The 71,835-nt window shown below is 34.2% G+C and overlaps 2 long non-coding RNA genes across 2 annotated transcripts in view; one reads left to right on the top strand and one right to left on the bottom strand.

The window, feature by feature from the left end:
- The window catches only part of LOC139501709 (uncharacterized), a 12,906-nt gene extending 9,766 nt beyond the window's left edge, over positions 1-3,140 (top strand). Inside the window, exon 3 of the long non-coding RNA XR_011658636.1 lies at positions 2,530-3,140. This is a non-coding gene — a long non-coding RNA (uncharacterized lncRNA). The remainder of the gene's footprint in view (positions 1-2,529) is intronic.
- A 25,785-nt stretch (positions 3,141-28,925) lies between these two features.
- LOC139501708 (uncharacterized) lies at positions 28,926-40,432 on the bottom strand. The gene is made up of 5 exons (XR_011658635.1): positions 40,256-40,432; positions 33,137-33,353; positions 32,318-32,421; positions 31,153-31,290; positions 28,926-30,223 (listed from the first exon to the last, which is right to left on the bottom strand). It is a non-coding gene; the product is annotated as an uncharacterized lncRNA (long non-coding RNA).
- Between the last annotated feature and the right edge of the window lie 31,403 nt (positions 40,433-71,835).

Here is a 71,835-nt window from a genome sequence, read left to right as displayed (position 1 = left end):
CCGCATAACCAACCTAAAATCTCGAGACATGAATATCCCGCCTATCAATTTAAACAGCTCTATTATTGAGGACGATAAACAAAAGACCGAGGCATTTAATGACTATTTTGCGTCGCAGTCTAATATTGACGATAGCAACAAACTACTGCCTAGGGACGACACCCCTCCAGATAGACGATTAAGTACTATCGTTTTCGAAACGTACGAAGTTAAAGACATTCTTCAAACTTTAAATGTCAACAAGGCTTCGGGGCCTGATGCTATAAGCGGTCGTATTCTCAAGCCGGTTGCCGATATTATAGCAAAACCACTACGCGCTATTTTCAACTTAAGTCTTAGAACGAAGTTGTTCCCGTCCGCATGGAAGCTAGCTAATGTAATTCCTTGTTTAAAGAATGACGTTAAAAGCATACTTAGTAATTATCGACCAATATCTCTTCTATCGGTGATGAGTAAAGTTTTCGAGCGTTGTGTATATAAGCACGTTTTTAACTTTATACGAGTTTTGATTTCCGAGCACCAGTCTGGTTTCATGCCTAACGATTCGACCAGAAATCAGCTTTTATACATTTGTAACGTTCTTAGCAAAGCCTTAGACGAAGGCAAAGATATCAGGTTCATATTTTTCGATATAAGTAAAGCCTTCGACCGTGTGTGGCATAAGGGATTGCTCTATAAGTTGCAAATGATGGGGATTGTTGGTGACCTTCTCCTGTGGCTTAAAGATTACTTGTCGAACAGAAAACAAAGGGTGGTCATAAACGGAGTAGAATCTTCCTGGGCTGATGTAAATGCTGGAGTACCCCAGGGGTCAATTCTCGGGCCCTTGCTGTTCCTTATTTATATTAATGACATTATTAACGAAGTAAGCTGTAAGATTAAACTATTTGCGGATGATACATGTATTTATGCTGTTGTAGATAATCCACTGGTTTCGTCGATTTCTTAAAACAACAACTTGTGTAAAATAAATAGCTGGGCGGATAAATGGTTAGTAAATTTTAACCCGTCTAAGACAGAATCCATCGTATTCTCACGCAAAAGCGAACCAGATTATCACCCCCCTTTGAATATGAATGGCGTCATTATAAAAAGAGTTCAAACTCATAAGCACTTGGGATTAACTTTCTCGAGTGATGGGACATGGAATCATCACATTGAAAAAATAATTTCAAAGACGTTACCTCGACTAAACTTACTGCGTCGCCTAAAATTTAGGCTAGACAGAAGATCTCTTGAAAATATGTATTTTAGCTGTGTTCGCCCATTACTTGAATATGTTGATGTTGTCTGGGATAACTGTCCCGAATACTTAAAAGCAAAGCTTGAACATGTAAATTACGATGCTGCACGCATCGTTACTGGTGCAACAAAACTCACCAGTCTACGCTTACTTTTGGCTGAATGCGGATGGGAGACTCTTCAACAGCGAAGAGATAAGCATAAACTTTTACTTTTTCATAATATGGTGAATGGAAAGACCCCATGTTATCTAAATGATATCCTTCCCGATCAGTTTAGAAACATTCATCAGTATAGAACTCGTTCTGCAAATAATTTTCCATCAGTACCCTGTCGAACTACTTATCATATGAAAAGTTTCCTTCCATCAACAGTTCGACTATGGAATAGCCTCCCCCCAGATATAAAAAATGCTGGTTCTATCGCGCCACTTAAAGCATTTCTAAAGATAAATCATTCTATACCAAATTATTATTATGCAGGCAGTAGACTAGGCCAGATATATCATGCCCGAATCCGTACCGAGAGCAGTAGTCTTAGGGATCACTTGTATCAGAAAAATTTGGAATCAGACCCATTTTGTAAATGTAAACAGATAGAAACCTCAGAACACTTCCTTCTAAACTGTCCCAATTATCATCGAACTCGTGAAGCCCTCTTTGTTAACCTAGTTGGTACACTTAACATAGATACGTTACTATATGGGGATCCGAACATTACCGATATAGACAATAAAAAGAACTTTCTTATTGTCCAAGACTATATATTGAAAACTAAGAGATTCACATAATTATTCTTGTTGGCCCAACAACATGTCACCCAATATTAAAAATACTATCTGCATTATATTTTAATTTCCATTACATTTGATTTCTTTTTCCATGATATTATATTATATAGTTGTACATTTTCTGTCCATTGTAATTGATTTTGCCATTTAAAAGGAGAGGAATTTGTATAAGTGACTTGTCACTTGTTTTCCAATCCATTGTATTGTATTTATGTTCGCATTTATTTATCTGTTTCTGAATAAAATATTGTTTACACTAAACAAAATATGTGCACATACTTCACAATGTTCATGGAAGAAAATGAGACATAACAACACAAATATATATAAGAATTCATACATGTATTTAAACACATATTTTCATTTAATTGTCCCCATACATTAGATTTAAGTATTGCTTTTTTGCCATAATTTGAGACTATAAATATATAATAAAAAAGAATCAGATATATTTTTTTTGTATCATGTATAATAATTTCATTGTTATTTATTTGTAGGTTTGTTATTTTAACAGTATAATGAGATTGTAGGACTATGTACATGATGTAGGCGTTTACCATGTTTACAGTATTTACGGAAACAATTGGAGTAGTTATTGTTTGCAGAACATACAGAATTAGTACTTGCATTTTTTTACAGAGGAACATGTTAGGTGGTGATACATGTATTTGACTTGCGATGGATTGACAAAAGATTTTTATATTGTGGATTAAATTGGGCATTTGAAATATTTCTAATGTGTGGATTACAAGTGATATCCAAATGTTGTTTACATGATGTAAAATAGGACTATGAATATGTTCTACTATTATAAGGATTAAAATGGACGGATAATTTGTTATAAAGCAAGGATGTATCATTGAGAAGTTGTTGCGGATAGTTAGCGAGATAAACAGAAAAATTGAATTCAGATATATGTGGATTAATGAAATGATATCTATCAGGGATAGCTTCTTTATAAACTTTAAATTTGTTGGATCTATTTTATTTTTATTTCTGACAGCTATTCTATTTTCTATAAACAGTTCAAAAATATATTTATTTAATATGTTTATTGTATTTTGATTCTGTATTATTAGCGTCTTAATAAATTTGATTATCGATACAATTTTTCGTATGTATTTTTCATAAACAGGGAAGGCTGTTTTAGTGATTGTTTTATCACAGCTTGACTTGTTCTCATCTCTTGTTTGTTGGATCGCATATTGAGAGCAGAAACATTTATTCATTGGTTTGAGGAATGGGGTTATTTGAAAATCGTTCTTTTCCATAATAAACATGATAAACAATATTATACACAGTTCATTACATATATATACATTTTCATTCACATGATTAATATTTATATTATTACTAATTTCAAGGTATATATAATCTAGAATTATATCACACTTTGACTTATTTTTTTTTGTATTTTTTTTTTGCATAAAAAGAAAAATAGACAAACAAGTAAAAAATATAATACAATATTTACAATTATTCATGGTTGTGTTTTAATTTGTAATTGTTAGGAGTTTTCAGATGTCCTTGGTTTTGTTGAGCCAATATCTCGGTCATGCAAAGTGTCGGTTGGTGTTGTTGCAGATCGTTTTGCTGTTTTTTGCTGTGGGGTTGTTCCAAGATATTTGTCCAGCGGACCGTGAGTTGTTTCCTGGGATTTGGATACTTTTTTCTTTTTCTTTTTTTTTTTTTTGATTTTGTTCAGGAGACTGTTCTATTGGTGCCTCCGACTCTGATTTAGATATGTTTTGTGTTGGTACATCTACTTTACTGGTATCTTTGGTAAGTTCGGTAATATTACTGGTTTCTTTATTCTGTGGAGTATCATCAGTATGTGAGAGATTTTCAGTCGATTGAGATGTAACAATCTCCTCATCTTTCTCCAATTCATTTTCACTTCCTTCATCTGACTCTTCTGTTGAATCCTCTGAGGCAATTTGACTGTTTTTATCAAATTCAGAAATGCAGTTCTTTGAGATATGTCCATTTTCACCACATGTCTTGCATTTCCAATCATTGCTACAGTTTGTTTTTTTTGTGACCTTTTTGCAAGCATTTGGAGCATTCAATGTCTGTGTTGTTCTCATTTATTTGTCCTTTATAAAATATGAGGCCACGGTACTTGCCAATTTTTACGTTTCTTGGAATTGTGTGTGGAAAGGGTTCGCAATGAAAAATTCTGTCACCTGTTTGACAGTTTGTCATAAACCCATCGATCCTTAATCTTTCTCTGTGATAATTGAGTATGTTGAGGTGCCAATTTTGCAGGTATCTTAACAATTGGCCATCATCGGCGGACAGTGGTATATTTTTCATCCTTATTCTCACAGTAGTTGGACTCTCTTTTTCTACATATCTTGGGTTTCTAGGGTATACTTCAATGCGTTTTTTCCTTACTGTAATTGAATTAACCACAAGTGTATTCCTGTCTTCCTCATTGTCTGGGTAGATGCGCCAGATGCCTCCAATTACCCTCTGAAGCCCGTTTAGATGGCTAGCTGGTATTGTGAGGTCAATACATCTAAACAGTTCTGTGTGTGTTAGGTAGTTGTTTTTGTCGGGTTTTGAGATACCGAAAATGTCTGATTCAAGAATGAATACAGGCTTGATGTTGAAATATTCAGCGTCAGGTTCTGCATTATCTTTGGAAAAGTTGTTGTTTTGTTTCAGTGCCGAGACATAGGAACCGGCCATCTTGTCATTGTCCGGATTTTCACTGTTTTGATTACTCATATTGCAAAGTATAAAACTTCTGTATTTTGTTCTCTAAAGATTATCTGACAGTTTCTAGATGTTAATTAACGTTTTGATTATTATTTAAATGGTTGGAGTGACTTTCACACTTGTACATAACTATAAATTGTTGTGTTATTCCGGGAGCTCTGGAAAACCTTGGTCAGCCATTCAAACCGGAAGCAAGAAAAACTCCAAATATCGGTGTGAATTAAAATACTTTATTTCATCTAAATCATGATTAGATTTGCTTTTTTTATTTGACACTATATTGATTTTTATCCACAAAAATATTTTAGAATCAAAAGTTATAATATACACTTTGATTTACCCATTAAACCAATGTCGCCGATAAACGTTTAACCTACCGTAACGTATCTTTAGGTACAGTCAAATCATATTTATATGATTTGAAATCATGCCCAAAGTGACTTTAAGCAAAGTTGATACATCATATTTTAAAATCCTGCCTTTAACTTTTATTGCAATGAAACGAAAAATTAAAAAAAATCTTCTCTTTCTCTTTTTTTCGATTGTCGCATATAAGAATCCAACCTACGTAACGCGTATTTTGGAACGCACTAACCAAGAACAAATCAAAATGATGATTATTTCATTGAAAGCACCCATAAAGCTTCTCAATAATCAGTTTTGAGAAAGCAACTCAACAATATTGTTACATATTTCCATGTATAATGTAAATAAAACTAACCTCCGTTTAAATAACCTCCGTGACGCAGTTATTTACAGTTAAGTTGTCAGACTTTTCTATCAGTATCAGCGGCTGCCGACACTGCCGAAAGTCATTTTTTTAGCAGACATCATTTATTATAAAGAAAACAGACAAACAAAATACAGATTTTAAGAAAAAAATGTTGTTTTGAGAAAGGTAGGTTAACTTGTTTTTTCCCTATTATGTGAGCAACATTATAACGTTTAATAAACGTTATATCAGCCATTTTCTTAGATTTAAAATAGTCTACAACACAACTTGTGTAATTACGACGACAATCATAACTTTAACTGCGGTTTATGGCAAACATTTTCAAGATTATTTAGGACTCATCAATGTAACGGAGGTTATGCAAATAAAAAAAATCTAAAGATGCATGTAAACACGATCATACCAATTGAAATTCTTGTACATTGTTATAGATACCAAATCAGTTCATCAATTATCACTAATAAAAATCAAAAGGTGATGTCAATCATAGACGACATGATTGATTTAAGTAACGGAGGATAGAAATTTAAGGAAAAAAAGTTTTTTTTCTCTAACAGGACTTTACTCTTTTTTATAACGATTTACTAAGAAAAATGTTTAATTCTGTTGTCTTGTTAGTCATTTAATTCTAATATTTACATTCATTTATATGTTTGCTGTTGGTAAGAACTGGAATTGTCCGTTATCGAGGTTTTAAATGTCGTTACGGAGGATAGAAATTTTCGAAATTAAACTATTTTGACTCCAAAACTTCATAGTTGAGTATAATACATACATTATGGTGTGAATGAAGATGACATTATCTGTATAGAGCTAATCAAATTAAGTTGAACAGTATTCGGTTTAGATAAAACATATTTTTGAGTGAAAGTTTATGAATCGTTACGTAGATTTTGACAAGAACAAGTCCATTTGACTAAAAGAAATATATAACTTGATAGAAAACAGTTTTTTAGTTTGTAATGTCATTAAATTGTTTAGAAAAGCTAGCATTAAAGAGTTAAGTGTTATTATGTATCAGCATTCAGATACTGGTTTGATATCAACCTCCGTAACAAAGATGGGGGTGTGGATTAATACAAGCATAAAAAATACATACAAGTGATTCAAAACATAAATAATAGGGTTTTTCCTGGAAAACTGTATTATAAAACTAAAATATTATACAGCATAACATTTCATTAGTTTAAATTTATTACTAAATAAGTTGTGAAAACTACTTATTTGAATTATTTTTTAAACACTATATTAATTCAGACCTTAAAATTGGTATTTGCTTTCAATATATACAGAATAATACGTATAAATCAGTTTGCTATGGTGGTAAATGTAACCCATTTCACATGAGCCTGGATTTAAATCTTGTGTTTTTCTCTAATGCAATTTTTAAGATGACTTATTACAACACTAACCTCCGATACGTTCATACTTACCTTGTCTTACAAAAAATGCTAAAACTAGAAAACAACTAAAATGGTGAAAGTAAAAATTAAAAAAATGACAGACTAGATATAGACAAAGAAGAAAACAACACTCTCTCTCTGCTCAGTTGAAATTTATTTTTTAACAGTGTCTACATTCGAATTGTACCCATTTTTTGGGAATGACTGAGAGACGGCATATTCTCTCTTCTCTGTGTAAATCCTGACACCTTCTAGACTCAATCGGCAACTACCACATCTATATCTGCGTAATCATGGTAATATATGAATTAAGAAAGGTAAAAAGGAAAAGTAGTTTTCAAATTGATGATTCTTTTTGAAAATACGACAACATTATGTTTTATGCGATTCTGCAATAAAAGCAAAGAATTCTTCTTGAAACTGGATTTTAGGTTTTTGTTTAATACATTTTGACACCCATTTATCACAAACAGTGCAGACGGACGGATAACTAATATACGTCCTTGCTGTGCATTATAATTTAAAATAGTTGTAATTTGCAATTGTTTTAAATTTGTATTTTTTCCTCATTAGACAGGTGAAAGTATGTTTAAAATTTAATATTAAATTCCGAAAATACATTACGAGCATTAATCTATACTTTTAAGTTAGAATTTAGAGTCTCAACTTTTTTCAAAATCTCTGTAATATTACCCATGCATTATTTATGTTTATGTCATAGGCGTTTGATTGGATAATAGTTAAAGGTAGGCGTGGTTTTTGGTAACTTTCCTCCAATCAACTGGCCCATTCGACAAACCTGTGTGCGCTGATGCGTGTAAACTGGGTATTGTAACGGTACGTGTCTTACATCAGAATCTATCGTGCGTGACCAATGTTTATTGTATAATTTCTTGTCATGTGGTCAAATTATCTGAAAAAGTTACAAAGGTTACAACTTTTTGAAAGATTTTTTTCGGCAGAAACCAACAGCACTATTTGACGTAGACGAAATAAAGGATTAAATTTTAACGTCCAGTGACATATATTATAATGATGTCGAAACAGAACTTGAAATTGACAATAGGTTTTCATAGAACCGTCGCTTTTCCAAAGAATTCACGCTTAGTTGCTATTTCACAACTTCGGGTTCGCATTATAGTTATACATGTACAAATAACTAACAATAAACAAATTCTGATGATTTCTGCAACTGTTCTAGGACCTTTTAGTTGTAATATAAATCTGTGATTTTTCTATATTCGTACTTTCGACGAAGCAAAGCAAGTTCGATCTAGATATGGACATTTATCCATTAAACATTTACAATATTCAATAGTTGTACAAATTTTTTGTAGAACATGTAGAAAAATCCGTCTTTTCGGATAAAATCTGAATTTACGTACCATTGTAATATAGAGAATGGACATGGGGAATGTGTCAAAGAGATAACAACCCGACCAAAGAAAAAAACCAACATTGAGCAGAAGGTCACCAACAGGTCTTCAATGTAGCGAGAAATTCCCGCACCCGGAGGCGTCCTTCAGCTGGCCCCTAAACAAATATATACTATATATATATAGTCCAGTGATAATAAACGCCATACTAATTTCCAAATTGTACACAAGAAACCAAAATTAAAATAATACAAGACTAACAAAGGCCAGAGGCTCCTGACTTGTGACTGGCGCAAAAATGCGGCGGGGTTAAACATGTTTATGAGATCTCAAATATTTTTGACACTGCTGGTTTTAATTTTCTGACTCAAGTATAAATTTAAGAAAAGTGTATAGTTTCTGAATATTTTTAGATTCAATATTTTATCATTATTATTATTTCAAAGTCTCACCACATACAAACATAAAATGAGAATCACAGAACTGAACAAAACATTTAAACATGTGTGTTGTATGCATCAATCTTTAAAAGATAAATGAGAGACGTATAAGACACAATATATAAATATAAACAAATTTTTACTCATTTAAATTGAAAATTTACAGTGTCCGTATACTAAATGAAATTAAACATCTTTTTCTTTAAGAACAAGTGAAATAAAATGCCGTTTCTTTTCAATAAAATAATGTTGATGTTTTTGGCACCTATTGCAGCAACATTGTCGTTATTGAATAAATATATAAATTGTTAAATTAAAATGTTAAGCTTAATGTAGCATGATACATTTGTATGTCTATAATGGGCATTTTAAAAGCACAGGAATATGAAAAAGAAGATGTGGTGTGGTATGATTTCCAATTAGACAACAGTCCACAAGAGACCAAAATGACAGAGACATTAACAAATATAGGTCACCGTACGGCCTTCAACAATGAGCAATGCCAAATCCGCATGGTCAACTATAAAAGGCCCCGATATGACAATGTAAAACAATTCAAACAAGAAAACTAACCGCCTTATTTATATAACAAAAAAAAATGAACGAAAAATAAATATGTAACACATAAACAAACGACAACTACTGAATTGCAGGCTCATGACTTGGGACAGGCACATACATAAATGATGTGGCGGGGTTAAACATGTTAGCGGGCTCCCTATCCTCTCCCTAGTCTCGGTCAGTAGTATTAAAGTACATGTACAACATTAAAACGAACTATAAGAATCAGTTTAAATAGGCTTAACTCATCAGATGGACAAAAACATGGAGGGGTAGAATGTAATATTTGTAACTGGTCGTTAAGCAACCATGAATCATTTAATCTATTCTTTATATTTTCATCTCTTTATTCTGTAATTAAAAGTGCTTATCCCATTATCATCTTTATTTCTATAAACTCCATTTATTTACTTTCATAGCCTCATATATGTACATGTACATGGTATTTGTTACAGGAACAATTTTGACATAAAAAAATTACAAAGTTAGTGTCCATATTTTCAGGACACGATAAATGACTTGAATTTAGCTAGAAGGTTTTTTTTTCTAATAAAATCCAGTTTTTAACACACTTATGCTTAATACTCACACTATCAGCCCACTTGTGAACTTTTGCATTTAACCGATTTGAGCTCATGTTAGTCAATCTACACCACAAACGAATAATACTTTTCCACTGTTTATGTCAAAAATAGGTGGTATTCCTAAGTCTCTCGTAACTGCAGCATTTGGTGCATATTTTCGTACTCCGAGAAAAAAAATCTACAAGCCCTATTATGTATAGAGTTAATACAGGAATATGTTTTTTGACCCCATATACCTGCTCCGTATTCTATTATAGGACAAACCAATCTTTCATACAATTTTACAAATACAACGAAACAAACACCACCTAAAACAATCGTTTTACAAAAATCATCAACTTCGAATTACAATGAAGTTTGACTAAAAACCCCAAAAAAAGTATCATAAAGTCGAAATAATTAACCTATAAAAAAATACACACAAAAAAGAAAGAAATACAAATTTTTGTTTTAAATCCTACAAAAACAAACAATTATATAACACGGCAAACAAAAAGGTGGAAGCCGTGTATTTGTTATGTTTCTTTATTTCTGCATGGATCAGTGTTTTTATTACCTGGGGCCGGTTTCACGAAGCTATCCGAAGACATGTCATAAGACATATCTTAGGACATGTCTTATGATCCTCTTATGACTATCCTAGGACAAATCTCAGACCTCGTCTCGAAGCTGTCTTAGGATCATCTTAGCTAAGACATCCTAAACCTGTCGCAAGTTCTTTAAATTTTCAAATATAAATATGATCTACGGAAAAAACGTCATGTAAATGTAGTATGTCTTACCATAAATTATTCTAAACGTATTGATTAATATAATGACATAATTTGCAAAATAAATATAAAAAAAATAAAAGTAATTACTATACTATATATAAAAATATTAATTTTCGCGAACCATTTAGGTCACGGAAATTCCAAAATATGGCATCAGTAAGGAGAGTTGTGCAAATAATGTGAATACACAGAACCCCCATCCAAATTATCTTTAGCTAAAAGTATTCATCATTTTCTATTTTATATGTACCAGCAACATTCCATTTTTCTATAATTTCGATTGAAATATTCCAAAATCTGAGTTAAAATCGATCGAATGCCCCAAATAAACATTGTCTGATTGGTTGAAGTACTGTGGCGTCAATGATTAGCATAATAAGCCTCGATGTAAAGAATAAGCCTCGATGTAAAGCACACGCTTCACATGAATAAGGAGAGTTTTACAAATAATGTGAATACACAGATCCTCCATCCTATTTATATTTTTCTGGAAATGTTGCAGTGTTCATCATTTCTGTTTTGATTCTGCTCACAACATTCCATTTTTTCTATAATTCCGATTTAAATATGTGGAACCCGCAATAAAAATAGATGGCCTCAATGATCTAATAGCAACGCAAAAAATTCCGTTACCCCGAGTTCTACGATGTTACATTAGACTGGGATCCGGCCCAATCTAGCTGCGCGTCGTAAGGTCAAGATTAGCCAGGATCCCAGTCTAAATTATGTTACATAAACCCAAAACCATATCACACACTTTGCGCTCAAATGTAATTCTTGGGGAAGTATACGGGTAACTTCGTTTACGAAAATTTATACACACTTTATCATTAACATATTACCTGGCTTTTGCATATTCACTATTTTTTATTCTGAACTGTAGTCGAATTCAATTCTATACATTTTTTTTTACATGAAGCAATAGGAGTAAGAATATTTATTTAGCGCCAATTTAACCAGCATCACAACAAAATTATTTACCGGTATTTTTGTGAAATTTCAGTTCTATAGGTTATCAATTAGAGAAATGTTGGCAAGTATTACTTATTTATGTTAAGGTTCTACTGATGTGATTCTCTAGACCTTTTTGACGGTCCGTTTTATCCCTTTTATCTCAATACTATCTCCGATGACAGGAATGTCAACTCGACCTATTCGTGTCGAAAGTGAAAATCCACTCTATTTGATGAAATAATTTCTTCTTCAACGGTTCATGCATTATTTTTGTATTATTTGATAACCAATCACATTCACGTTGCATGTTTGCATGAAAATGGTTATGTACATGTATTAGTGAATTGTAAGGGCGATGCAGCATGCGAGGTCAGTGCGCGATCACGTGACATTATTATATGTAAACAAACATGCTCCCCGTGTAACACGTGTCTGAATTATCCTTTTAAAGTGTTATGAATCTTTCAATCACTATTTTATGATATTTTTCTTTTTGTTTTTAGGTTTGCATATCAGTAGTCCAAGTGAATTAGAAATAGTTCCGAGTTGTGTGTGTGTTTTTTTTTTAATAGTCTATAGAATTAGAAGGTAAGTCTACATAAGTTATATTTACATGTAACTAAAGTCTAAAAAGATGACTCCACTTTCCCTCTATATTTAAAACCCGCTTACCAATTTAAACAGCATTTGCTCCCCTTGAAAGCTAATTTGCCCCTTCCCCGTCATTTCCCTTTAAATTTGCTCAAAAGTCATACTTATAGTCCATTTACATTAACGGCTGATTTGTGATTTTACCAAATTTTCATTTTGAACACATTTGACCATTCAGTATGAGTTCCCATGTTTTTTTGTCTTATATGAAGGAGGTTTTAGGTCATCTTTTTCTAAACACCTTATTGCTATTTGTCTGTCTGGATTGTTAAAACCACAAAATCAGATAGTGATGAATATGCAAGTTTTCAACAATCCCGGAAATTACACTTTATTTAGTTATCGCTATTTAGTCCAATCTGGGAAAAACAGTAATACACTGTATGTACAACTTTCTGTTTGGGTCATGCGACTGAAAATAAAGGTTTTTTACTAGAGAGCTGAGGGAGGAAAAACTTTAGAAAGCGATCATCAAGAAACTTTAATAGTTAATAATCCACTATTTTTCGAAATTGAAAATTGAAGTAAAAAATTATTTTGTTTTAAGTATTTACAATAAGTTAAAACGGGTCTCATTAAAAAGTATTGTGCATGGTGAATTGTTTCAACGGCCCCCAGATAGCTTCAACTGGATGAAAAAGTTGTGTAATTTTAGAATTCATCCAGTATGGAATAAATAGCGATTAGGTGTATTGACATCCACGAAAAAATATAGGAAGTAAGATACATGTAACTCCCCTTTAGGTTTTGATAAATATTGGATATGACATTAAGAAGTTATAAAACTGTATTCTTTGAATATGTTTCTAGCGTAACATGCACGCTTAGTACTGCTTTTTATACGTCCGTCAAAGACGGGACCTATTATGGTATACAAATGTCAGGTGTCCGTCTGTCTGTCCAGCGTAAACATGTTGCACCGTAACTTGAGAACGACTTATCCAAATTTCATGAAACTTAATATAGTTGTTTCTTATGATGGTCACATGATCTGTATACTTTTTGGTGAAAATAAGATTAAAACTTTTTGAGTTACGGCACATTGTAACTTAAACAGGGGGGTGTTTTTTTCACATGTCACACCGTATCTCAAAAACAATTCTTGATTATGGCTTAAAACTTTAAACACTTCTTAGTTACATTAATCTAAATATCTGTATACTTTTTGGTGATGATTCAAAATTTCATATTTGAGTTATTAAGTATTTATCATGTTTTTTCCAAGTCCGGATCCATAATTAGTTTCAAAAACCGGAAGTGTGCCATTTGGCCACAGACCACAATTAATTTCTCTATCATTTCTTTAGAACATTTTGTATCATTAAAAAAATTGCACCATGCACTTTTGTCAAATTTTTTGAGTGTCTTATGTATAGCACTAGTCCAAAAATATATCCAAAATTCAGAAAGATTGAAGCAATCACTTTTACAAATTTAGCCAATATACATCCATACCCCTATGGACAAGTCAAGAGATGTTCCGAAAACTGTAAATATGACCTTTTTGCACTTGGCCTAATCACTCATTCCATATCAAAATGAGTTTAAATACAACATCCAAAAAATTATTTTACCTCTCATCTTTCATTTCCACCCAATAAAATCTAAGAAATGAGTGGGGAAGGGAAAGAAAAAAAATTAAGGAAAAATACACTCTAATTAAAAGGAACTACATTCGTGAACAACGAAAAGCGGGGTCATTAATTGTGGTCTTGGGCCATTTGCAATGTTTTTGAATCACCTGCTGTGCAAATTTCCACCCCATCCAAAAACTATTTGCTTTATCAATAAGAAAGTTATTAGTGTTATTTGTCTTTTAGAGATTGTAACAACGTATACTGTATGTACGGTAGAGTATGGTACAGTATGCTATTAGCTTATTACAACAGACTAAGTAAACAGGTGATTTGTTCCGGAACTAGGCCAGCATCCCTTTCCTGAGCTGCTTCGAATATTTCTACAAAATAAATAATTTCTACGGCCAGCATGTCGGATGACTCGGATCAGCAAGAGTCAAGAGTAGATGAACAACAAAATCGGACAGACTGGTAATGACGATGAAGATGGAAGAAGGCCAAAGAGTAATGGGTGTAAATGATATACATTTTTTGTTTTAGCTGCACTCGTAGACAGTCCTATAGGCCCCTAATAAAATTAGAAAATGTGTCTATGGGAGGCGTTCCAGAAAAAAAAATACTAGCCTTACCAGACTAAGATGTTAGTCTGTTTCCCGGCCGTTATTGAAATTTTTGACAATATTTGTATATTCCGAATAGTCCAGTCAATTTAAGAAATATCCTCAAACTAATTGCAACAGAAAATGCTTTAGTTATAGGCACTGGCTACGGTTACATGGAAATGTAACAATAATAAAAATATTATTGTTACATTGGAGACTAATACACCTTATCGCTATTTGTCCGCCATTACTGGACATCACACAGGTTCCCGTAAAATTTTGACGTCATAATTCAAAATATCTGACGCCACAATGGAAAAGTGATTGTTGTATGACGCCAATAGTTCAAGCGGAACAGATTCTCGGGTCAAGCGGGAATAGCGATAAGGTGTATTGCCGGAATGCAAAGTTGGGTAAGGAACCGATTAATTACGAATGTAACAATAATTATTGAGGTTACGGTTACATTGTGTTATTGTTACATGAAAAACAGCTATATACGCTGGATTTATCAAATTTATATCTTCTATAGTTTTGTTGCTTTAATTCTTTCATATGTACCAAATAATACTTGTAATAATGACAAATAATAAATATTATTATTCAACAAATTGTGTTTGAATAGTTTTACGTGTTAGTGGTTTTGATGTTCTTAAAGATAGTGACCCAAATCAGGAACCTCTGGCCTTTGTTAGTCGTGCATGATTTTTAATTTTAGTTTCTTGTGTATTATTCGGAGTTTAGCTTAGCGTCCATTATCACTGAACTAGTATACATATTTGTTAAGGGGCTTGCTGAAGGACGTCTCCGGGTGCGGGAGTTTCTCGCTATATTGAAGATCCCATTGCGACCTTCGGCTGTTGTATGCTCTATAGTCAGGTTGTTGTCGCTTTTAAGTTGACACATTCCCCATTTCCATTCTCAATTTTACTTCAGATAAGTAGTGTTAAAGGCGAAAATTATTGTTCAATGGTTTGTTGTTGGGAACCGAGTCGGGCTGAGAAAAGTGTCCTTTTCTCAGTATTTATAACTGCACACCTACTCTCATAACTCATTATACTTTGAACAATAGATGAAGAGATTCCTATTACCAATTTAGTTTTGGGTGAAAAATTTAAAACTTTGGATTGGTTTGAAACGAAACTGATTTAATAACAAGACACAAATTTCATACAACTATACAAACGCAGTTCTAAAAAAGTGTCGGACTTTAAAATGCACCAAAAACCACTTACTGGATATGTAGAAACTGTCATTGTAAATGAAAAGAAATAAAGAAATTGTATGTTATAATTGTATGTATTGTAAATATAAAATAAATGTTTTCAACTTTTATTATTTAGTACATATTACTAGTCCCATCGTACATTGCCGTTTTTTCATATAATAATAACGTAATGTAACCGTAGCCTCAATAATTATTGTTACACTCGTAATTAATCAGTTCCTTACCCAACTTTGCATTACGGCAATTAGTCTCTTATGTAACAATAATATTTTTATTATTGTTACATTTCCATGTAACCTTAGCCAGTGCCTTAGTTATAATCTATAGCATTATGCCCTATAAATACACAGAAAAAAGTCCCATAAAATCTAACTTGAGGCAGGAACATGTTATATAATATGTGATATATATTAGATATACTGTTCCCAGCTTGAGAAAAACTCAAAATCAGCATTTTTAATTTCCTCTGGAAATTAACATTAGAAGGGGAGATAACTCTTGCAAAAATAAGTCTTTTTTTTTGGTCAGATTTTGGTTGTTTTTCTTGAAATTTATGTTAAGTATGAAACTTAAATCGGGTAATAGGTTTGTATTTGACTAAATTATATAATCTTCTGCTCATGAAATGTACAAAACCTAAGTTTTATGGGTAGTTTTATTTTGTCGTGCATTTTTCTTTAAAAAAATTGCAAATTTGAAGCTTTGTGACAATTTAGAAAAAGTAATGTGAAAATTTGGTATTGTTTACATCTGTATATTATATTTTTTCAGCAACTTACTAATCTAAAGAAACTTTAAACCACAAAAAAAGAAGAAAACACGCTTAATTATTTTGATTAAATTTGAGATTCTTTACCTTGACACGTTGAAAAATTCAAAAAAGGGTCAACCAATGAATTATGAAATTAAGTTTATAGCTTGATAAAAGATATGAAAACACCTTTAGAATTGTTTGTTATACTCTAAAGTCTGCTAAAAAATCAAGAATTAATACATTCTGATGAATAGAAGCAGTAAAGTAATAACGCTCTATTAATTTTTATTCAAATTTCTGCCTTTTTTGCAAGAGTTATCTCCTTTTTCAATGCAAATCTCCATAGGAGTTTTAAATAGTGATTTTTTTAGTCTTCCTCAAGTTAGATTTTATGGGACTTATTTCTGTGTATATTTGGGGTATAATGCAAAAGATAAAAACTTAAAAATCTTCTGTTGCAATTTCTTAAGGGTTAGGGTCAAATTTATGCTAGATTGACTGGACCAGAAGGCATACTGGATGTTTTACGGAAGGGACCAACCTATACTGGTCCAAATACAAAAGTCGTTGGACAAAAGTGAGTTCCCATGAAAAAGTTGTCCTATCATTTCAACTAAAATCAATACTTTTCAATAAATTATTACCGAGCAACTGTATGAGCGATTTTTATACAGTTTTCCATTTAAATTTATAAAGGGGCATAACTCAAGAACAGTTTGAGTGAAACCAACCAATGTCAAACTTAATCTGTGTTTCTGGTTATATATTCAGCATAGTGTATGGAGTTTCATGAAATTTGGAGGAGACAAACTATAGTTAGAAAGCAGAAACTAAAAGATCAGAAATTTATGTTAAAAACAGGGGCACAACTCCTGAAAGGTTAAAGTGAAGCCATCCAATTTTTAACTTGATCTGTGCTTTGTTGTAATAAGTATTGTGTATAATTTCCATACCCTACTTTTAATTAAACTAAAGGAGTATGTTCGACAAGATCCTAAAATGGCCCCCTTTTATAGCGTAAATTTCAAATTCGGATTTATCAACCAATATCACGATAAATTATAGCTAACATATTGACTAGCTAGGATATAAACCATTTTGTTGAAAATTTTACGTTTCTGCGTTTCATTATGACGTCACAAGTTGTACTCGTATTGATTTTCACGAAAAAATCAATGAAAATTGGTAAATTTCCATAGATTGTTGGACAGGAAACATAGAGCGCATACGTCGACAACAAAGATCTTTTAAAATAATGTTTGTGAAGACATTTCACATGTCTTATTTGAATCATAAGCTTGTTGACGCCTGCGCTCTATGTTTCTTGGTCCTTTATTTGGTTGGATAATCTAGCTGATTTTGTCAAATTTCACCAAAATCCCTTATCTTGACCTTTTTTGGATGTAAAATTCAACGTGTTAGAATTAAACTTTGACAAAAATAGTTCTGTTTAACTTTACAACTTGTCTTTAAGGCAACTTAATAGTTATCAAAGGTACCAGGATTATAATTTAGTACGCCAGACGCGCGTTTCGTCTACATAAGACTCATCAGTGACGCTCATATCAAAATATTTAAACAGCCAAACTAGTACAAAGTTGAAGAGCATTGAGGATCCAAAATTCCAAAAAGTTGAGCCAAATACTACTAAGGTAATCTATGCCTGGAATAAGAAAATCCTTATTTTTTTCGAAAAATTCAAAGTTTTGTAAACAGGAAATTTATAAAAATGACCACATAATTGATATTCATGTCAACACCGAAGTGTTGACTACTGGGCTGGTGATACCCTCGGGGACGAAACGTCCACCAGCAGTGGCATCGACCCAGTGGTGTTAATAGTTATCAAAGGTACCAGGATTATAATTTAGTACGCCAGACGCGCGTTTCGTCTACATAAGACTCATCAGTGACGCTCATATCAAAATATTTAAACAGCCAAACTAGTACAAAGTTGAAGAGCATTGAGGATCCAAAATTCCAAAAAGTTGAGCCAAATACTACTAAGGTAATCTATGCCTGGAATAAGAAAATCCTTATTTTTTTCGAAAAATTCAAAGTTTTGTAAAACATTTATTGTCTTGTAACTATGAACTTTATAATTGGGGCCAAATATGACCCTTACTGAACTTACTCCTTTAAAGCTGAAAACAAAAACAGAAAAAAAAAATATTGCCAAGTTTTAATCCATCAACAAACCTGGCTGCCGCTGTTATAAATTATAGAACGCGGGGTTAAATGAAGTTTATGGATCATATGATCTACTGGGATTTTAGCAAAAAATAATTTAAAATCCAAATCGCACAGCATCATGATAGAATATACTGTGGACCCATTGAATGATATCAAGAATGTGTCCAAAGTACATGGATGCCCCACTCCCACTATCATTTTCCATGTTCAATGGAATGTTAAATTGGGTAAAAAATCTAATTTGGCATTAAACATGTTAAAGTTAGAAACAATTATGTTTTCTTTTTAGTTTTTATAGTCAAATATATTAAATAAGGATAAAAATTCAGAACACTGAGTATAGTTGCTCTGCATCAGGGTATAATATCAGGATATATAGAAATAGGAAGATGTGGTGTGAGTGCCAAAGAGACATTTCTCCATCCAAATAACCATTTATAAAAGTAAACAATTATAGTTCAATGTACGGACTTCAACACGGAGCCTTGCCTCACACCGAACAACAAGCTATAAAGAGCCCCCATTTTACTAGTGTAAAACCATTGAAACGGGGAAAACTAACAGTCTTATATCCCTATTTCACAAATGTTTCAAGGCAAAATGTGTTTTTGAGATTCAATTCAGTCAGAATATGTCATTTTTGCAATATTTCAGGGGAAAAAAATATAGGAAGATGTGGTGTGAGTGCCAATGAGACAACTCTCCATCCAAATAACAATTTTTTTAAAAGTAAACCATTATAAGTCAATGAACGGCCTTCAACATGGAGCCTTGGCTCACACCAAACAACAAGCCATAAAGGGCCCCAAAATTACTAGTGTAAAACCAACGAAACGGGAATACCAACGGTCTAATCTATATGAAAAAGGAGAAACATTAGAAACACATGTAAATTACATAAACAAACGACAACTACTGTACATCAGATTTCTGACTTAGGACAGGTGCAAACATTTGCAGCGGGATTAATAGTTTTAATGGTATGAAAAGTATGAAATTGCAAAAAGTAAGAGCACATATATAAATTCCACTATTGTTTGTCCCCTAGTTTTACATTACATGTATTATTCTTCGTTACCGGTAAACTTTTCCTTCAAAATCTCCTCTTATTACAATGTAGTCCCTAAATAAAAAAATCCATGTGGATTTTTGATGGATTCCAGGTGGGTTTTTTTTTTTACAGGGAATCCGTTTGAGGTCCCCCTTTATGCCTAAAAACTTTCTTACATGGGTTCCAGACATATTCAAGTAGGAATAGAGCCAAAATATGCAAATTTATCCACCTACAATGACCTATCTTGGAAGGAAAAAATCTGTTCTGTAACAGGGAAATATAGCACTTGAAAATATTCAACCTAAAGAGGCGGAAAATATTTCCACTTAAAAAGGAACAAATATTTGTGCCTATAAAGATGGAAATTATTTCTGTATGATAAAGGTTAACATTTTTGTATTGATTAACATAAGAGTCACAATTAATGTTTCAATGTCTTTTTAAAGTTTTTAAGATGATGTTCCGTCAACTTTTGTGCCAGTATCAATAACGCTTTATGAAGGCACAAGAAATCTGTTTTACCAAACCTGCACTTTATGGCTAATATCTCAAAAACCATTATAACTACCCTGAAAATTTAAGAAAAATATTTTGAGTTGCCCCAGAGAAATAGTTCAACAGGAAAATATCAATTCTAGTCAATTAAAATTGGAATTTAATACAGTTGGCCATGCTGCCACATACTATTGCAAACTCACAATCTGAATGTTGACAGGCTTTTAATTGAAATGTTGAAATAGTAAATAATTTACTAACTTATTCAGCAACTTGGCTCCCCCCTCCCATTGTTTTGAAAACCATAGCTGTTTATCCACCAATGTATTCTAAATATATCATATAAACTCCACCAATATTTCTTTTTCAGTGAAGGCTGATCCAGTTTTAAATGGTGTTACATCAACCTCACCTTTATTACTTGTTTTCTGAAGGCTGATCAAGTATAGATAACAGTTTATCAAACCTAAATTTACCAGACTCCTAAGTAATTGGTCTGTAAAGCAGGCGAGACCTTTCAGTTTGTGTGTGTTTTTAGAAGTCAAATATGGTTTGTTTGCCTATGAAGTGTACTTATACTGTAACTATACAGGCAGGTAAATAAAGACCTTAGCCTTAATTTAGTTAAATATAGTTTATGAACGATGTGAGGCATGTACACAAAACAACTCTTAAATAAATAGTTGATGAAATATGTACGAAAATGTACACAATACAAATGCACATTGAAATTAATATAATTTACCCATAACAAACCATAGTATGCATAATTGTCTGAGGTTATGATATTAAATTTGTAAGTAGTATATTGTCTGTGGTTCTTAGATACAGTATGTAAGTATTGTCTGTGGTTCTTAGATACAGTCTAAGTATTGCCTATGGTTCTAAGCTACAGTCTGTAAGTATTGTCTGTGGTTCTTAGATACAGTCTGTAAGTATTGTCTGTGGTTCTTAGATACAGTCTAAGTATTGCCTATGGTTCTTAGCTACAGTCTGTAAGTATTGCCTATGGTTCTTAGCTACAGTCTTTAAGTATTGTCTATGTTTCTTAGATACAGTATGTAAGTATTGTCTGTGGTTCTTAGATACAGTCTGTAAGTATTGTCTGTGGTTCTTAGATACAGTCTAAGTATTGCCTATGGTTCTTAGCTACAGTCTGTAAGTATTGTCTGTGGTTCTTAGATACAGTCTGTAAGTATTGCCTATGGTTCTTAGCTACAGTCTTTAAGTATTGTCTGTGGTTCTTAGATACAGTCTGTAAGTATTGTCTGTGGTTCTTAGTAACAGTCTGTAATTATTGTATTTGGTTCTTAGTAACAGTCTGTAATTATTGTATTTGGTTCTTAGATACAGTCTAAGTATTGTCTGGTTCTCAGATACAGTTTGTAAGTATTGAATGTGGTTCTAAGTAACAGTCTGTAAGTATTGTATATGGTTATTATATACAGTCTGTATACATTGAGTCTGGTTCTTTTATGCAGTCTGCATGTAAACTTGTTTTACATGTATAGTATGAAAGAGGGACGAAAGATACCAAGGGAAGAGTCAAACTCATTGATTGAAAAGAAACCGACATCGCCAAGCCTAAAATATTGTGCTAAGTATTGTCTGTGGTTCTTAGATGCATACCGAAAGTATTGTCTGTGGTTCTTAGATACATGCTGTAAGAATTGCCTGTGGTTCTTAGATACAGTCTGCAAGTATTGTTTTTGGTTCTTAGATAAAGTCTGTAAGTATTGTCTGTGTTTCTTACATAGTCTGTAAGTATTGCCTGTGGTTCTTAGATAAAGTATGTAAGTAGTGTCTGTGGTTCTTAGATACAGTATGTAAGTATTGCCTGAGGTTCTTAGATAAAGTCTGTATTTAAAGTATTGTCTGTGGTTCTTAGATACAGTATGTAAGTATTGCCTGAGGTTCTTAGATAAAGTCTGTATTTAAAGTATTGTCTGTGGTTCTTACATAGTCTGTAAGTATTGCCTGTGGTTCTTAGATTAAGTCTGTAAGTAGTGTCTGTGGTTCTTAGATACAGTATGTAAGTATTGTATATGGTTCTTAGATACAGTCTGTAAGTATTGTCTGTGATTTTTAGATACATGCCGTAAGTATTGCCTGTGGTTCTTAGATACATTCCATAATTATTGCCTGTGGTTCTTAGATACAGTCTGTAAGTATTGTCTGTGGTTCTTAGATACATGCCGTAAGTATTGCCTGTGGTTCATAGTTAAAGTCTGTAAGTAGTGTCTGTGGTTCTTATATACAGTATGTAAGTATTGTCTGGTTCTTAGATACAGTCTGTAAGTATTGTCTGAGGTTCTTAGATACAGTCCGTAAGTGTTGTCTGTGGTTCTTAGATACAGGATGTAAGTATTGTCTATGGTTCTTAGATACAGTCTGTACGTATTGTCTGGTTCTTAGATACACTATGTAAGTATTGTCTGTGGTTCTTAGATACATGCCTTAAGTATTGCCTGTGGTTCTTAGATACATGCCATAAGTATTGATTGTGGGTCTTAGATACAGTCTGTACGTATTGTCTGTGGTTCTTAGATACATGCCGTGAGTATTGCCTGTGGTTTTTAGATACAGTCTGTAAGTATTGTCTGTGGTTCTTAGATACATGCCGTAAGTATTGCCTGTGGTTCATAGTTAAAGTCTGTAAGTAGTGTCTGTGGTTCTTAGATACAGTATGTAAGTATTGGCTGGTTCTTAGATACAGTCTGTAAGTATTGTCTGTGATTTTTAGATACATGCCGTAAGTATTGCCTGTGGTTCTTAGATACATTCCATAATTATTGCCTGTGGTTCTTAGATACAGTCTGTAAGTATTGTCTGTGGTTCTTAGATACATGCCGTAAGTATTGCCTGTGGTTCATAGTTAAAGTCTGTAAGTAGTGTCTGTGGTTCTTATATACAGTATGTAAGTATTGTCTGGTTCTTAGATACAGTCTGTAAGTATTGTCTGAGGTTCTTAGATACAGTCCGTAAGTGTTGTCTGTGGTTCTTAGATACAGGATGTAAGTATTGTCTATGGTTCTTAGATACAGTCTGTACGTATTGTCTGGTTCTTAGATACACTATGTAAGTATTGTCTGTGGTTCTTAGATACATGCCTTAAGTATTGCCTGTGGTTCTTAGATACATGCCATAAGTATTGATTGTGGGTCTTAGATACAGTCTGTACGTATTGTCTGTGGTTCTTTGATACATGCCGTGAGTATTGCCTGTGGTTTTTAGATACAGTCTGTAAGTATTGTCTGTGGTTCTTAGATACATGCCGTAAGTATTGCCTGTGGTTCATAGTTAAAGTCTGTAAGTAGTGTCTGTGGTTCTTAGATACAGTATGTAAGTATTGGCTGGTTCTTAGATACAGTCTGTAAGTATTGTCTGTGGTTCTTAGATACAGTCTGTAAGTGTTGTCTGTGGTTCTTAGATACAGGATGTAAGTATTGTCTATGGTTCTTAGATACAGTCCGTAAGTATTGTCTGTGGTTCTTAGATACATGCCGTAAGTATTTACTGTGGTTCTTAGATACAGTCCGTAAGTGTTGTCTGTGGTTCTTAAATACATGCCGTAAGTATTGTCTGTGGTTCTTAGATACAGTCTGTAAGTATTGTCTGTGGTTCTTAGATACGTGCTGTAAGTATTGTCTGTGCGTCTTAGATACAGTCTGTAAGTATTGTTTATGGTTCTTAGATACAGTTTGTAAGTATTGCCTATGGTTCTTAGATATAGTCTGTAAGTATTGTCTGTGGTTCTTAGATACGTGCTGTAAGTATTGTCTGTGGTTCTTAGATATAGTCTGTAAGTATTTTCTGGGGTTCTTAGTATTAGTCTGTAAGTATTGTATTTGGTTCTTAGTAACAGTCTGTAAGTATTGTATTTGGTTCTTAGTAAGTCTGTAAGCATTGTATTTGGTTCTTAGTAAGTCTGTAAGTATTGTATTTGGTTCTTAGTAAGTCTGTAAGCATTGTATTTGGTTCTTAGTAAGTCTGTAAGTATTGTATTTGGTTCTTAGTAAGTCTGTAAGTATTGTATTTGGTTCTTAGTAAGTCTGTAAGTATTGTATTTGGTTCTTAGTTATAGTCTGTAAGTATTGTCTGTGTTTTTTAGTAACAGTCTGTAAGTATTATATATGGTTATTATATACAGTCGATAAGTATTTTATTGTGTATGGTTCCGATATATACACAGTCTGTAAGTATTGTATATGGTTATTATATACAGTCTGTATGCATTGAGTCTGGTTCTTTTATGATATCAGTATGCATACTTGTTTTACATGTATAGTATGAAAGAGGTACGAAAGAGGGAGAGTCAAAGAACCTCGTCAAACTCATAGATTAAAAATAAACTGACATCGCCACGGCTAAAATTAAAAGACAAACAGACAAAAATTAAAAATAAACTGACATCGCCATGCATGCTAAAATCAAAAGAAAAACAGACAAACAGACAAAAATAATAGTACAGACGAAAGTACTATTAAAGGACCGATAAGTAAATATAGATTACCTACGAGTCATACAAGTAACTGCAAATTACATGTTTAAAATGATTGAAACAAACGTGATGCAGGTGTCGCATAGCTATATACATGCATATATATTTTTCCAAATCATTGAAACATGATTCTTTTGTATTGAAAAAGTACCGTTCAAACGGAAATACAGACAGACACGGTGCTTTAAATAAAGCTTTTTTTTCTCCTAGAATGTATTATTCATTTTTTTTTAATCGAAATCATTGTATTGGAGGGATACAGGAGACTATTTCCTATTATAAAATATGTAATATAAGTACGTCTGAGTCAGTGACAACTCTACAACAGATGTATTCATTGGATCACCAGCAATGATGGTGATACATGGCTGTGTACAATGCGTATATACAACTCGTCAAAACAATCACCCAACAATGGTAAATGTGTAAATTTGCTTTCGCAAATTTTTTGTTCTTCCCTCACCGGGGATTCGAACCCATGCTACTGAGATATCGTGACACCAAATCGCCTGCACTGCACTCGTGTGGTCTATATATATATATATATAAACGATTGGGTGACAGGCTAACACAGTGCTTTTTCTTATGAAATATATATATTATCTAGACAGTTAATATATCAGCATAGTTAATAAACAAAATATCTTTGAAACATTGTGATACGAATACAGTGCTAACAAATATTCACGGCGGGTGTACTTATTTACTGGTTACAACATTACCAAGCTGCAGACCAAGTTCATAAGGATTTCGTCTAGTAGAAGCGTAGAAGCCGTGAAAATATTTTTTTTCATCTAGTTATTTGGACAGGTTGACATAGTCCTGTGAACAACCTATCGTATCCCGCACTGCTAATTTGTCCTCGTCCTCGTCCTGTACATGGATGAAATATTTGCCACTGGACCTAAATATGCTGTTGGACACACAGGACAGAGTCTAGCGGTTACATATCCTACCTAATGTTTTCATTGTTAATGTGTTCTCGTCCTGAACATGAATGAAATATTTGCCACTGGTCCTTAATAGGTTGTTGTACACCAGGACGGAGTATGCTTGCGATTACATATCCTACCTATTAATTGTAGTCATCGTGAATGGTTTCACGTCCTGGACATGAATGACATATTTGCCACTGGACGTAATAAATCAAGCTATTTATGATTGCAAACGATTGCAAACGAACTAAAACGATTGCAACGCAGGTAAAACGAAAAACTGTTTGGAGAGGTTAGTCGTGATCATGACCGATGCAGCTTTTTACTTATTTCTTTAAATTTTAGATGACGTAATGCTATCGAGTCAATTTTGTTTTTATTTTTCTCTCTTAAAGACTGTAACAGTGAATATGCTGTTTGGAGCTTTAGCTATTTGAGGTTGCCAACAAACAAAACCGTTTGATATAATAAATAATGATTGCTTTATTAAAAAGATGGACAAAACCATTATAAATTCTACAAAGCATATGTACCAGTAAAATTACTCAGTAAGTACCACTCCATCTTGAATAGAAAATACATGTATAATCCCAGTGGCGGACCGAATCAAGAAATTTTCACAAGTGGGGGCCCACTGACTGCCTAAGAGGGGCCCCACTCCAGTTACGCTTCATTGATTCCCTATTTTAGCAACCAAATGTTTTCCCAAAAAGGGGGGACCGGGCCCCCTGTCCCCCTAAATCCGCCTCTGAATTCTTATACATATTACACCCTCAGTCAATAATAATACCACATATATATACAAGTTACAACTACAACCAATAGTTATGTGAAAAAAAAACTTTAAGATGTTCAAAGTCTAACTACTTACTTGTTATGAACAGGTTATGCTTTCAAACTGGAAAATTTCAACATTTTTCATTCACGTGAAAGTAGTGCAATACTCACTGTTATAAAATACTTAAGTTTAAAAATGAACAGAAAAACGAACTTTCGAATTAAAAGTACCCAATTGTGCATTGTTAGTTTTCACAGATATAGGTATCACATGTACTTCCCATTGTAAGTCTATCTTAAGCCAATGATGTACAACTAACATATATACGTTCTTGCTTAAGCCAACAACGAACTAGTACACTTAATTGTGTTACTGTCTAAACAGAAAGTCAATGGAATTTTAACGGTTGAGTCTGTCACAAATAATCATAGTAAATAGTTCTAGACTAGTTTTATTGTTTTGATTTTTTTAACATTGTCATTTCGTGGACTTTTATAGCCGATTGTGCGGTATGGGATTGGCTCATTGTTGAAGGCCATACAGTGACCTACAGTTGTAATTTTAGTGTCATTTGGTCTCTTGTGGAGAGTGGTCTCATTAGTAATCATACATCCTGTTTTTATACTAGACTAAGTTCTCAGCTATAACAATAATATATTTTGCCACCTTTATAACTAAATATGTCATTGGCCACTTGTCCATATAGCAGACGTGGCAAAACCAGTCAATGCTTCCCTTTCAGCATCTGATATCACTTTTTTTCTGTCAAATTTGCCTGTACACCAGTTCTGTTTCTTGACATACAAGGAAATGAAATATAAAATTTATACTAGATATTCTGAAACCCTGAAACTCATTTAGCCTAAGTTTGGCTGAAATTGATACAGCAGTTTCAAAGGAGAAGATTTTTTAAAGTAAGTCAACATGATGAACAAATTGTGAAAAAAGTCTTTAAAGGGCAATAACTCCTTAAGAGGTTAACTGACAATTTTGGTCAAATTGACTTACTTGTAGATCTTACTTTGCTTAACATTTTTGCTATTAACAGCTTAATTGTATCTATAATAATATTCAAGATAATGACCAAAAACTGCAAAATTTCCTTTAAATTACCAATTAAGTGGCAGCAACCCAACAATGGGTTGTTTGATTCATCTGAAAATTTAAGAGGTGATAGATATTGACCTAATGAACATTTTTACCCCTGTCAGATTTGCTCTATATGCTTTCGTTTTTGAGATATAAGCCAAAAACTGCATTTGACCCCTATGTTCTATTTTAAGTAACGGCGGCCATGTTTTTTGACGGATCAAAAATCGAAGCGCACACTTTGTGCAGGATATACTAAGGAACAATCATGCTAAGTTTCATTCAAATCCATTCAGTAGTTTCAGAGGAGAAGATGTTTGAAAATCTGTTAACGACGACAGACGACGACGACGACGGACGCCAAGTGATGAGAAAAGCTCACATGGCCTTTTAGGCCAGGTGAGCTAAAAATGGGGTTACCATTCATTTAAGCTCACAATCTGCCTTGAACGAAGCTTGCATTTTTGTTCAGATACTTTTTTCTGTTGAACTTTTATAATAGGAGAAAAAAAAGAGTAATATCGAAATAAAATATTACAGAAATTGCTTAAATTTAACAGTTGTTTAGTTAATTGATTTGTTAAAGTACAGCTTATTTGAAAAAAATAAATAACAAGGGAGATAATTTGGAAATTTTCAATGATATAACCATATAGTCATCTGGGCCAAAACTAATCGGTTTTATTGGTTGATTTTTGTACAATAACATAAGGAAACAACTTATAGTGTAATAATTAAAATTTGTAATGAAAAAAAGAAATGTTTAAAATTTTGCTATCATTTTGGTACCCTCTAGCCTCCTTATTAAGGATCTATTTGACCTGTTTTCATTCAGGGAACATTGTTTGCATGTAAACTCATGGTCTATTGCTCGAGATTAACCTACTGAGTTTTTGAACTAATACATTTTCACTTTGACTCCAATGATTACTTTGATTTTTCTATGTGATTATGGAAAAACTGTTTTTCATATGGGAGATAACTCTATATTTGACTTGATTAATAACCATACAAATACTTTGCAGTGACACACAAACACATAGATAATGATTGTTTCTTGATAAATAGTTAATACATCTTTTTTCACAGTGAATATGTTTTATCAAAGAGTGTTTCCTATGATTTTACCAATGAGAAAACAAACAATTTAAAGTCATATAGTAAAAAAAAAAAAAAAAAAATTCAATTACAAATCAAGTGCTGTAAAATACAGGAACCTGAATATTACAATAATTTTAGAGCAACAAAATAGTACTGAGTATGAAAAGTATATTTCCAGTACTACAGATTTTTGGTACAGACATTAGTACCTATGCAAAATTGGCTGTGCATACCACAATACCTTCCATAAATGGGCATATAAAACAAATATATAAATTCTCATTTCAAAATTCTTCACCTATGCATAAAAACTGATACTAAGAAAATGCTCTGCAGGGTGCAGATTTATGCAACCCCAGAGACCGAACCCTGAAAAGTTGGGGCAAGTATGGACACAACAATCAAGCCTATTAAATACAACTCTGAATTTGGAATGTGATTAAATAGTTGACACAGAATGAATGTGGTTTAATAAGAACTTAAAAATTTTGAATTGGACATTTACTTTTTATGGTCCAATATCCAAAATCTAAATACATGGTTAGATTCAGCTTATCAAAGAACCACAAGAATTCAATTCTTGATGAAACCAAATAAAGTTCAAATTGGGACCCTATATACTTCTATGTGAACCAACTTGATAACAGGGCCCAAATATCAAAACTATAAATTCAAGGAACCAAATATATTCAATTTTTGTTGAATTTTCTACCCTGATTTGTACCAAATTGAAAACTGGGCCCATAATAAAAAATCTAAGTACATGTTCAGATTTAGCATATCAAAGAACCTCAAGAAATAATTTTTTGTTAAAATCAAACTAAGTTTAATTTTAGACCCTTTAGACCTTAATGTAGACCAATTTGAAAACGGGATAAAAAAAATAAAAATCTAAATACAAAATTAAATTCGGCATATCAAAGAACCTAAAGAATTCAATTTTTGTTAAAATCAAACTAAGTTATGTTAATGACTCTTTTGGCCCCTAATTCCTAAACTATTGGGACCAAAATTTCCAAAATCAATCTTAACCTTCCTTTTGTGGTCCTAAACCTTTGTTTAAGTTTCATAGATTTCTATTTACTTATACTAAAGTTATTGTGCGAAAACCAAGAAAAATGCTTAATTGGGCCCTTTTTGGCCCCTTATTCCTAAAATTGTTAGGTCCAAAACTCCTAAAATCAATCCCAACCATCCTTTTTTTGTCTCATAAACCTTGTGTTTAAATTTCTTAAATATTTACTTTATATACTAAAGTAATTGTGGGAAAACCAAATGTCTTCACTCTTGGGACAACGACAACGTGATACCAATATACAATACATTAACTTTTAATGCAATGAACTAGTTTAAAACAAACTTAATTAATGTGAGAAAATATAATTCACAATAAACTAGTTAAAAAAAGTTGACAAAAATATCTGTCGAGCTGATCGACCCAATAAAAAAGATTTGGACAGGAAGGGACTAACTATTCAAAGACAATTTCTATTTCCATCACCAACTATAACACACCAAGTTTTTTGGAAGAGCGTTCTTATTTGCCATGAACTAATTATATATTAGAATTAAACATCTAATTTATCAATTAATTAACAGACTAACAATTAAATGAATCCCATCTGTGGTTACAACGCTGTTCTGTACTTTGTTCTTTTGGCCTATACTAGCTGGTTTGTTCCTATCTGAAAGCACAGAAATCAGAATCTAAACACTTTCTCTACTCATGTACATCTGATTATAAACAAAACTAACTGCTGAATTAACATGATTAATAGTTCAATGAATAGTTGCCATAATTTATATTAAAGCTAACTGATAACATACTGAAAGAAAATGTGATTTTTTTTTAGATAATTAAGTAATCAATTGCCATGAATTGACTGAATTCAATTATGCGCCTAAAAACGCTTAAAACATCCCAACATCAATATATACAACCAAGGCTTCCATCTAAGTAGCCATTATCATATTTTGCAATAAAATTGGTGAATATTTTTGTGATCTTGTTTTTTCTTTTAAAGTTTCTCATATATTAAAACTAAAACAGTAAAATAACATTTAGCTTAATTAATAAAACATAAACAAGTGCCATTCTATTAAGAATTATGAGATAATATCAAACAATTAATTAAACAATATTTTACATAATTTTAAAACTATATATATCTAAGATTTAGCTATATACAAATAAGAAATTTGTTCTCATACATAAAATATTAAAGCAGGTTTTAGCAACTTCCTCATGTAGTTCTTCAGTTCTGAATAAAAATATAAACTTTTCATCAACAGGCAAGTTATAAAATAGATCATTATGTTTTGCTGCACCACTATACAAGACAACAACAAAATAAGATAAGATCTTTGGGTTTTATTCTGGGCCCTTCAATTAAGTAGGAAGTATGCAATAATCAGATTTAAGACCAAAACCTAACAGATGTTTTTGATACAAAGTTCCACAAAAAAAATGTTGATTATAAAAATATAGAGATGTGAGATTTATACATGTACACTCTTCAAAATAAATGTAAGTTAATGAAAAAGGAAAATCATTCCTTAAGATGCTAGAAGAAAAGCAAAGCAATTGCAACGACAATAATGATTAAGAACAAACCATTAAACAAAAAATCTTATGAATTTCCTAGCAAACCTATTAGAGGTATACCCCTTTTTTTGGATTGCAGGAACCATGCTGTTGGAACTGCTGGTATATTTAAAGCTGTTCAAATTCATAAACCCATAATTTCAGATACTGAAAAAAATAATAACATTTACATAATCTATTAAAAAAAATTCTGACAGTTTTAAGTATTCAGTACATCTCTGATTTTTGGAGAATAGTTAGACACTAAATTCAGTCTGCTGCAGTCACAATTTGTATCTACTACAAAAAAATACATTTAACCATTATGTTCCATTTTAGCCATTGTGGATAAGTTATTTGACATACAAGGAAATGACATACAAAATATATACTAGACACTCTGAAACTCATTCAGTTGAAGTTTGGCTGAAATTAATTCAGCAAGTTCAAAGGAGAAGATTTCTGAAACTAAGCAAATAGGTCGCAGTAACTGTGAGTACTCTCAGATCAGAATCTTTATTTCTTTTTGTTGTTGGGATATACAAGTACTCAGCCACATTGATCCACTCTGTTTTTTTATTTGTATCCATCTGATGAGTTTAGTCTTTTTCAACTGATTTCTATATTGTTCGTTCTAAGTATTTTATACTACTACTGTTAGGTTTGGGGAGAGTTGGAATCCCGCCAACATGTTTAACCCCTCCAAATTCCGTATGTATGTGCCTGTCCCAAGTCATGAGCCTGTATTTAAGTGGTTGTGGTTTGTTTAAGCGTTACAAATATATTTGTTTTCATTCATTTTTTGTACATAAATTAGGCTGTTAGTTTTCTTGTTTGAATTGTTCTACAATTGTCATTTCTGGGTCTTTTATAGCAGACTATGAGGTCCAGGCTTTACTCATTATTGAAGGCTGTGCTGTGACCTATAGTTGTTAGCTTCTGTGTCATAAGGCCTCTTGTGGAGAGTTGTCTTATTGGCAATCATACCACATCTTCTTTTTTAATAAATGAACAAATTGAAATTGTAAAAAATTGTCTTGAAAAGGCAATCCTCCAGAAAAAGTCAATTTACAATTTTGGTCATCAAACCTAATTGTGGATCCTACTTTGCTGAACATTTTTGCCTTTTACAGTTTTGAATATCTTTATCTATATAATAATATTGAGGATAATAACTGCAAAAAGGTTCACTTACACCACATCTTTAACTCTTGACGGTCCAATGTCAGGTACTTTGTTGGTTTGCACATTTCTTCCTTATAAATTTCTTTTAGGAATATTTCACTGTTATTACCAATTCTGTAATAAACATATATTTAATAAATATTACTGTAAGTTGTAACATGTGTAACCCAACTATTTTTTGCACCATGCAATAATTTTTGCAACTTTTGAGTGTAGAATAACAACATGAACAAGGTGAATATTAATTGTTGTGAATGTTTAAAAAAAATAGGTCTTTCCTAGTAGAAATAAATAATTTTTTTATAGAAAATCTGTAATCACAAACATAAATCAATGCAAAGTTAGCTAGAAATGGCTTAATTTTACAACAAATCAAGTTTGAGAAATAAAAGCTGGTTTATCACGTTTATATTTTTTTGTACACCAGAGGTGCATTTTTTCTCTCTATATATAGGACTCATCAGTGATGATCAAAATAAAAAACTTTAAAGGGCTAAATGAAGTACAAAGTTGAAGAATATAATAACGAAATTCTCCCTGACATAGCATCTAAGGAGATAAAACTTTCAGTAAACTATCACATATTATGTTTTTAAAATTTGCAGATATTTATAAGAGAAATATGAAAAGACCAAGAAACAGTTTTCAATTAGTTCATTCCTAATAAAATATAAAATTCTGTTTAATTAATTTCCACCATTTAAAATAAACCAGAAATTAGGAAATAAAAAGTTTTGCAATTCAAATAATCATATCCCACATTGAAAATTCTCCAATAGTAGTGGAAGACACAAAAACATGGAATCTCTAGTTAAGCTATACTGTATACTTAAATATGTTCTTTAAGAGGAGCAATATCACATTTCCTAATGATGCTGGCTTTTTTATCCACACATCATCTAGAACAGACAACATCCTAGCAAATGCCACATGGTTATGCTGGTCATATCTTCTTCCTCCAAGTAATGGTTGTTACGTAAGTAAAGTGGAGTTTTTCAATGAATGTGATTCATATCTAAATACATCTGTAGCATCATGCATGGTACCTATAAATACAAGATTAATGTAAAATTTATGTCTCTGTTTCAATATACTGCATGTACTGTGGATTCATTATTATTCTTTGGATACTAATTTTCATTGATTTCGTATGTACAGGTAAACAACAAAAATTAAACATTCAGCAAGTAAAAAATTTCTATAGAATTGTATCATCACTAAGCACACATTGGCCAAACCATGCAATTAAACATCCACAAACATGCAAATTTTCCTTAATCATTATCCATGAAAATTGGAACCCACTAAAAACACCAATGAATCCACAGTAATTCCTCTGAATATTATTTAGCATTAACATGATATATGTACATTACAGTGTCTTTCATATTTAAAAGATTAATTAGTCTTGTTAAATATGTCCAGACAGACAAATATAAGAAGACTAGTCATGGTTGTGTTAACTTATTGAGTAAAATGTCCATGGTTACAGAATTTACTAGCATAGTCTGATGTCACTAACTTATGTCCCTACTAGACTATTTTTTTCCTAGAAACTTATGTCAATGTCATTAAAATTCCCAGGTACAATCCTCCTTGTTCTTTTATAATCACATGAGAACCAAAAATAATGGGAAGCCACATGTAGGATTTCAAATATATCATATCATAAGACCAAATAAACCTAGATCAATGTCTGTTATATCTGTTTTTTCATTTATAATTTCATTGTTTTGTACATAGTTACTATGCGGTATAAGTCTAACTCATTGTTGAAGGCCATACAGCATGTACAGGAAGCTATGGCAATGTATATTCAAAGAGCAGATTACTCTGAGGGATACGATTGCCATTGTTTCATTGACACATGTATACATGTAGCTGGATAATATTATTTCCAAAACTAATTTAGGCCTATTGTGTTCTATTTTGTACTATCAATTCCAAGTTTACTTTCCAGTCACTGAGACTCAGAGTGAGAGAAGGTATTTTCACTTTGAATCTTATCACCCGTAGTTTCTTACGTTAATTCTAGGAGGAACCCTTATCCCAACTCTTTAAAAATTTAATTATCTTTGGGTCAGTGATCATGACTCCTCTCCATACACATTCCTTGGTTTAAATTGCAATTGTTTTTAATATAATGTGACGTTTATTGACAGAACGAGCTAATATTCGACGTGTTTGTGTTTGATTCAGAATTCACGGAGGTTACTTTCGGAAGGGAGACAACTCGAAACGATAATATGGAAAACTCCATTTCGCCTAAAGGGGTGTTCTAGTAACAACTTGGCGACGTGGAATACATTTATTTTATTTTAAATGATACAAATGTTTTCAAATTATGCAACAAGAATAACCCTCAATAACAGACATACATAGAAAAGATCCAATGAGTTATAAATTAATTAATTGAGTGGGGAGCCCAGAGCAACCATTTAATCTAATACCCCTTGAAGTAAAGAAAACTATACGCATGCATGCGCATAATTACCAAAACAAAGTGAAACCTTGGAGCAAGAACGTATATTAAATGTTTATTAAACGACCTAGATGGTTCTCTATTTCTTTATGGAAGTACAATCTTAAACCTCAGTTTTACAACGGTAACATATAAGAAAAACTCCACTTCAGTTCTTATATGACAGAAATAGATTTATCGGAATTCAGAGAACACTGGCATTTTAATCAAAACTGGGGAATTCCCTCTGACGTGTTTCTAAATTTATAAAAACACTAAATATAAACATACTTGCCAACCTCTGACAATAGGAAATCATGTCATGACATGTCAAAAAGCGTGTGAAAACGCGTGATGTAGTTATATTAATAAATACTGCTTAATTTTGATTTTCTGTGTTGTTAAAAACACGCATATATATGTAAAGGGAATTATCAAACATGAAAATTATGAAAAGAACATTATAGGAAAGTTGTTTAAGTTCAATCACTTTGTTTGTTTTTACCTTTTAAAGCAAGACGATCATAAGATTCTGTGATGTTCCTTAGTGTTTAGAATAAAACGGTTAACGTGAGGGCATGGCTCAGAGCCAATAGTAAAAGTCTACAGATTGCTTAAAAGAAATCGTATCCCAAAAATGAGAATGGAAATGGAGAATGTGTCTTAGAGACAACAACCTGACCATAGAACAGACAACAGTAGAAGGTCACCAACAGGTCTTCATTGCAGCTAGAAATTCACGCACCTGGAGACATCTTTCAGCTGGCCCCTTAACGACATACTTCTCTCCAAAGTGTACACAAGAAACTAAAATTAATATATCATACAAGACTAACAAAGGCTAGAGGCTCCTGTCTTAGGACAGGTGCAAACATGTGGAGGGGTTAAACATGTTTATGAGATCTCAACCCTTCCCCTATACCTCTAGCCAATGTAGAAAAGTAAATGCATAACAATATGCACATTAAAAGTCCGAGTTTGATGTCAGAAGATGCATGTTACCAAAGAAAATAAATAAAATGACAATAATACATAAATAACAATTACATACTACTAGCAGTTAACTGACATGGCAGATATAATTGTTAACTTCTCTGTCATTTAGTCTGTGTTGGAGAATTGTCTCATTTGTAATCACACCACCGCACATAGATCTCCTAATTTTGGAGTGTCCAAATTCAGAACTTATAGTAGCATACATTGTAAACCATGTCTGATGTCAAATTCATACCTGTGAGAGGGCAAACAAGGCCATTTTCCATAAATTTGATACTTCTAAGAGACATAACACTTTTTAACATAAATGTGAAATGTATCCATGGTACGATGCTTGCATATCATATAAAGCTATAAACAAAAACAACTGCATGAAGAACAGTGAAAGTGACACTACCCAAATTAGTACCTGATCTGAATTTTGTGGTAAAAAGTATTGTGTTTAAGTTTCAGAAAATTTGTTTAAGGCAAACTAAAGTAAGAGAATGGAAACAAAAAATTCAGCAATTTTTCCAAAGGAGCTTAAATCTAGAACGGTCAAGGTGACACCACCAAAATTCAAAGCTGATATGTATTTCATGGTAATAAACATTGTGTTAAAGTTTCAGAAAATTTCTTTTTAGCATTTCTTCCATTTGTAAAGGAGCTTAACTCTAGAACAGGCAAGGTGACGCCAGCAAAAATTAAAAATTGATTATATTTTGTAATATTAAACATTGTGTACAAGTTTTATAACATTTGGATGAGGCAAACTTAAGTAAGAGAATGGAAATGAAAAAATCAGCCGTTTTTCCATTTTTAAAGGGGCATAACTCTAGAACAGTTAAAGTGAAACAACCAAAATTTAAACATGATATGTGTTTTTAAACTAGAGTATTAAGTATAAGTTTCATACTATTTGGTAAAGCCAAGCTTTATAATAATTAGCAATTTTTCCATTTTAAAACCAACATATCTCTAGAGGGATTAAACATTGTTTTTGAAGGCTGCATTTCGTGTGCCAGAAAATACAACAGCTCAACGTCTATGAAGTAAGATGTCCACTCTACAATAATGTCATTCCATAAAGACTGTTACATTTGAGACCCATTGATGAAACATGTAATCATGTTTGATATTTAGTCTTTCATCATTTTCATGTGAAAGATACAGCACTGAGACGAAATTGAATAAATTGAAATATGGACATAATTGACCCTCTGACACAGTCGGTATGGACATGTGTGTCCTTCTGGTAGTAAGAGTCAGGGGTGTGGAAATATTTGTTGTGACCACTTGTCACCGGGCAAGTCAGGGGTGTGGAAATATTTGTTGTGACCACTTGTCACCGGGCAAGTCAGGGGTGTGGAAATATTTGTTGTGACCACTTGTCCCCAGGCAAGTCAACGAAACCTAAAATTTTACTTGTCCGGAAAAAAATTTACTTGCCCTGATGATCCAAATAAATATTGAAGTATTTCTTGTTAGCTAATATATGATTCTTACTTAGCACTTTTGTGCATCACAAACAAATGAAATCCATTTGTTTATACATGTACATGTATGTGTAAAAAAATAGGAAAGTAGGAAATGGGTTAACATCAATGGAACAGAAATCTAACAGCAAACCAACCAATGAAATGACACTAAAAGGACAATTTTGCAGCAGTTTTTGAATAAAAATTGTAGCCAGTAGGTACAAATACTAAATTTTACAGTGATTGAAGAAATGTAAACTAAATAATAGATAAAATATTGATTTTGTGGTGTTTCTCTCAACTGACACACTTGTTTTTCTCTTGATTATTTATTGTTGTCTTGATGGGCAGTTAAAGCGTCCCTTCTATTTACCACTTTGACAACAAATAATGTTGATCTGCATCTATCATTCTATAAATAAGACAAAAACTTAATTTATTTTCCGAATTTCCGTAGACAGCCAGGGGCAATTTGATATCCACGATGTCTGAAATTCTCGCTTCCGTTTTTTTTTAATACTCTGTGTCCTCCATTTGCATTTAAGGTTTTTTACTCGACTCATGTCTCTTTTTGTCTTGCTTGCCCACCTTTTTATTAAGTATTTATCTATCTGAATCTTGATACAAACTTAAAGAAATGGAAATTCCGGTAAAATGATGGATAAAACCTAATCGACGATCCCATGTCAATGGACAAAGCCAATGCAATGTTACAAATATACACGACTCCGGTTGGCAGACTTATTTTAATTTATTTTGGTAATCGATCTATTTCCGGTATTGTGTAATAGTTATCGTCATGAACATCAATGTTTTTACTTGCTGAACATTGTCATTGGTTTCTTTTAAATAAATTAAACATCTTTATATGTTTTGAAATTAATTTTATGTTATTGTTGGATTTGAACTTTGTCTTGTATATTTTTTTACTTGTCCACGGGCAACCAAGACATAAATAATTACTTGTCCGGTTATTCAAATGTACGAGTCGGGCTAGTCGGGCATAGCATTTCCACACCCCTGTAAGAGGGTTAAAGTGATGCCACTAAAATTCAAACTTGATCTATGTTTTGTGGTAATTAGCATTGTGTATTAGTTCCATTAAATTTGGATGAGGCAAACTTAAGTTGGAGAATGGAAACCAACTACGGGACATAAGGACGGACTGATGTACAGACAGATATATAGTGTACATAAAACTTAATGCCTCTCCGCTACATCAGAGGCATAAAAAGTGGAACAGCCACCATTAGGCAAAACAAAAATATTTGTCTGTTTACGGTTACCCGACCAACCCTTTTATAAGTGCCAAACCTAAGCCATTTTATTTCCATCATAAAGTGAAAAATAAACTGAACTCTTGTTAAAAGTGAATTTAATGTTGCCTGATACATCCTAATGTTCATAATCATGAATATGATAGCTGTTTAAAGAAATTTGCTAGTGGTGTGATGAAATAACCATTTTGCCTACATTTTTTTCAATCAATAACAAAAAAAATAATACATTCATTAAAAATACGGGTAAACTCAGCCCATGACCAACTCTGCCCACAACCAGATGAAACCGCACACTCAAAATCATGTCACAAAAAATAAAAGGAAAAAAATAAAATGAAAATACCGACCTACCTTCCCTATTTTTTTAAAGCATGTAACCTTAAACAGACATATATATTTTTAGGGCCTTATAGAACTATTCTGACATATTGTTGTTTATAACCTATAGTATAAGATTTATCTAATCTGGCAAGAATTGTACCTGTGATAGAGCTACATGTAACAAGGCAATTTTCCATAAATCTAATATTTCCAAGGGGATAACTTTTAAAAAAGGTGATGGGCCACCATTATAAAACATGTTCACGATAATGTTGATACTATCCTATAAAAATCTGCCAAGAATTGTAATTGTGAGAGCTCTAACGAGGCCATTTTCCATAAATTTAATATTTCCAAGAGGCATAACTCTTTGAGAAAAGATGATTGGACACCTTTATGGACCTGGTCCAAGATTTTGCAAATATTAACTTAAGTATGATGAGTTTTATAAAATAATCAGAGAAGAATTGTACAGCTGTAGTACAGGTCTGTTAGAGTGCTAGCAAGGCCATTTTCTATAAATTTAATATTTCCAAGGGAAATAACTCTTTTTTTTTAAAACTTGATTGCCCACCATTCATGATTTTAGAACTTGTCAGGGATATTGTTGATATTAACCTAGAGTATAAGCTATATCAAATGTGGTTAGAATTGTACAGGCCTGACTGTGAGAGCACTAACAGGAACCTCAGTCTCAGAACACGACCTGACCGGCGGACGCCTGGTATTTCCAATGTGTCCCCGGCAACGCGTAATGAGGGGTCTAGACCATGTAGACTAGACGGTAATGCATTACACAATAATTCTTTACACGATTCTGTGTCTTTCAACACCTTATTTGTAAAAATACAACCATGTCATTCCAGATATTTTTGAAAAAAATGTGTTTCTATATGAAATGTTGATGTAAATGTCTAGGTGACTACATAATCTTTTGATCCCACTTGACAATAGAACCAGACATAGCAATCCACACTCATTTAGGCAAATACAAACATCTAAAGACAGTTATAAATATTCATTTTATCCACGAACAGTTATAAATTGGAATCATCTGCCACAACAAATAGTATCATGCAGTACGGTAGAGGGATTCAAGAGTATGATCTCAGAATCTGCTCTAGTCCCCATATTCTATCCCTAACTATTCTGTTATCAAATGTATATAGTTTTATCACAACTTATTTTTTCAAATGTACATACGTTATGTTGATTTTTTGATTTTGTTATTTTTGATTTTTTTGTTGCTAAATTAGTGTAAATTATAAATTTTATAGTCGACGCCCGGCGAATAATCTTCAATAATTGAAGGATCGCTAGAAACCAAAAGAAGAAGAAGAAGAAGACTAAAACTTTTGACCCTGATCTCCTTTATATTTTGAATTTCTATATAATAATTATAAATTGCAATCCTCAGAATATGATAGCTTTACCATAAACAAATGTACGACTCTCTGCTTTATCTGGGTTCCAACCGCAGTATCAGTGATTATATGGCCGCTTCATAAACATGATGCTGTCAAGTTCCGAATGAGGACTTTCAAGAGTGCTTCCGAAAAAAATATTTACTTGAAGTCTGTTGTAAAAAGCTAAAAGCATACTGTACCATACTGTACCGTAGTACAGTATACGTTGTTACAATCTCTAAAAGACAAATAACACTAATAACTTTCTTATTTATATAGCAAATACTTATAGGATAGGGTGAAATTTCTTGGATTTTAATCTATTTGGAATACCTTTTGACATTAATAAAATGTTTTACTGGCTTTCTATGCAAGAGGAAGCAAGAGAAAAAAAATATTATGTCATTTATCAGAAGCCTGTGTCAAAAACAGGGTCGGTTGATAATTATTATTGTTTGTTTTTTTTTTGAAAGATCCAATAAAAAAGTTAGGGTCGGGGCTAAAAAACAGGGTCGGTCAGGTTACCTGAAACACAGATTTTTTTTTCTCGGCCCAAGGAGAGTTGTTAAAATAATGTGAATACACAGAACCCCCATCCAATTACAGTTATTTTTGGAAAACAAATAGTGTGATTTGTCAAATTCAGCTGATTTTTTAATCGTCTTGAAAAAAGTGTACATTTTATGAGGGGGGATAATCCCGAGCTTAAAAACACCCGATCCCGGAGTCCCGATAAAGGTCCTATCCCCCCTCTTTTATTGTCATGTCTAAGAATTACTGTTTAATCTTCATTTGGCAAGAATACTTCAATAAGATACCCCCATACATGTATATGGACAGATCATATGTTATCCTCTGTCATTTGAAATTGTGATGCCAGAATGCATCCCCCCCCTTCTTGAACAACGAAAAGCGGGGTCATTAATTGTGGTCTTGGGCCATTTGCAATGTTTTTGAAGCACCTGCTGTGCAAATTTCTTGGATTTTAATCTATTTGGAATACCTTTTGACATTAATAAAATGTTTTACTGGCTTTCTATGCAAGAGGAAGCAAGAGAAAAAAAATATTATGTCATTTATCAGAAGCCTGTGTCAAAAACAGGGTCGGTTGATAATTATTATTGTTTGGTTTTTTTTGAAAGATCCAATAAAAAAGTTAGGGTCGGGGCTAAAAAACAGGGTCGGTCAGGTTACCTGAAACACAGATTTTTTTTTTCTCGGCCCAAGGAGAGTTGTTAAAATAATGTGAATACACAGAACCCCCATCCAATTACAGTTATTTTTGGAAAACAAATAGTGTGATTTGTCAAATTCAGCTGATTTTTTAATCGTCTTGAAAAAAGTGTACATTTTATGAGGGGGGATAATCCCGAGCTTAAAAACACCCGATCCCGGAGTCCCGATAAAGGTCCTATCCCCCCTCTTTTATTGTCATGTCTAAGAATTACTGTTTAATCTTCATTTGGCAAGAATACTTCAATAAGATACCCCCATACATGTATATGGACAGATCATATGTTATCCTCTGTCATTTGAAATTGTGATGCCAGAATGCACTCCCCCCCCCCCTTCTTGAACAACGAAAAGCGGGGTCATTAATTGTGGTCTTGGGCCATTTGCAATGTTTTTGAAGCACCTGCTGTGCAAATTTCTTGGATTTTAATCTATTTGGAATACCTTTTGACATTAATAAAATGTTTTACTGGCTTTCTATGCAAGAGGAAGCAAGAGAAAAAAAATATTATGTCATTTATCAGAAGCCTGTGTCAAAAACAGGGTCGGTTGATAATTATTATTGTTTGTTTTTTTTTGAAAGATCCAATAAAAAAGTTAGGGTCGGGGCTAAAAAACAGGGTCGGTCAGGTTACCTGAAACACAGATTTTTTTTTCTCGGCCCAAGGAGAGTTGTTAAAATAATGTGAATACACAGAACCCCCATCCAATTACAGTTATTTTTGGAAAACAAATAGTGTGATTTGTCAAATTCAGCTGATTTTTTAATCGTCTTGAAAAAAGTGTACATTTTATGAGGGGGGATAATCCCGAGCTTAAAAACACCCGATCCCGGAGTCCCGATAAAGGTCCTATCCCCCCTCTTTTATTGTCATGTCTAAGAATTACTGTTTAATCTTCATTTGGCAAGAATACTTCAATAAGATACCCCCATACATGTATATGGACAGATCATATGTTATCCTCTGTCATTTGAAATTGTGATGCCAGAATGCATCCCCCCCCCCCCTTCTTGAACAACGAAAAGCGGGGTCATTAATTGTGGTCTTGGGCCATTTGCAATGTTTTTGAAGCACCTGCTGTGCAAATTTCTTGGATTTTAATCTATTTGGAATACCTTTTGACATTAATAAAATGTTTTACTGGCTTTCTATGCAAGAGGAAGCAAGAGAAAAAAAATATTATGTCATTTATCAGAAGCCTGTGTCAAAAACAGGGTCGGTTGATAATTATTATTGTTTGTTTTTTTTTGAAAGATCCAATAAAAAAGTTAGGGTCGGGGCTAAAAAACAGGGTCGGTCAGGTTACCTGAAACACAGATTTTTTTTTCTCGGCCCAAGGAGAGTTGTTAAAATAATGTGAATACACAGAACCCCCATCCAATTACAGTTATTTTTGGAAAACAAATAGTGTGATTTGTCAAATTCAGCTGATTTTTTAATCGTCTTGAAAAAAGTGTACATTTTATGAGGGGGGATAATCCCGAGCTTAAAAACACCCGATCCCGGAGTCCCGATAAAGGTCCTATCCCCCCTCTTTTATTGTCATGTCTAAGAATTACTGTTTAATCTTCATTTGGCAAGAATACTTCAATAAGATACCCCCATACATGTATATGGACAGATCATATGTTATCCTCTGTCATTTGAAATTGTGATGCCAGAATGCATTCCCCCCCCCCCCCCCTTCTTGAACAACGAAAAGCGGGGTCATTAATTGTGGTCTTGGGCCATTTGCAATGTTTTTGAAGCACCTGCTGTGCAAATTTCTTGGATTTTAATCTATTTGGAATACCTTTTGACATTAATAAAATGTTTTACTGGCTTTCTATGCAAGAGGAAGCAAGAGAAAAAATATTATGTCATTTATCAGAAGCCTGTGTCAAAAACAGGGTCGGTTGATAATTATTATTGTTTGTTTTTTTTTGAAAGATCCAATAAAAAAGTTAGGGTCGGGGCTAAAAAACAGGGTCGGTCAGGTTACCTGAAACACAGATTTTTTTTCTCGGCCCAAGGAGAGTTGTTAAAATAATGTGAATACACAGAACCCCCATCCAATTACAGTTATTTTTGGAAAACAAATAGTGTGATTTGTCAAATTCAGCTGATTTTTTAATCGTCTTGAAAAAAGTGTACATTTTATGAGGGGGGATAATCCCGAGCTTAAAAACACCCGATCCCGGAGTCCCGATAAAGGTCCTATCCCCCCTCTTTTATTGTCATGTCTAAGAATTACTGTTTAATCTTCATTTGGCAAGAATACTTCAATAAGATACCCCCATACATGTATATGGACAGATCATATGTTATCCTCTGTCATTTGAAATTGTGATGCCAGAATGCATTCCCCCCCCCCCCTTCTTGAACAACGAAAAGCGGGGTCATTAATTTGTGGTCTTGGGCCATTTGCAATGTTTTTGAAGCACCTGCTGTGCAAATTTCTTGGATTTTAATCTATTTGGAATACCTTTTGACATTAATAAAATGTTTTACTGGCTTTCTATGCAAGAGGAAGCAAGAGAAAAAAAATATTATGTCATTTATCAGAAGCCTGTGTCAAAAACAGGGTCGGTTGATAATTATTATTGTTTTTTTTTTTTTGAAAGATCCAATAAAAAAGTTAGGGTCGGGGCTAAAAAACAGGGTCGGTCAGGTTACCTGAAACACAGATTTTTTTTTCTCGGCCCAAGGAGAGTTGTTAAAATAATGTGAATACACAGAACCCCCATCCAATTACAGTTATTTTTGGAAAACAAATAGTGTGATTTGTCAAATTCAGCTGATTTTTTAATCGTCTTGAAAAAAGTGTACATTTTATGAGGGGGGATAATCCCGAGCTTAAAAACACCCGATCCCGGAGTCCCGATAAAGGTCCTATCCCCCCTCTTTTATTGTCATGTCTAAGAATTACTGTTTAATCTTCATTTGGCAAGAATACTTCAATAAGATACCCCCATACATGTATATGGACAGATCATATGTTATCCTCTGTCATTTGAAATTGTGATGCCAGAATGCATTCCCCCCCCCCCCCCTCTTGAACAACGAAAAGCGGGGTCATTAATTGTGGTCTTGGGCCATTTGCAATGTTTTTGAAGCACCTGCTGTGCAAATTTCTTGGATTTTAATCTATTTGGAATACCTTTTGACATTAATAAAATGTTTTACTGGCTTTCTATGCAAGAGGAAGCAAGAGAAAAAAAATATTATGTCATTTATCAGAAGCCTGTGTCAAAAACAGGGTCGGTTGATAATTATTATTGTTTGTTTTTTTTTGAAAGATCCAATAAAAAAGTTAGGGTCGGGGCTAAAAAACAGGGTCGGTCAGGTTACCTGAAACACAGATTTTTTTTTCTCGGCCCAAGGAGAGTTGTTAAAATAATGTGAATACACAGAACCCCCATCCAATTACAGTTATTTTTGGAAAACAAATAGTGTGATTTGTCAAATTCAGCTGATTTTTTAATCGTCTTGAAAAAAGTGTACATTTTATGAGGGGGGATAATCCCGAGCTTAAAAACACCCGATCCCGGAGTCCCGATAAAGGTCCTATCCCCCCTCTTTTATTGTCATGTCTAAGAATTACTGTTTAATCTTCATTTGGCAAGAATACTTCAATAAGATACCCCCATACATGTATATGGACAGATCATATGTTATCCTCTGTCATTTGAAATTGTGATGCCAGAATGCATTCCCCCCCCCCCCTTCTTGAACAACGAAAAGCGGGGTCATTAATTGTGGTCTTGGGCCATTTGCAATGTTTTTGAAGCACCTGCTGTGCAAATTTCTTGGATTTTAATCTATTTGGAATACCTTTTGACATTAATAAAATGTTTTACTGGCTTTCTATGCAAGAGGAAGCAAGAGAAAAAAAATATTATGTCATTTATCAGAAGCCTGTGTCAAAAACAGGGTCGGTTGATAATTATTATTGTTTGTTTTTTTTTGAAAGATCCAATAAAAAAGTTAGGGTCGGGGCTAAAAAACAGGGTCGGTCAGGTTACCTGAAACACAGATTTTTTTTTCTCGGCCCAAGGAGAGTTGTTAAAATAATGTGAATACACAGAACCCCCATCCAATTACAGTTATTTTTGGAAAACAAATAGTGTGATTTGTCAAATTCAGCTGATTTTTTAATCGTCTTGAAAAAAGTGTACATTTTATGAGGGGGGATAATCCCGAGTTAAAAACACCCGATCCCGGAGTCCCGATAAAGGTCCTATCCCCCCTCTTTTATTGTCATGTCTAAGAATTACTGTTTAATCTTCATTTGGCAAGAATACTTCAATAAGATACCCCCATACATGTATATGGACAGATCATATGTTATCCTCTGTCATTTGAAATTGTGATGCCAGAATGCATTCCCCCCCCCCCCCTTCTTGAACAACGAAAAGCGGGGTCATTAATTGTGGTCTTGGGCCATTTGCAATGTTTTTGAAGCACCTGCTGTGCAAATTTCTTGGATTTTAATCTATTTGGAATACCTTTTGACATTAATAAAATGTTTTACTGGCTTTCTATGCAAGAGGAAGCAAGAGAAAAAAAATATTATGTCATTTATCAGAAGCCTGTGTCAAAAACAGGGTCGGTTGATAATTATTATTGTTTGTTTTTTTTTGAAAGATCCAATAAAAAAGTTAGGGTCGGGGCTAAAAAACAGGGTCGGTCAGGTTACCTGAAACACAGATTTTTTTTCTCGGCCCAAGGAGAGTTGTTAAAATAATGTGAATACACAGAACCCCCATCCAATTACAGTTATTTTTGGAAAACAAATAGTGTGATTTGTCAAATTCAGCTGATTTTTTAATCGTCTTGAAAAAAGTGTACATTTTATGAGGGGGGATAATCCCGAGCTTAAAAACACCCGATCCCGGAGTCCCGATAAAGGTCCTATCCCCCCTCTTTTATTGTCATGTCTAAGAATTACTGTTTAATCTTCATTTGGCAAGAATACTTCAATAAGATACCCCCATACATGTATATGGACAGATCATATGTTATCCTCTGTCATTTGAAATTGTGATGCCAGAATGCATTCCCCCCCCTTCTTGAACAACGAAAAGCGGGGTCATTAATTGTGGTCTTGGGCCATTTGCAATGTTTTTGAAGCACCTGCTGTGCAAATTTCTTGGATTTTAATCTATTTGGAATACCTTTTGACATTAATAAAATGTTTTACTGGCTTTCTATGCAAGAGGAAGCAAGAGAAAAAAAATATTATGTCATTTATCAGAAGCCTGTGTCAAAAACAGGGTCGGTTGATAATTATTATTGTTTTTTTTTTTTTGAAAGATCCAATAAAAAAGTTAGGGTCGGGGCTAAAAAACAGGGTCGGTCAGGTTACCTGAAACACAGATTTTTTTTTCTCGGCCCAAGGAGAGTTGTTAAAATAATGTGAATACACAGAACCCCCATCCAATTACAGTTATTTTTGGAAAACAAATAGTGTGATTTGTCAAATTCAGCTGATTTTTTAATCGTCTTGAAAAAAGTGTACATTTTATGAGGGGGGATAATCCCGAGCTTAAAAACACCCGATCCCGGAGTCCCGATAAAGGTCCTATCCCCCCTCTTTTATTGTCATGTCTAAGAATTACTGTTTAATCTTCATTTGGCAAGAATACTTCAATAAGATACCCCCATACATGTATATGGACAGATCATATGTTATCCTCTGTCATTTGAAATTGTGATGCCAGAATGCACCCCCCCCCCCTTCTTGAACAACGAAAAGCGGGGTCATTAATTGTGGTCTTGGGCCATTTGCAATGTTTTTGAAGCACCTGCTGTGCAAATTTCTTGGATTTTAATCTATTTGGAATACCTTTTGACATTAATAAAATGTTTTACTGGCTTTCTATGCAAGAGGAAGCAAGAGAAAAAAAATATTATGTCATTTATCAGAAGCCTGTGTCAAAAACAGGGTCGGTTGATAATTATTATTGTTTTTTTTTTTTTGAAAGATCCAATAAAAAAGTTAGGGTCGGGGCTAAAAAACAGGGTCGGTCAGGTTACCTGAAACACAGATTTTTTTTTCTCGGCCCAAGGAGAGTTGTTAAAATAATGTGAATACACAGAACCCCCATCCAATTACAGTTATTTTTGGAAAACAAATAGTGTGATTTGTCAAATTCAGCTGATTTTTTAATCGTCTTGAAAAAAGTGTACATTTTATGAGGGGGGATAATCCCGAGCTTAAAAACACCCGATCCCGGAGTCCCGATAAAGGTCCTATCCCCCCTCTTTTATTGTCATGTCTAAGAATTACTGTTTAATCTTCATTTGGCAAGAATACTTCAATAAGATACCTCCATACATGTATATGGACAGATCATATGTTATCCTCTGTCATTTGAAATTGTGATGCCAGAATGCATTCCCCCCCCCCCCCCCTTCTTGAACAACGAAAAGCGGGGTCATTAATTGTGGTCTTGGGCCATTTGCAATGTTTTTGAAGCACCTGCTGTGCAAATTTCTTGGATTTTAATCTATTTGGAATACCTTTTGACATTAATAAAATGTTTTACTGGCTTTCTATGCAAGAGGAAGCAAGAGAAAAAAAATATTATGTCATTTATCAGAAGCCTGTGTCAAAAACAGGGTCGGTTGATAATTATTATTGTTTGTTTTTTTTTGAAAGATCCAATAAAAAAGTTAGGGTCGGGGCTAAAAAACAGGGTCGGTCAGGTTACCTGAAACACAGATTTTTTTTTCTCGGCCCAAGGAGAGTTGTTAAAATAATGTGAATACACAGAACCCCCATCCAATTACAGTTATTTTTGGAAAACAAATAGTGTGATTTGTCAAATTCAGCTGATTTTTTAATCGTCTTGAAAAAAGTGTGCATTTTATGAGGGGGGATAATCCCGAGCTTAAAAACACCCGATCCCGGAGTCCCGATAAAGGTCCTATCCCCCCTCTTTTATTGTCATGTCTAAGAATTACTGTTTAATCTTCATTTGGCAAGAATACTTCAATAAGATACCCCCATACATGTATATGGACAGATCATATGTTATCCTCTGTCATTTGAAATTGTGATGCCAGAATGCATTCCCCCCCCCTTCTTGAACAACGAAAAGCGGGGTCATTAATTGTGGTCTTGGGCCATTTGCAATGTTTTTGAAGCACCTGCTGTGCAAATTTCTTGGATTTTAATCTATTTGGAATACCTTTTGACATTAATAAAATGTTTTACTGGCTTTCTATGCAAGAGGAAGCAAGAGAAAAAAAATATTATGTCATTTATCAGAAGCCTGTGTCAAAAACAGGGTCGGTTGATAATTATTATTGTTTTTTTTTTTTTGAAAGATACAATAAAAAAGTTAGGGTCGGGGCTAAAAAACAGGGTCGGTCAGGTTACCTGAAACACAGATTTTTTTTCTCGGCCCAAGGAGAGTTGTTAAAATAATGTGAATACACAGAACCCCCATCCAATTACAGTTATTTTTGGAAAACAAATAGTGTGATTTGTCAAATTCAGCTGATTTTTTAATCGTCTTGAAAAAAGTGTACATTTTATGAGGGGGGATAATCCCGAGCTTAAAAACACCCGATCCCGGAGTCCCGATAAAGGTCCTATCCCCCCTCTTTTATTGTCATGTCTAAGAATTACTGTTTAATCTTCATTTGGCAAGAATACTTCAATAAGATACCCCCATACATGTATATGGACAGATCATATGTTATCCTCTGTCATTTGAAATTGTGATGCCAGAATGCATTCCCCCCCCCTTCTTGAACAACGAAAAGCGGGGTCATTAATTGTGGTCTTGGGCCATTTGCAATGTTTTTGAAGCACCTGCTGTGCAAATTTCTTGGATTTTAATCTATTTGGAATACCTTTTGACATTAATAAAATGTTTTACTGGCTTTCTATGCAAGAGGAAGCAAGAGAAAAAAAATATTATGTCATTTATCAGAAGCCTGTGTCAAAAACAGGGTCGGTTGATAATTATTATTGTTTTTTTTTTTTTGAAAGATACAATAAAAAAGTTAGGGTCGGGGCTAAAAAACAGGGTCGGTCAGGTTACCTGAAACACAGATTTTTTTTCTCGGCCCAAGGAGAGTTGTTAAAATAATGTGAATACACAGAACCCCCATCCAATTACAGTTATTTTTGGAAAACAAATAGTGTGATTTGTCAAATTCAGCTGATTTTTTAATCGTCTTGAAAAAAGTGTACATTTTATGAGGGGGGATAATCCCGAGCTTAAAAACACCCGATCCCGGAGTCCCGATAAAGGTCCTATCCCCCCTCTTTTATTGTCATGTCTAAGAATTACTGTTTAATCTTCATTTGGCAAGAATACTTCAATAAGATACCCCCATACATGTATATGGACAGATCATATGTTATCCTCTGTCATTTGAAATTGTGATGCCAGAATGCATTCCCCCCCCCCCCCCCCCCTTCTTGAACAACGAAAAGCGGGGTCATTAATTGTGGTCTTGGGCCATTTGCAATGTTTTTGAAGCACCTGCTGTGCAAATTTCTTGGATTTTAATCTATTTGGAATACCTTTTGACATTAATAAAATGTTTTACTGGCTTTCTATGCAAGAGGAAGCAAGAGAAAAAAAATATTATGTCATTTATCAGAAGCCTGTGTCAAAAACAGGGTCGGTTGATAATTATTATTGTTTTTTTTTTTTTGAAAGATACAATAAAAAAGTTAGGGTCGGGGCTAAAAAACAGGGTCGGTCAGGTTACCTGAAACACAGATTTTTTTTCTCGGCCCAAGGAGAGTTGTTAAAATAATGTGAATACACAGAACCCCCATCCAATTACAGTTATTTTTGGAAAACAAATAGTGTGATTTGTCAAATTCAGCTGATTTTTTAATCGTCTTGAAAAAAGTGTACATTTTATGAGGGGGGATAATCCCGAGCTTAAAAACACCCGATCCCGGAGTCCCGATAAAGGTCCTATCCCCCCTCTTTTATTGTCATGTCTAAGAATTACTGTTTAATCTTCATTTGGCAAGAATACTTCAATAAGATACCCCCATACATGTATATGGACAGATCATATGTTATCCTCTGTCATTTGAAATTGTGATGCCAGAATGCATTCCCCCCCCCTTCTTGAACAACGAAAAGCGGGGTCATTAATTGTGGTCTTGGGCCATTTGCAATGTTTTTGAAGCACCTGCTGTGCAAATTTCTTGGATTTTAATCTATTTGGAATACCTTTTGACATTAATAAAATGTTTTACTGGCTTTCTATGCAAGAGGAAGCAAGAGAAAAAAAATATTATGTCATTTATCAGAAGCCTGTGTCAAAAACAGGGTCGGTTGATAATTATTATTGTTTTTTTTTTTGAAAGATACAATAAAAAAGTTAGGGTCGGGGCTAAAAAACAGGGTCGGTCAGGTTACCTGAAACACAGATTTTTTTTCTCGGCCCAAGGAGAGTTGTTAAAATAATGTGAATACACAGAACCCCCATCCAATTACAGTTATTTTTGGAAAACAAATAGTGTGATTTGTCAAATTCAGCTGATTTTTTAATCGTCTTGAAAAAAGTGTACATTTTATGAGGGGGGATAATCCCGAGCTTAAAAACACCCGATCCCGGAGTCCCGATAAAGGTCCTATCCCCCCTCTTTTATTGTCATGTCTAAGAATTACTGTTTAATCTTCATTTGGCAAGAATACTTCAATAAGATACCCCCATACATGTATATGGACAGATCATATGTTATCCTCTGTCATTTGAAATTGTGATGCCAGAATGCATTCCCCCCCCCCCCCTTCTTCATAACCACCATCTTGACCATCTTTTCTTGACCATCTTAAATGAAAAAGTTTAGACGGTAAACTATGCTTGAAACACGTGTGTCACTCAAACGACTTTAAAGTAGTCTCCCTGATCAATTACTTACATCAAAGTCAAAGGATAATTCAAGTTTTAAATCGGAGATTTTTCTTGCCCTTTAACATTTATTGTCACAACAACAACTTTCTTTTCTAAACTATCTTTACATGGAGAGGAGACGTCAAAAGAGTTCTTCAAACACATGAGTCGAAAAGTGGTAAATAACTCCTGTATGTGACATTTAGTGGAAGTCATTCAACCATATCATTTTGACAAACAATTCAATCAACACCTTTATTAATTAGTCCTTTGTTGTCGATAGCTGTAAATTGCAATCAGCTGATAATTGATTTTCTGTCAAAATCTTAATGAGGTCAAGGTGAATTCCGAGTATTGTCTGATAAGTTAAAGTCTGAGAAACTCGAAAAAAGTAAATAAACAAGAAGGAGGAAAATAAATCTTTCTATATATTTCTTTCGCCAAATTCTTAAGCAAATGACGAATTTTCATCGCCACAAGTATTATTTTTTCGCAAATTGGGAAAAATGGCGACGGCCAGCGGAAACCCTGTGTGAGGACACCCTATAAAGCTTGTGCTCGTGTTGTGCTAAAACATTTTTAGTATGCTGAAAAATACCAACATTAGAAAAATAAACAAATAATTGATATTGTAAAATATCATTGGTTGAAGAGCCAATGATTTACATACATGTATATACATAAATATATCAACCATAAAATACAACTGAATTAATTTACACCACAACTGTTGGAAAAAACCTTTATGTCTATCATGTATATAACTTATCTCATTCTAGTCCATTCAACTGACAGAATCAGTGTAAATTTCATGAATTCTTTAATATCATTATACATGTATAATCATGGACTATTCTTTTATATAGCAATATCTGTAAGCCATTTAGAGGTCTTTTGCATTTAAAGTTCAGTTTAAGTGGGCTTATTTTGGGAAAACGAAGTCAATTTCCAGATCATAGTTTACATTTTCTTTATATTTTGCTGTGTCAAGATAACCTCAATATCAAGGACAATATATAGACCCAAAAACCGTTTATCACATTCTACACATGAGATTTTAGCAGGAAAGACTGTGATTGGAGTATTTAACCATTGCAACTTTTTAATTTGATCTCCTCCACTAATTGAAGTAGAATATTTAATGAAGGTGTGTCCACAATTTAGAATATGTTTATATATGTACAGAAATGATGTTGAACCTGTTTTATAAATTGAAAAGGTTACATTTTCCCCCTTATTTCAAAATCTAAGCTTGAACCTCTGCGGTCTTACAAAGTTGCCCCCTGCCGGGAATCTGGTTGTAACATGTACAACAATCAAAGATCAACCCACACTAAACTGAATGTAATTGAAAGACATCTAGAGGTTGATATCAGAGGCAGATTTAGGGGGGGCCTGCTTTTTGAGACAAAATTTGGTTGCTTATATAGGGAATCACTGAATCATGACTTGAGCGAGCCCCCTCTTAGGTCAGTCAGTGGGCCCCCACTTAAAAAAATTTCTGGATCCGCCACTGGATATACAGTATCTAACAGAAGATGAAAAAGGGAACAATATGGTGAATTTTAGAGATTTATATTATTTCATGTACATGCATTTGAAATATATCAGATATATTGTTTGATTTTTTTTAGTTCTAAGTTCCAAGGTGACCTAGCTTCCATTTTAGAAATCGGATTTAAATGCTAGTCTATCAGAGGGATTTTTCCTTTTAATTGGTTGTAGATATGGAATCTTATTTTACCATGAAGTCAGATTTGAAAATGACTTTGGGAATGAAGATGTTGTAAAGACTGAATGTCAGTTTTAGTCTTATATACAAACATGTATGTACTTTATAATTTTAGTCTTGCATGTATATAATTATGTGTACCATACATATATCACTGATTCAGTGGCAATGGTAAATAGACACTGACAAGTCTTAGATCTATAATATTTTATAGTTTTGAATGTTTTGTCCATTGACTAAAACTAGGTGGAGGTTTGTGTGTTCTTATTTCCAACAGAGGTACACTCAACATATATCAATATGTGCATTAAGCAAATTGATAGTTGCTAGATACGGAATGATTATACAACAAGAAAGTTTTAACCTGTGTATATATATACTTAAAATATGTTAAAAAAAAATCATGTCTTTTTCAGGACTTCCGAATCCAACCATGTAGTATGGAATGTCGTTGAGATGTGGTTTTGGTCAATGGATGTTAATGAAGGACCAGTAGTACAAAGTATATCACTGGATTTAGCTCTTTGTCTAAGTGTATTATTAAAGTACTTTGCTTTGAGCTCAGTTCATTGTTATGCAATTCATTCTTTGTGAAATAAAGATTTGACAGAAGACTCTCATGTACAAGGATTTGTCAAAGTAGTACCACCTCTATTTACAATGTAAGTATTAGGGAGATAAAAGCATTCTATTTTGATTTGAACCAAACATATTATATAAAAAAAGAACAAATTTACCCAAGAATGCTACTCCCACTACTAACAATATGATGCTAGGTTGTTTTAATACATCTGTAGACTTTACTGCCTACTTATGACTCAGTCCTGAGTGTAAATGGTCCTTCCTGAGTGTAAATGGTCCTTCAACTATGTGGGGAAAAAATTATAAGGCCTATCTAGGCTTATCAATTTTGAAACTATATTTCATTGTACATATTTGAAATTTTTATACAACCACAGAAATTTTTGCAGTTGAAATACATGTAGGTATCCTGTCGTCGTCTTCCCAAGACGGATGGTTTCCAGATAATAACTTCAGTATAAGTAAAAAGGAAGCCATTAAATTATAACATAATATTTATAATCATAAAAGGAAGCTTGGGATTGTTTTGGGGCGGTTATATATATATAGTCCCTAAGGTTTATGAATAAGGGTTCCAAAGGTGCCCAAAACAAGCATTAATCTTGTGTCAGTACAAAAAGTTGTGTATAAGTATTTCAATTGTTTTGAAACTGTACCATAATATTTAATACCATAAGTAGAAGTTTGGGGTCTATTTTGTGGGTTATGGGGCAAACAGTCGAGGAATTGAGGGCCAAAAACAAACATTTTTGTAGATTCAAGGCAATAAATTGGAGTTATCTTTCTTTGTCCAGAATGGTTGTTGAATTAATATTACCTAAAACCATTGCTTTATGAAATCTTCTTTGAAAATTGGAGTTATCTGTCTCTGTCCAGAAAAGTAGTTGAATCGACTTAAAATAATGCTATGTATACAATATACAATGCAAAATTCACTTTACTACCAACTGATAAATTTAAGCAGTCTTTAATAGCCATTCAGTGATTACAAGCACTTTGATTATCATTCTAGGGTTATCCCCTTTCACAAATGGAAAAATTTCTCAAGTTTGTCTCAACTAAATTTAGTGAAATGTGTATACAAATGCTTATTACCGGTACCTCTAAACTTGGTTTAAGTTCAATTTTTAGCAGCTTCACTTTTACAGTTCTTGATTTATGTACCTTTATAACGTGATATGCTAGCGGAGGCATCATCACCATGACTGTATGACATTTACACTTTAATACTTTATGATGTATTAAAATGAGTAGTTGAATAATTACTGTTGCAAACTCCATTAAAAATTTGATTTGACATCATTTTTATACAACCGCAAAAATTGAAAACTTTTTGGTTGTACATTGGTATCACGTTGGCATCATCGTCTTCATCCAAAGATATTCGGTTTTCGCACTCTAACTTCAGTAAAAGTAAAATGGAAATATATGAAATTTAGACACAAGATTTATGACCATGAAAGGAAGGGTGGGATTGATTTGGGGTATTTTGGTCTCAACAGTTTAGGAATAAGGGGCCAAATTAGCATTGTTCTTGGTTTTTGCACTATAACTTAAGTTGGTTAACAGAAATCTATGATATTTTAACATAAGGTCTATGGCCACATAAGGAGGGTTGGGATAGATTTTGGTAATTTTAGTTCCAACAGTGTAGGATTTAGGGGCCAAAAAACAGGCCCCAAATAAGCATTTTTCTTGGTTTTTGAACAATAACTTTAGTATAAGTTAATTGAAATCTATAAAGGTTTATGACCACAAAAGGTAGGTTTGGATTAATTTTGGTCCCAAGGAATAAGGGGCCAAAATTAAACTTTGTTTGATTTCATCAAAAAAATGAAATACGGTACTGTGCTTCTTTGATATGCCAAATCTAACCATGTCCAAATTCTTAATTTTAGGTCCTGTTTTCTAATTGGTCTACATTAAAGTCCAAAGGGTCCAAAATTAAAATAAGCTTGATTTTAATAAAAATTGAATTCTTGGGGTTCTTTGATATGGTGAGTCTTAACATGTACTTAGATTTTTGATTATGGGCCCAGTTTTCATGTTGGTCCAAATCGGGGTCAAAAATTATTATACTAACTGAGTATTGTGCAATAGCAAGAAATTTTCAATTGCGCAGTATTCTGCAATAGCAAGAAATCTTCAATTGCACAGTATTGTTCAATACCAAGAAATTTTCAATTGCACAGTATTGCACAATAGCAAGAAATCTCCAATTGCACAGTATTGTGCAATAGCAAGAAATTTTTAATTGCACAGTATTGCACAATAGCAAGAAATATTCAATTGCACAGGATTGTCCCTTTTTCAAATTGGTTTACATTAAGATCCAAAGGGTCAAAAATTGAACTTTGTTTCATTTCAACAAAAATTGAATTCTTAGGATTCAAACGCATTGATCTCAGGAATTTCTTCACTGTCGTTCCCTCAATAACTGCATTAAACAGTTTCTAATCATTATTCATTCGAAACCATTTTATTATACCAATGTCTCACACACAACATAATATAGTATACTGTTGTCTATCAGTCCATCATCCACACTTCAGACAATAACTAGAAAACACTTCCCCCTACTTTCAAGAAAATTTGTTGAAATGTTTATATCTATTGACATAAGCTCCACATCGATTTTATAAATTTTAGAATTTTCATTATCATGTTATGAAGAGAGATTTTATCCTTAAAAAAGAGAGAATTTTCCAATTTTGAACAATAACACAAAAATGCATCCATCACCTTTAATTAAACTTTGGTGAATTGTTTACACCATTGACCTAAGGTCCCTTTTGATTGTAATAAATTTCAGATTATACATTTCTGTGTTATGAATTTTTATATATGCTAAAAAAAAGAAGGGATTTTATAGTTTTTGGACACCTTTAAGTGCAGGAGTTTCTAACGACGTCAAGTTGGTTACCTATTCCCTATTCCCTATTCGTTACCTATTCCCTATTCCCTATTCGTTACCTATTCGTTACCTATTCCCTATTCCCTATTCGTTACCTATTCGTTACCTATTCCCTATTCCCTATTCGTTACCTATTCGTTACCTATTCCCTATTCCCTATTCGTTACCTATTCGTTACCTATTCCCTATTCCCCATTCGTTACCTATTCGAACAAAGTTTGGAGACTTATTGTTTTTGCTCAGTTCTTATTATTTTTATTATTCTTCTTCTTCCTCTTCTTCCTCTTCTTCTTCCGCCACTTTAAAAATGAACTTGTCCGCAGCATTTCTCCAAAACAACTTGTCAGATTTACTTAGGGTTTCATAAAATGTTAGACTAATATGTCTAGGTGAGCCATCAATCGTTCATTTGTGCATTGGGGTATTTTGAGGGGCATAAAGAAGGGAGGGGTTTACTATAGAACCCTATGGGATTTTATTTTCTAAAATTTTCAAATGAATATAACTTGAAAACTGTAAGTGATAGATACATGCAGTCTTCAGAAATGATTAAAGGACAATAAAACAAATCACATGAAATATAGGGGAGTCCCTGGGGTCATCCCTACCCCCTTCAATTCGAGAATATGCTTTTAACTTGTAAACGGTCCAGATCCCCACCCCTAAACCATATATATTCTTGTATGGGACAATAAAACTAATCAAATGAAATTAAATAAAAGTTCCTGGGGATCACCCCCACCCCGTTCAATTTGAGAATGTACTATTATCTTGTAAACGGTTCAGATCCCCACCCCTAAACCATATATATTCTTGAAAAGGACGTTAAAACAAATCAAATGAAATTAAAAGGAAGTCCCTGGGGATCATCCCCACCCCGTTCAATTTTAGAATATGTTATTATCTTGTAAACGGTCCAGATCCTCAACCCTAAACCATATATATTCTTGTAGGGGACAATAAAAATAATCAAATGAAATTAAATAGAAGTTCCTGGGGGTCACCCCCACCCGTTCAATTTAAAAATGTACTATTATCTTGTAAATGGTCCAGATCCCCACCCCTAAACCATATATTTTCTTGTAGGGGACAATAAAACAAATGAAATGAAATAAAAAGAAAGTCCCTAGGGGGTCACCCCACCCCCTCTTGTTTGAAAACTTATAAACGGTCAACGTCCCCACCCCTAAACTATATATATTCTTGTAACGGACAATAAAACTAATCAAATGAAATTAAATGGAAGTTTCTGGGGGTCACCCCCACCCCGTTCAATTTGAGAATGTACTATTATCTTGTAAATGGTCCAGATCCCCACCCCTAAACCATATATATTATTGTAGGGGACAATAAAACAAATGAAATGAAATAAAAGGAAAGTCCCTAGGGGGTCACCCCACCCCCTCTTGTTTGAAAACTTATAAACGGTCAACATCCCCACCCATAAACTATATATATTCTTGTAAGGGACAATAAAACTAATCAAATGAAATTAAATGAAAGTTCCCTGGGGTCAACCCCACCCCGTTCAATTTGAGAATGTACCATTATCTTGTAAATGTTCCAGATCCCCACCCCTCAACCATATATGTTCTTGTAGGGGACAATAAAACAAATAAAATGAGATAAAAGGGAAGTCCTGAGGGGTCATCCCACCCCTCTTGTTTGAAAACTTGTAAACGGTCAACATCCCCACCCCTAAACCATATATATTCTTGTCGGGGACAATAAAACAAATAAAATGAAATGTAGGTAAAGTCCCTGGGGGTCACCACCACCCCCTCCTGTTTGAATACTTGTAAATGGTAGAGATCCCCACCAGTAAGCCATATATATTCTTGTATGGGACAAAAAATCAAATCAAATGAACATGGGACCATATGAATAGCGAGTTATGGGAGCTTTATTTGGGAGACTTCGTAACAGCATCCTTGTTGTTGTTTATACTCTTATATCTGGTAATAGTTCTAAATTTGTTGAGGTAAAATGATCTTTTTATGACCTATTTATATGTGTTTGTGCTCAACCGATCCTTTTACTTTATGTTCGATACTCATTTGTTCCTTATTTGATTTTTATACGTTCTACCTTTTAACTGCTTTATGTCCGTATGTTTGAAGATGGATCTTGGTTCGAAGGGATGAAATCACCGTGAGAGCGCTTGCATAAAAAAAAAAGATGAGGTATGATTGCCAATGAGACAACAACCCACAATAGACCAAAATGACACAGAAACTATCACCTATAGGTCAATGTACGACCTTCAACAATGAGCATAGCCCAAACCGTGAAGTCACCTATAAAAGGCCCAGATATGACAATTTCAAACAATTCAAACAACAAAACTAACGGCCGTATTTCATATACAAAAAAATAAACGGAAAACAAATATGTAACACAAAAACAAACGATAACTACTTAATTTCAGGCTCTTGTCTAGGGACAGGCACATACTAACATAATGTGGTGGGGTTAAACATGTTAGCAGGGTGTACATCGTTTCGGAGCATGCTATTACCTTGTTTAATTCGTTCCATCACTCGCTTATAGTTCGCTTATAATACGTGTATCATACGTTGCACCTTTTAAAACATGATTTTCAATTGTTTTGTTGTCTCTGATGGTAGATTTGGGTTCTTAGAGGTGATATAACTCTATAAGCGCATATGTACCCGTTCCAGCGCTCGGATAATACCCTGTTAAATATTCGTTACTTATTCGCTTTTAATACGTTTGTTGTACGTTGCACCTTTTAGAAAAGGATTTTCAATTGTGTTCATGTCTCTGGTGGTAATAATGTGTTCTTATGGATGAAATATCCCTATTAGCGCGTATGTACCCGTTCCAGCGCTCGGATAATACCCTGTTACTTATTCGTTCCTTATTCGCTTTTAATGCGCGGGGTAAGTATACGTTGCACCTTGAAATAAATCGTTTTTTAATTGTGTTCATGTCTCTGGAGGTAACAATGTGTTCTTAGAGAAGAAATGACCCTATTAGAGCGCATGTACCCGTTCCAGAGCTCGGTTAATACCCTGTTACCTATTCGTTACCTATTCACTTATAATACGTTTGTTGTACGTTGCACCTTTTAGAAAAGAATTTTCACTTGTGTTCATGTCTCTGGTGGTAACAATGTGTAATTAGAGATGAAATGACCCTATTAGCGTGCATGTACCCGTTCCAGCGCTCGGTTAATACCCTGTTACCTATTCGTTACCTTTTCGTTACTTATTCGCTTTTAATACGTTTGTTGTACGTTGCACCTTTAAGAAACGGATTTTCAATTGTGTTCATATCTCTTGTGGTAATAATGTGTTCTTATAGATGAAATACCCCTATTAGCGCATATTACCCGTTCCAGCGCTCGGATAATACCCGCTTACTTATTCGTTCCTTATTCGCTTTTAATGCGCAGGGTATACGTTGCACCTTGAAATAAATCGTTTTTTAATTGTGTTCGTGTCTCTGGTGGTAACAATGTGTTCTTAGAGATGAAATGACCCTATTAGCGCGCGTGTACCCGTTCCAGCGCTCGGTTAATACCCTGTTACCTATTCGTTACCTATTCACTTATAATACGTTTGTTGTACGTTGCACCTTTTAGAAAAGGATTTTCAATTGTGTTCATGTCACTGGTGGTAACAATGTGTTCTTAGAGATGAAATGACCCTATTAGCGCATATGTACCCGTTCCAGAGCTCGGTTAATACCCTGTTACCTATTCGTTACCTATTCGCTTTAAATACGTTTGTTGTACGTTGCACCTTTTAGAAAAGGATTTTCACTTGTGTTCATGTCTCTGGTGGTAACAATGTGTAATTAGAGATGAAATGACCCTATTAGCGCGCATGTACCCGTTCCAGCGCTCGGTTAATACCCTGTTACCTATTCGTTACCTATTCACTTATAATACGTTTGTTGTACGTTGCATCTTTTAGAAAAGGATTTTCAATTGTGTTCATGTCTCTGGTGGTAACAATGTGTTCTTAGAGATGAAATAACCCTATTAGCGCATATGTACCCGTTCCAGCGCTCGGTTAATACCCTGTTACCTATTCGTTACTTATTCGCTTTAAATACGTTTGTTGTACGTTGCACTTTTAAGAAAAGGATTTTCACTAGTGTTCATGTCTCTGGTGGTAACAATGTGTAATTAGAGATGAAATGACCCTATAAGCGCGCATGTACTCGTTCCAGCGCTTGGTTAATACCCTGTTACCTATTCGTTACCTATTCGTTACCTATTCACTTATAATACGTTTGTTGTACGTTGCACCTTTAAGAAACGGATTTTCAATTGTGTTCATATCTCTTGTGGTAATAATGTGTTCTTATAGATGAAATACCCCTATTAGCGCATATTACCCGTTCCAGCGCTCGGTTAATACCCTGTTACCTATTCGTTACCTATTCACTTATAATACATTTGTTATACGTTGCACCTTTTAGAAAAGGATTTTCAATTGTGTTCATGTCTCTGGTGGTAACAATGTGTTTTTAGAGATGAAATGACCCTATTAGCGCATATGTACCCGTTCCAGCGCTCGGATAATAGCCTGTTAAATATTCGTTACTTATTCGCTTTTAATACGTTTGTTGTACGTTGCACCTTTTAGAAAAGGATTTTCAATTGTGTTCATATCTCTTGTGGTAATAATGTGTTCTTATAGATGAAATACCCCTATTAGCGCATATTACCCGTTCCAGCGCTCGGATAATACCCGGTTACTTATTCGTTCCTTATTCGCTTTTAATGCGCAGGGTATACGTTGCACCTTGAAATAAATCGTTTTTTAATTGTGTTCGTGTCTCTGGTGGTAACAATGTGTAATTAGAGATGAAATGACCCTATAAGCGTGTATGTACCCGTTCCAGCGCTCGGTTAATACCCTGTTACCTATTCGTTACCTATTCGTTACCTATTCACTTATAATACGTTTGTTGTACGTTGCACCTTTTAGAAAAGGATTTTCAATTGTGTTCATGTCTCTGGTGGTAACAATGTGTAATTAGAGATGAAATGACCCTATTAGCGTAAATGTACCCGTGCCAGCGTTCGGTTAATACCCTGTTACCTATTCGTTACCAATTCGTTAATTATTCGCTTTTAATACGTTTGTTGTACGTTGCACCTTTAAGAAAAGGATTTTCAATTGTGTCCATGTCTCTGGTAGTAACAATGTGTTCTTTGAGATGAAATGACCCTATTAGCGCGCATGTACCCGTTCCAGCGCTCGGTTAATACCCTGTTACCTATTCGTTACCTATTCGTTACCTATTCGTTACCTATTCACTTATAATACGTCAGTTGTACGTTGCACCTTTTAGAAAAGGATTTTCAATTGTGTCCATGTCTCTGGTGGTAACAATGTGTTCTTTGAGATGAAATGACCCTATTAACGCGCATGTACCCGTTCCAGCGCTCGGTTAATACCCTGTTACCTATTCGTTACTTATTCACTTATAATACGTTTGTTGTACGTTGCACCTTTTAGAAAAGGATTTTCAATTGTGTCCATGTCTCTGGTGGTAACAATGTGTTCTTAGAGATGAAATGACCCTATTAGCGCGCATGTACCCGTTCCAGGGATCGGTTAATACCCTGTTACCTATTCGTTACCTATTCGTTACCTATTCACTTATAATACGTTTGTTGTACGTTGCACCTTTTAGAAAAGGATTTTCATTTGTGTTCATGTCTCTGGTGGTAACAATGTGTGATTAGAGATGAAATACCCCTATTAGCGCATATTACCCGTTCCAGCGCTCGGATAATACCCGGTTACTTATTCGTTCCTTATTCGCTTTTAATGCGCAGGGTATACGTTGCACCTTGAAATAAATCGTTTTTTAATTGTGTTCGTGTCTCTGGTGGTAACAATGTGTAATTAGAGATGAAATAACCCTATTAACGCATATGTACCCGTTCCAGCGCTCGGTTAATACCCTGTTATCTATTCGTTACCTATTCGTTACTTATTCGCTTTAAATACGTTTGTTGTACGTTGCACCTTTAAGAAAAGGATTTTCACTTGTGTTCATGTCTCTGGTGGTAACAATGTGTAATTCGAGATGAAATGACCCTATTAGCGCGCATGTACTCGTTCCAGCGCTCGGTTAATACCCTGTTACCTATTCGTTACCTATTCACTTATAATACGTTTGTTGTACGTTGCACCTTTAAGAAACGGATTTTCAATTGTGTTCATATCTCTCGTGGTAATAATGTGTTCTTATAGATGAAATACCCCTATTAGCGCATATTACCCGTTCCAGCGCTCGGTTAATACCCTGTTACCTATTCGTTACCTATTCGTTACCTATTCGTTACCTATTCACTTATAATACATTTGTTGTACGTTGCACCTTTTAGAAAAGGATTTTCAATTGTGTTCATGTCTCTGGTGGTAACAATGTGTTCTTAGAGATGAAATAACCCTATTAGCGCATATGTACCCGTTCCAGCGCTCGGATAATAGCCTGTTAAATATTCGTTATTTATTCGCTTTTAATACGTTTGTTGTACGTTGCACCTTTTAGAAAAGGATTTTCAATTGTGTTCATATCTCTTGTGGTAATAATGTGTTCTTATAGATGAAATACCCCTATTAGCGCATATTACCCGTTCCAGCGCTCGGATAATACCCGGTTACTTATTCGTTCCTTATTCGCTTTTAATGCGCAGGGTATACGTTGCACCTTGAAATAAATCGTTTTTTAATTGTGTTCGTGTCTCTGGTGGTAACAATGTGTAATTAGAGATGAAATGAACCTATTAGCGTGCATGTACCCGTTCCAGCGCTCGGTTAATACCCTGTTACCTATTCGTTACCTATTCGTTACCTATTCACTTATAATACATTTGTTGTACGTTGCACCTTTTAGGGTATCAGCGCAACACTGATACCCTGTTACTTATTCGTTTCTTATTCGCTTATAAAACGTGTTGTAGCGGTTAGTGCATCGGACTACTAACACAATGATTCCTGGTTCGATTCCCGTTCGGGATGAAAATTTCAGGAATTTAACTCAATTTTCGGCTCTCCCTTGACACCATTTGCGACTATGGTCTTCAGAAAACGATGATAGTCCGTCGGAAGGGGACCATAAATGGCTGACCCGTGTTAAGAGAGAGCCATATCTCTTGCACGTTGAAGACACCCTTGTAGATTTCGAAAAAGAGTAGGCTGATGCCGCTACAAGGCAGCACTCGCACCCGAAAAGTGGAAAAGGGTAAATATAAGTTGCAAAACTTGTTTCCCAATCCACTATAAATAAATATGTTTGAATTAAAAAATAAAACGTGTGTTACCCCGCGCATTAAAAGCGAATAAGGAACGAATAAGTAACAGGGTATTATCCGCGCGCTGGAACGGGTACATGCACGCTAATAGAGTCATTTTATCTCTGAGAAGACATTGCTACTTCCAGAGACAAGAACACAATTGAAAATCCTTTTCTAAAAGGTGCAACGTACAACAAACGTATTATAAATGAACAGGTAACGAATAGGTAACGAATAGGTAACGAATAGGTAACAGGGTATTAACCGAGCGCTGGAACGGGTATATGCGCGCTAATAAGGTCATTTCATCTCTAAGAACACATTGTTACCACCAGAGACATGAACACAATTGAAAATCCTGTTCTAAAAGGTGCAACGTACAACAAACGTATTATAAGTGAATAGGTAACGAATAGGTAACAGGGTATTAACCGAGCGCTGGAACGGGTACATGCGCTCTAATATGGTCATTTCGTCTCTAAGAACACATTGTTACCACCAGAGACATGAACACAATTAAAAAACGATTTATTTCAAGGTGCAACGTATACTTACCCCGCGCATTAAAAGCGATTAAGGAACGAATAAGTAACAGGGTATTATCCGAGCGCTCGAACGGGTACATACGCGCTAATAGGGATATTTCATCTATAAGAACACATTATTACCACCAGAGATATGAACACAATTGAAAATCCTTTTCTAAAAGGTGCAACGTACAACAAACGTATTAAAAGCGAATAAGTAACGAATATTTAACAGGGTATTATCCGAGCGCTGAAACGGGTACATGCGCGCTAATAGGGTCATTTCATCTCTAAGAACACATTGTTACCACCAGAGACATGAACACAATTAAAAAAACAATTTATTTCAAGGTGCAACGTATACCCTGCGCATTTAAAGCGAATAAGTAACGAATAGGTAACGAATAGGTAACAGGGTATTAACCGAGCGCTGGGACGGGTACACGCACGCTAATAGGGTCATTTCATCTCTAATTACACATTGTTACCACCAGAGACATGAACACAAGTGAAAATCCTTTTCTTAAAGGTGCAACGTACAACAAACGTATTATAAGTGAATAGGTAACGAATAGGTAACGAATAGGTAACAGGGTATTAACCGAGCGCTGGAACGAGTACATGCGCGCTAATAGGGTCATTTCATCTCTAATTACACATTGTTACCACCAGAGACATGAACACAAGTGAAAATCCTTTTCGTAAAGGTGCAACGTACAACAAACGTATTTAAAGCGAATAAGTAACGAATAGGTTACGAATAGGTAACAGGGTATAAACCGAGCGCTGGAACTGGTACATATGCGCTAATAGGATCATTTCATCTCTAAGAACACATTGTTACCACCGGAGACATGAACACAATTGAAAATCCTTTTCTAAAAGGTGCAACGTACATCAAACGTATTATAAGTGAATCAATCTAATTAAAAACCGATCTCTCATCGCTCCTGTTTCTGATATGTTGCGTCCCACGCGACATATCAGAAACAGGAGCGATGAGAGATCGGTTTTTAATTAGATTGTAAGTGAATAGGTAACGAATAGGTAACGAATAGGTAACAGGGTATTAACCGAGCGCTGGAACGGGTACATGCGCTCTAATATGGTCATGTCGTCTCTAAGAACACATTGTTACCACCAGAGACATGAACACAATTAAAAAACGATTTATTTCAAGGTGCAACGTATACTTACCCCGCGCATTAAAAGCGATTAAGGAACGAATAAGTAACAGGGTATTATCCGAGCGCTCGAACGGGTACATACGCGCTAATAGGGATATTTCATCTATAAGAACACATTATTACCACCAGAGATATGAACACAATTGAAAATCCTTTTCTAAAAGGTGCAACGTACAACAAACGTATTAAAAGCGAATAAGTAACGAATATTTAACAGGGTATTATCCGAGCGCTGGAACGGGTACATATGCGCTTATAGAGTTATATCACCTCTAAGAACCCAAATCTACCACCAGAGACAACAAAACAATTGAAAATCATGTTTTAAAAGGTGCAACGTATGATACACGTATTATAAGCGAATTATAAGCGAGTGATGGAACGAATTAAACAAGATAATAGCATGCTCCGAAACGATGTACACCCTGCTAACATGTTTAACCCCACCACATTATGTTAGTATGTGCCTGTCCCTAGACAAGAGCCTGCAATTAAGTAGTTATCGTTTGTTTTTGTGTTACATATTTGTTTTCCGTTTATTTTCTTGTATATGAAATACGGCCGTTAGTTTTGTTGTTTGAATTGTTTGAAATTGTCATATCTGGGCCTTTTATAGGTGACTACACGGTTTGGGCTATGCTCATTGTTGAAGGCCGTACATTGACCTATAGTTGATAGTTTCTGTGTCATTATGGTCTATTGTGCGTTGTTGTCTCATTGGCAATCATACCACATCTTTTTTTTATGCAAGCGCTAACACGGTGATTTCATCCCTTCGAACCAAGATCCATCTTCAAAAATACGGACATAAAGCAGTTAAAAGGTAGAACGTATAAAAATCAAATAAGGAACAAATGAGTATCGAACATAAAGTAAAAGGATCGGTTGAGCACAAACACATATAAATAGGTCATAAAAAGATCATTTTACCTCAACAAATTTAGAACTATTACCAGATATAAGAGTATAAACAACAAGAAGTAATTGTAACAGGATGCTGTTACGAAGTCTTCCAAACAAAGCTCCCATAACTCGCAATTCATATGGTCCCATGTTCATTTGATTTGATTTTTTGTCCCATACAAGAATATATATGGCTTATTGGTGGGGATCTCCACCATTTACAAGTATTCAAACAGGAGGGGGTGGTGGTGACCCCCAGGGACTTTACCTACATTTCATTTTATTTGTTTTATTGTCCCCTACAAGAATATATATGGTTTAGGGGCAGGGATGTTGACCGTTTACAAGTTTTCAAACAAGAGGGGGTGGGATGACCCCCTCAGGTTTTCACTTTTATCTCATTTTATTTGTTTTATTGTCCCCTACAAGAACATATATGGTTTAGGGGTGGGGATCTGGACCATTTACAAGATAATAGTACATTCTCAAATTGAACGGGGTGGGGGTGACCCCAAGGAACTTCCATTTAATTTCATTTGATTAGTTTTATTGTCCCCTACAAGAATATATATAGTTAAGGGGTGGGGATGTTGACCGTTTATAAGTTTTCAAACAAGAGGGGGTGGGTGACCCACTAGGGACTTTCCTTTTATTTCATTTCATTTGTTTTATTGTCCCCTACAAGAAAATATATGGTTTAGGGGTGGGGATCTGGACCATTTACAAGATAATAGTACATTCTCAAATTGAACGGGGTGGGGGTGACCCCAAGGAACTTCCATTTAATTTCATTTGATTAGTTTTATTGTCCCCTACAAGAATATATTGGTTTAGGGGTGGGGATCTGGACCATTTACAAGATAAACGCACATTCTAAAATTGAACAGGGTGGGGATGACCCCGGGGACTTCCATTTAATTTCATTTGATTTGTTTTATCGTCCTATGCAAGAATTATATGGTTTAGGGGTGGGGATCTGGACCGTTTACAAGATAATAGTACATTCTCAAATTGAACGGGGTGGGGGTGACCCCCAGGAACTTTTATTTTATTTTATTTGATTAGTTTTATTGTCCCATACAAGAATATATATGGTTTAGGGTGGGGATCTGGACCGTTTACAAGTTAAAAGCATATTCTCGAATTGAAGGGGGTAGGGATGACCCCCCAGGGACTCCTCTATATTTCATGTGATTTGTTTTATTGTCTTTTAATCATTTCGGAAGACTGCATGTATCTATCACTTACAGTTTTCAAGTTATATTCATTTGAAAATTTTAGAAAATAAAATCCCATAGGGTTCTATAGTAAACCCCTCCCTTCTTTCTGCCCCCCCCCCCCCCAAATACCCCTTAATAGACCCCAATGCACAAATGAAGGATTGATGGCTCACCTAGACATATTAGTCTAACATTTTATGAAACCCTAAGTAAATCTGACAAGTAGTTTTGGAGAAATGCTGCGGACAAGTTCATTTTTAAAGTGGCGGAAGAAGAAGAGGAAGAAGAGGAAGAAGAAGAATAATAAAAATAATAAGAACTGAGCAAAAACAATAAGTCTCCAAACTTTGTTTGGGAGACTTAATTAAAAAGGGGGAAGGATATTAAAAATCGAATAAGTAACGAATAAGGAATAGGGAATAAGTAACGAATAGGTAACGATAGGGAATAGGGAATAAGTAACGAATAGGTAACGAATAGGGAATAGGGAATAGGTAACGAATAGGTAACGAATAGGGAATAGGGAATAGGTAACGAATAGGTAACGAATAGGGAATAGGGAATAGGTAACGAATAGGTCACGAATAGGGAATAGGGAATAGGTAACGAATAGGGAATAGGGAATAGGTAATAGGTAACGAATAGGGAATAGGGAATAGGTAACGAATAGGGAATAGGGAATAGGTAACCAACTTGACGTCCATGGAGTTTCTGGCTACATTGAAAACCCATTGGAGGCCTTCAGCTGTTGTCTACTCTATGGTTGGGTTGTTGTCACTTTGACACTTTCCTCATTTCCCATCTCAATTATTCACATGAACACTTCCACATCATTTTATAAAACTTGGGTGAATTGTCTATGTCTGTTGACTTCAGCTACATTCCAAAATTTAAAACAAGATTAACCACTACAGGTCCCAAAATAGCCTTCAACAATGATTAAAGCTCATACAGCACAGTCAGCTATAAAAGACCTTAAAATGACAAATATAAAACAAATGAAATGAGAAAACAAATAGACTAATAATTGTACAAAACAAAATAGTTCAACCTTTAAGCAAGCTTAAAAGGAATCAAGACATATCATGCGCTTACAGTGCAGCTATTTATTAACAAACCTATTTATTAACAAACTCCATATTCAAACACTCAAACAACTAATTCACAGAGAGGGGTGGAAGTTGAAGCCCCCCCCTTTTTTTTTTTTATCAGTCAATGCATTTGAATGAAGACATGTACACATCAACTCAATTTGTTAATACACATTTCCAGTCTAGCTTTCAATACATTTGTAACGACCTTTAACCCCACTGACAATTTGCGTCTGTGTCCATACTTGTTTATATATAAATTATCTTTAAACAATATATCAATATAAATATGAAATTTTCAATGCAAAATTAAGAAAAAAGAATATAAAATTATGACATTGTTTTGGTACAAGTGAGTTGAATTCACTTTCGACTTTATTGGTTATAAAAGGTTAAGAGATAATATCGTGCAATTTTTATATCAATACATCGAATTTTCATTGTTGACAAATCCTGTTATCCGTCTATATATGTTTTAAGCAGGAACAAGAGAATAGATAATTAGATAATAATAAGATATTTTTTTTCAAAATTAATATAAAAAATGAGTGTAATTTATATAAATAAACGTATAACTATCCTAAGACCATCATAAGACACCTCTCGCGTTGTCCTAACTTTATAACCAACTTTAAGAGATGTCCTAATTTAGGACCGCTTTGTGAAACCCACTTAGGACTAAGATATGTCGTAAGACCATTCTAAGACATGTCTTAGTCCTAAGACAGCTTCGTGAAACTGGGCCCTGGTTAATTACTGGCACGTGTCGTCGGACAAAACCTTTGATGACAGAAAAAATCAAAACTACGGCTTAACTACAATTTCTAATGACTAAAAAATCAGATACATTATCTTCATGAAAAACAGCGTCCGATGGTATCTTTTTTTACATTCATAGCACCATCCCATCATAGGCTTAGTGCACTTTCTTGAGCTTAGTGCACCAAAGCGGCCTAGGTGGTGTTTAGACGCTCCCCAATATACCGTCGTATATTACAAAATTAAGAATGGAAATGGGGAATGTGTAAAAGAGACAAAAACCCGACTATAGAGCAGACAAAAGAGGACGGCCTATATTACGGGTCTTCAATGTAGCGAGAAACTCATGCGTATACATACATGCATTATTGTATGCACATTCTTGGACTTATAGATGCATATATATACGTGTACAAGTCCAAATTGTGTTATAACGTATTTCTTATAAAAATACATTAACATTTTAATGCTAATCCAAACGCACGGGGGTCAATATCTTCAAATCTTCCGGTAATTACAAGTTGTCATTTAAAAAAAAGTGAAATTATAGTGTATTTTAACAAAAAAATAATTATGGATGAATAGATAAATTTATTTTAAAGAATTCCAATCCCTTAAAACGAGGCACCATCATATAAACTTATAAAACAGCTCAAATTCTAATCACTGAAGAGACATGTATTTTCGAAATGCGCATCTGGTACAAGAAAATTCGTACCGTTAATTGTATTCTATATTAACCAGTGACACGTGTCCTAATTTTTAAGAAAAGGGATAGAAAAAGTATGAAACAAAAATAACCGGTTTTTTAAAACTATATTTTCAAAATGCACTGCATAATTTAAACCGCTTTAATGCGGGGTTCACACATTGCCGATTATTGCTCCCGTTTGAGATCAGACAGCAATACGACACGAAAAGTGAAAAAGTCGGATTAGTATCCTCAATTATCTGGAATGTCCTATCATTGTCTGAACACAGTCGTGTTAGTTCGTAACAGATTCTTTCGGGTCGGGAAGGGTCCGAATAGTTCGGCAAAGCACCCCGACAGTTAGGTGCGTCCCGTAACATTCGGGACAACTCAGCCGATTTTGTCTAGTCGGATTACAATCGTGGCTATGTCGTGACAGATTCTGCTGTATCGGATCGAATTCCGAACAATGTCTTGTGTATTCTGGACGGTGTCTTGTGGAACGGGAATGATCTGGAGTAATTTTTCATATTTGTTTTTCTGCCGATTGAGTCCAGATTGCATCCAGATGTTGTCGATTGCGAACCGTTTTTTGCCGAAACCGTTCCGAAACAGTCCCGTTATTAATACGAAATTAATCAATGATACCCACGTCAGAGTCCCGATAATTACAGAATACAATACGACTGAGACCAGACAAAGCCGTTTGCAATGCGATAGAGAGGACCGTGATAGGATTACGTTCCGTCAGTACCTGATCATCCCGAATATGCCGAGAGTTTTCTAACGGATATCTTCCGTCAGCGTCGGTTCACTGTCTGGTCACTGTCTGATCTCTGTCGGATTACGTTCGGTAGAGTCGGGACGAAGTCGTGACATACTCGGTCGAATTTTACCTGGCGAAAAATACAAATCGGGTTAGAAGCGGATTCGGAACGGGATTGTCGGTACTAATTCGTTTAGAAACGGTTGAATATCGTCGCTTCTTGAACACTATCTGATTGTTGTCGCGATCAAATTATTTTTTTTTACAAATTTTGATTTAAGTTTGAATTTCCATCCACGATTCACAGGATCTTGATCAGACTTTTGATAAATTTTAATCGGGAATGGTCCTGTCGAGGACGGTAGTAAAAATCGTGAATGTGTGACCCCAGCTTAAGGTGTTTCATTTTATTTTATGTTTGTGCGTATACGAAAAAATGATAGCAAGTTAAACTTCAATGTTCATGACTTACAAGTATTATATTTCTTGTAAAATTGATAGATGAGCGGTTTTCACAAATACCGAACAGAAGAATATAGCGTAAACGTCAATTAATGGACAAGCAACCCAACGAGAAAAATATAATTTCAGAGGCATCTGCATGTACATGTATAACTAGTTTTGAGTTAGAGAAATCATTCAACATGTGCAATGCCATGCTTACGATTCATTTCAGATTTGTCCGTTTTTTTTCGATTTACGAATAAGTCAATAAGATACAAAAAAGTAATTGAAGCAAAAAAAAAGATACATGAAATAACGAATTAACATAAGTGTACAAATACATACCTAGGTGCATTTACTAAAACAACATTTTTTTTTCTTCATATTATTGTAATTTTATGTTTATG

Source organism: Mytilus edulis, chromosome 13 (assembly GCF_963676685.1).
Source record: "Mytilus edulis chromosome 13, xbMytEdul2.2, whole genome shotgun sequence".
Taxonomy (NCBI): Eukaryota; Metazoa; Mollusca; class Bivalvia; order Mytilida; family Mytilidae; genus Mytilus; species Mytilus edulis.
The sequence above is the reverse complement of the archived record's forward strand: the minus strand, read 5'-3'. Positions and strand labels throughout refer to the sequence as shown.